The sequence below is a fragment of the Saccopteryx leptura genome, chromosome 3, assembly GCF_036850995.1.
Source record: "Saccopteryx leptura isolate mSacLep1 chromosome 3, mSacLep1_pri_phased_curated, whole genome shotgun sequence".
Lineage (NCBI taxonomy): Eukaryota > Metazoa > Chordata > Mammalia > Chiroptera > Emballonuridae > Saccopteryx > Saccopteryx leptura.
Window position 1 is genome coordinate 205,640,533 of NC_089505.1, and position 72,089 is coordinate 205,712,621.

The following is a 72,089-nucleotide window of genomic DNA, read 5'->3' on the forward strand; positions in this document are numbered from 1 at the left end:
TGGAGCCTTGGCTGTGGGAGGGGAAGAGAGAGATAGAGAGAAAGGAGAGGGGGAAGGGTAGAGAAGCAGATGGGCGCTTCTGTGTGCCCTGACCAGGACCTGAACCCAGGACTTCCACAAGCCAGGCCAACATTCTACTGCTGAGCCCTCCTGCCAGGGCCTTGTTTCCTTTGTTTCCTTCTTATTGACTCCTCCTCCTCAGTATGAAGCAGCCTTTAACCTCTTCTCATCAAAAAAACAAAAACAGAAAAACAAGCAAACAATCCTCTCTTGACCTTGTGCAAACCTTTTATTTATTTGCCCCTCACTCCTTGAATTCTTATTCCAGTTTCTTTGTGAAAAAGCCGGTAAATCCCGTGTGGGCTGCTATAACAGAATGCCATGATTGAGTTGCTTAGAAACAGCTAAAATCCATTTTGTACAGCTCTTGAGGCTGGGAAGTTCAAGATCACGGTGCCAGCACAGTCATGTTCTGGTGAGCTCCCTTCTCCTGATTCATAGCTGGCTCCTCCTTACTGTGTCCTCACTTGGAAGCGGCACAGGATCTCTTTGGGGTCTCTTTTATAAGAACATAAATACCATTATGAAGTCTCTATTATCATGACCTAGGCACCTCCCAAACACTCTGCCTTATTATAACATTACACTGGGCATTAGGATTTAAACATATAAATTTTCAGGGGACAGAGACATTCAGACCACAGCAAGCTCCCTACACTAAGCATTTACATTCTCACCTCTCATTCTCTTCTCAGTTCATTACCATCTGACCTCCACTCCTATCTTCCCTTGTAACTGTTTTCAATAGTGACTTACTAATGGTCCAATATACAGGACATTTTTTAGTTCTACTCTTCCCTGCCCTCTCTGCTTCCCAGAGGGCCCAGTGGAGGTTACATACCTGGATTCACAATGTAATACATCCATGGCATTTCTAGTCAGTCCTAATGAGACTGAAGTCAACATTTTCTCCTTTCCTGCCTTTCTTCCTATGCCTCTTCTCTATGATGACACAAAATTTATGCTATGGTCATTAGCAGGCAACAGTAATGTAGTTCTGGACTGTAGTCTCTTGGTGAATGGAATTTTGCTCATTGCTGTAGGGTTGAAGATTTTAAACTTTATGGAAGAAGGGCTATTGGCGTGATAATCTTATCTGTCCTATGACCCTTTGGACACCATCAAATGTAGAACATATGAGAAATGGGTTTGTATTTATTCAACCTTGGATGTCCTAAGGAATTACACTCATTTCAGTAACAGTTTAGAAGGCAGCCGTTGGAAGAATGTAGGTAGCTAAGAGAGATCTTAGTCTAAAAAATGAATGGGGAGTAAAGAATTGTTTTGGGCTTTTAACTTAGTAGAGGATTTTATTCTATTTTTGATTTAAAAAAATTTTTTAATTAAATTTATTAGTGTGACAATAGCTTATAAAAGTATGTTTTAAGTACACAATTTTATAATATATTATCTGTATATTGTATTATGTGTTTACCTCCCAAAGTCAAATCTCCTTCCCTTACCATATATTTGACCCCCTTTAGTCTTTAATCCCTCCCCTCCCCAACCTCCCTTTTCCTCTGGTAACCACCATGCTGTTGTTTGTGTCTGAGTTTTTGTTTGTCTTGTTTGTATTTTTTCAACTTTGATTTCTCACTGAGGTCTTAAACATGAGAGGTAGGAAGTTCAGATTTTTTCAGATCTGGGCATTAGACTTTGACATTGCAGATTCCTAAACTCTAGTCCTGGTCTAGACTTCTTTCCTGAGCTTCAGGGCTGTAAATCCAGTGTCTGTTTGTTTCCTCTTGGATGTTCTAGTCATCTACAGCATGATCACTACATCTGCTTTTCCTCCTATGTGCCACTCTCTTCCAGCTCCCAAGAAACCTGGAAGCGATCCAGGTTCCTCTTTTCCATAATTTCTTTTTCATCTGTCTATATCTTGGTAGGATTTCTAGTACATTAGTTAGAAATCCTCACGACTCTGGCCTTTGTCCTTTAATTGTTGTTCATCTGGAAGCTAAGTAATCTTTAAAAGGTTCAAATTTGATTTTTTAACTCACTGTTTAAAATTTTCATTATGGCCCTGACCAGATAGCTCAGTTGGATAGAGTCCTCCAGATACACTAATGTTGCAGGTTCAATTCCTGGTCAGGGCACATACAGGAATCAACCAATGAATGCACAAATAAGTGGAACAATAAATAAATGTTTTTCTCTCTTTCTTCCTTCCTCTCTCTATAAAATCAATCAATAAAAAGAATTTAAAAGTTTCTCAATGACCTCTGCACAAAGAAAAGACTCCTTAGTGCACTTGGGACAGGACCCTTTATCTTCCGAGTTCTTGACAGGCCTTCTTTGAATGTTTACATGCTTTGTTTCAGTCTTCTTGCATGCTGTTCCCTGTAGTCTTTTCTTCCCTACAGTTATTATTTTTGACCTGTATAATTTATATAGGTCCTTCAAGGACTCAGTTTAAAGACCTCAAACTTCAGAAAATCTCCTCCCATGATCCTTCTCCCCAGGGTTGAGTGGGTTCACTTGTGTTAAATGAATATCACAGCACTTCCTTATGGTAATTGAACTTGCCAGCTCTTTCCCATGCTAAGCTTCCTGAGGGCAGAGACTTGTTCATCTTAGCATATTGGTGTTGTTACAAAGAGTTTATTTCAAATGTACAAAATAGTAGCCCCAAACCAAAGTAAAGAAAAATAATTAACATTAGAGTGGGTTGCATCTTACAAGGCAGAGCAGGACCAGAGAAAATGTAGGGACATTGGCTAGGACTATTCATATCAATCAAGTCTTTCAATTAAAATAGAATTGGGAAATATATCAAAAGCATTTTATTAATTCAGCAAATGAATGTGTTCGTATTTGTGGAAGTATCTTCAGTTACGCATGATTATGTATGTTTGATTTATGATTAACAAAAACTCCGTCAATGTAATTATAACAATAGTTAATATTCATTAGTTTCCACATATACTAAGCATTTTTTTGGTTATGTCTTTCAACTTAAATTTCTTCTATTTAATAAGTAAAACCCATCAGAAATGATATAGGAAAAATGCCAAAGCTTGGAAGAGTTTCTGGCACATCAGCTAGGAACTTTAACTAAAGCTGCACAGGTTTTGTTCTGCAACATTCTGGATACATTACTTCCTTTCTTCCTGGCTCCAGGGGATAGTCATCTGAGTTGTGGGTTCTTGGAATTTATTTAGCCCTCATTGTTATAATATCAACCAAGTGATGACATTTTGCATTGGTGTAGTCTTTATACTTCTCAAAGGATATCAACATATAATATCTTCCAGGTATATTTTATAGGAAAAGATAATGAGTCACGTTGAAAGAAAATTATTTGTCTTTCTAAAAATATACCGTAACACAAATTTGGTTTTGATGAGTCCAAACTAAGATGATGTAGTTAATCAACTAGCACCAAGGAGGGCAGATGAGCTGCCTCCTAGGGACAGGGAAACTGGGGACTGGTGGCTCAGAGCAGATGTCAAGGGAGCAATGAAGCAGGAAAGCTGAGCTGTACCTCCTGAACTCCCAATTGTTGTCCTGGGAGCCATGGAAAGCACATCTTACCTGCGACACAGAGGGTGCCTCTTCCCTTTAATTTTTCTCGAACTTACTTCTCCTTCACTGCCATCTTCCCACAGCCACTTTCCCACCAAGCAAACCTATCAGCATTCCTCACAGGTGAAAGGAGAGCAGCTGTCGCTGTGGATGGGTAGTTGGACCTTTGCATAAGTTGTGTGAAGGTGCGTATAAAGATATAACAGGATTTTAAGATAAACCAAATAAGTCATTTTAGTACATAGAAAATTTAATTTGAAATAACTTAAAATATTTCATCAAGAAGTATTAATTCAAAGTTTTGGCACCAGATGCTTAAGGAAATGTTTAGGTCTGACCTCAGATTAGTGCAGGTAAACAGATATGACCAATTTACATACAGACACACACATACACACATAGTCAAGTTATATATGTATATATTCAAGAGATAAATATTCAAGAGCTATATATAGATTCAAGATACATAAGAATTTTATATATATATATATATATATATATATATATATATATATATATATATATATATATATATATATATAATGTATAAATCTACCCTCACTTAGAGGTGGGATTCTCTAATCTCACTCACAGCATATGTTTTGGAAAAATCACTCCCCAAATGAGTGCATTAATCATATACAGGACAGATTTCTACTCTTCTTCCAACCAATGTAGGCTTTCTTAAGATTGTTAATTCACTTTTCTTAAATCAGAGATGAGTCTGAGCTGGAAGAAACCTGAGTACGTACATGGGCCTATCTCCTACCTTCAGGCAGACAGAGGAACTAAAGCCACTGGGACAGATGAGCTGTTTGCTCTTCACTTAAAAGGCTGTATTTCTCTACTACTGGGGTACAAATAGCTATTTCATGAAGTGGTTTTCTTAAACTAGTATTTTTGTTAGCTATAGATACAGTAAAGTGGCCATGCACAATTCAATTTTTTGCTTGCTTTCAATCTGACTTTATTTCCAGAAAAGCCAAGTAACAGTAGCACGTATGGCAGAAGGGGAAACGTGGTTCTCTGTGGGAGTGAGATGATTTCAAATGGTTACACCTTCTCAGTCAAGTGATTTGAACAAGTTTCTTGGAAGAGCACACTAAAAGACTTGTGTTCGGCCCTGGCCGGTTGGCTCAGCGGTAGAGCGTCGGCCTGGCGTGCGGGGAACCCGGGTTCGTTTCCTGGCCAGGGCACATAGGAGAAGCGCCCATTTGCTTCTCCACCCCCCCTCCTTCCTCTCTGTCTCTCTCTTCCCCTCCCCGCAGCCAAGGCTCCATTGGAGCAAAGATGGCCCCGGGCGCTGGGGATGGCTCCTTGGCCTCTGCCCCAGGCACTAGAGTGGCTCTGGTCGTGGCAGAGCGTCGCCCCTGGTGGGCGTGCAGGGTGGATCCCGGTAGGGCGCATATCTGACTGTCTCTCCCCGTTTCCAGCTTCAGAAAAATACAAAAAAAAAAAAAGACTTGTGTTCTCACATGTGTACGAACTGACTTGGGGGTTTCCAAAGTCCCCAATACTTTCACCTTTCTGTGGCCTTTTAAACCGTAATGGAAAATAAAAACCCTCTGTGATTTACTAAACATACCAGGTAGTTAAAAATGGACAAATATGTCCATTTAAATCCTAAATTTTGGTTTAGGTACTTAAAACATCAAGACCAAAAAAGAAATATGAAAAATTTATTTTCATGGTGTACTTGCACTGAAAAACCAGATTTCTGTTTTGTGTGTGGAAATAGTTTTGTTTCCTTGGGTTCCCTCTGTTGTGTGCACTCAGCCAGGAGAAGATGCTTTTCTTCCTTTATTTTTCTTTTTAATTTATTGTGTTACTGTGGTTTCAAGTGTTCCACTGAAGATGCTTATTTTTTATGTCTTTTGGGTTGGCCAAGGATGCTCAGGATATAATATTTGGATTATGAAGAATTTTGTTTTATTTATTTATTTAAACTGTAGTTCTTAATCTATAGAGAAGGATTCTTTAGGTGAATAAATAAGAAAAATACAAAAAATTAGAAAAATATGTAAACTCAAATTTATGAGGTATTTTAAAGATACAGTGCCAGTTAAAAGTTCTCTCTCCCACAACTTACACTGACAGCTTGTTTATTAGTCTTCCTATCATTACATTTGAGGAAATACAGAAAAGTTTGTAGACGTGAGGGTTGCAGGAGTTCAGAGCAAAGTCAGAAAAAGAAAATAACAAAGCAATATTTAAACATCTTTAAGAACAAAAATATTTCCTTAAAAAGTCATTAAAAGGCTTCTTTTTTTAGTCCTTAAAACACTCTTATAGGACACATGATTGACTGTGTGATCACTCTTTCCAGAGGGAGGTTTTTTGTTTTTTAAATCCTAGGAAAGTATGACATTCAAATTAGATTTTCCATGCTATATTTAGTTTTATAGATGTATTTAGTTCTAAACTGTGGTTTACTGTGTTCTAGAGAGAATATGTACATAAGAAAATCCCAGGAACCCTTACACTCTAGTCAGACATAGTCAATTTTAACTCTGCCCCGTGATCTCTTCATTTCTGTAGCTTATTGCTAGTTAATGAGAAATCCCTGCATTTTCTCTAGCTAACTTTCTGTGGCTAGACTGAGAAACAACTCCATTATTACATTTTTTGAATGGAAAATTATTAAAGTTTGTCCAAGTTTTTTATCTTGTTTTCTGAGAATAAAATAGGTTGTTCTTCTCACTGTATAACAAGAATCAGAACTTCCCAGCAAACCAATTTCATCCCCTATAATGCATATACCGGAAGCACACAGACCACACACAAATATGCTCTCAGTCAACACACACAGGCATTTACTCAAGGGGTAAATCAGTAATGAGCCAAACATACATGTGCAAATGTACAATTGACAGCAAATTATTTTAGATCCTAATGTCCTTTGAATATTAAAAATGAGCTGGGAGACAGCTATGGTGACATTTATCTGAAAGCTCTAGATTGCTATTTTCACATAGAAGTGGCTTCATATCACGTCTTGTGAGTTTCGTATTGCACAGCAAAGGACCATGCTGAATATCATGCCGAAGATCTGAAACAGAAGGAAGCACTTATTAATGACTTTCAAGTGATAAAAATGGATAATAAGGTCAGCAAACTGCCTGTGTGTCTAACTCGAGTTAACACATAATATAAAGCAGTAATTACTGGCTGTAAATGGTATTTTTATATACCTATCTAATTATGACTACTGGTTAAAGACTTCCATATCAACTCTGCTTAAAATGCATTCCTACTTTATTATTGTTAAAAAAAATAAGGCTCTGCTTTAAAGAAAAGTTCTCTATTTCTTGCTTCTAGAACAGTTCTTAATCATTGTGAAAGACTACTAATATACTACTGGTTAAATTTCAGGTTAAATTTTTATTTCACATGCACAAACTTTATCACACAAATTTTATTCACATTCTCAAACTTTTCTGTATTTCCCTAAAAGTAATGATAGGCAGACTAACAAGTGAGCTGGCAGTTGTAAGTTGTGGGAGAGAGAATTTTTACTGGCATTGTATCTTTAAAATACCTCATAAACTTGAGTTTATATATTTTCCTAATTTTTTCTATTTTTCTTATTTATTCATCTAGAGAATCCTTCTTTATAGATTAAAAGTTGAAAAATGTTTATAACTGCTAGTTGCTTAAATATGGTCTAAGTAGTTTTCTATTGTTGGAAATGCTTTGAATTTTTGCACCAGTGACTGCATATTAAAACGTGGACCATCTTGGCCATGGTCAGGTTGCCCAGTGGACAGAGCATCATCCTGATAGATTGAGGCTGTGGGTTCGATCCCCGTTCAGGGCACAGACGAGAAGCAACAAATGAATGCACAACTAAATACAACAACTAAGTGAAACAAGTTGATGCTTCTCTCTCAAATCAATGGAAAAAAAAAAGTGGACCATCTTTTCATTCCTGGTCCACTTTTAAGTATAAATGATGCTTCATTATTTAACTGAATAATTTTACCAAAGCATAAACCAATTACTGATGTCTTCTACATCTTGTATACTTCTCAGAGAAGCTAAACACTTGGCAAGCTCAGTAGCCCCTTAGACGGTTTGAATATAAGGGTGTCACATAATCTGCCTGTCCTCAATCATTTCCCCTATGATTTTGCAGAGACAAGGAATGCGATCTGGGGCACAATGTTTATAAACTTCTGTCAGTGTTTGTTTAAAGAAATCAGTGCCAAAACTCTCTGGTTCTCTCCTCAACCCCATCCTACATCAGCCAGGATCTATAAACGCTAAGTTAAAGAAATGTGTTTCTGGCCTGACCTGTGGTGGCACAGTGGATAAAGCCTCGACCTGGAATGCTGAGGTTGCCGGTTCAAAACCCTGGGCTTGCCCGGTCAAGGCACATATGGGAGTTGAAGCTTCCTGCTCCTCCCCCCTTCTCTCTCTCTCTCTCTCTCTCTCTCTCTCCTCTAAAATGAATAAATAAATAAAAATAATTAAAAAAAAAAGAGGCCCTGGCCGGTTGGCTCAGCGGTAGAGCGTCGGCCTAGCGTGCGGAGGACCCGGGTTCGATTCCCGGCCAGGGCACACAGGAGAAGCGCCCATTTGCTTCTCCACCCCTCCACCGCGCTTTCCTCTCTGTCTCTCTCTTCCCCTCCCGCAGCCAAGGCTCCATTGGAGCAAAGATGGCCCGGGCGCTGGGGATGGCTCCTTGGCCTCTGCCTCAGGCGCTAGAGTGGCTCTGGTCGCAATATGGCGACGCCCAGGATGGGCAGAGCATCGCCCCCTGGTGGGCAGAGCATCGCCCCTGGTGGGCGTGCCGGGTGGATCCCGGTCGGGCGCATGCGGGAGTCTGTCTGACTGTCTCTCCCCGTTTCCAGCTTCAGAAATGAAAAAAAAACAAAAAAAAACAAAAAAAAACAAAAACAAAAAAAAAAAAAAAAAAAAAAAAGAAATGTGTTTCTTAGTTTTTCTCTTTCAGAAGTGAGGGAGGGAGACTTAAGTTAGGAAATGGCCCTAAGCTTGGGGAAGGCTCTAAGCTTCTGGCTGACAGAACTTGGCATCATGTGTGGCAGGGGCAACATCCAATGGTCACTTGCTTAACTGACTACTCTGTGCAACTCTTCCCTTATGAAGAAAAACATTACAGGAGAAACTCTCAGGGTATTGACTCAAGATGGCTGACAGAGGGCATTCCCCTTGCCCCTTGGTGGTACGGTTGGACGTAAGCCTACCTCATGCAATTATACTTTAAACCAACCCCCTCAGAAAGAAATTGCACCAGCCTCATCCTGCCATTTTCTTGAGTTAAGGGTGACTGCTTCTAGGATGCTCATTCATTGAAGTTGTAGAATTGTGAGGAGGGTCTAGCTGATACTCCTATTACACAGAACATTTTCAAATATTCCATCCCTGAGTGGTGATCAGGCTAGCCCCAGAGCAGAGGGGAGGGCTCGATAGGGGTCCCTGGATTGGAAGGTCCTCACCCACTGCCCCACAAACTGTGCTCTAAAGACAGAAAGGAGAAAAGATGCTCATTTGTGTCCCCCGAGAACTGCCAATTCATTGATTTCCTTGCAATTCTTATTGCCTCTGCCTTAGCTTAGGCCAGGAATTCATCTAAATGGTTAAGAGGATAAGTACTACTTTAGCATTAGCTATCAGTGCCCAACCCCTGGACAGTAGAAATCTGCTCTTTACTACCCCACCTGACTCCAATCTTGCTTCCCTCTGATTTTATCCTCACCCTGTACCACAGGTCCTTCTAACCTTGGGAGACTCCCCTCTTTCTATCTATCTACCTCTGAAAAGGACACACAAAGACCTCACTTGTGTGGACCCTCGCACCCTCTCCTTGTCACCTCTTGCTTGCTACTCCCGCCATATCCTTCTGTCCCTATCAGTTCTTGCATGCTCTTCTTTTGTACTACAGAAGTACTGAGCCACCTGCAGGCGCCTGGAGGCACTACACTTCCCACTTTTACATATGCTGTTCCTTGTGCCTGGATTCTGGATTTGGGAACAACACAAATTATAGCAAGAACCAGCATATGGTGTCTGCTATGTTCCAGACACCATATGAATTGATTTGTATATGTTATTGCATTTAATCTCCACAACAATCTTATGAGGTTGGTACATTAAAATTCTCATTTTATAGGTAAGGAAATCGAAGCATAGAGAAAAGAGGAAACTTTCACACGATCCCAGGGTTCCTAAGTTTGAAGCTAGGAACTGAAGCCAGATGGATGGTATGATGCCAAAGCTCACACTATTAATCACCACACTGTGCCATCTCTGCAAATCATAGGTGAGAGGGGTTAACCTGATGCTGTTTTACACTTCTAACAGCAGGAAGAGACCTAGAATTGCAAATCACTTGTCTAATTTAAGCTTGGTGGCTTTAAAATGGAAAATTATTACAATGATAAACTCAAGGTCATCATTGGGTTATGATATTTGTATCATATTTTAGAGAACTTAGTGTTAGTATATTTAATTAGCTTTGTTCTTAAAAGACATCCTGTCAACAGATGTCTTTGTCATTCAGAAGACATCTCTTCTAGGATGCTGCTGTCATACTTGAAGAAAAATAAGTTGCAAAGGTACAAGGCTTCTTAGAGGGAAAAAGGTATATTCTGGAACTTTCTTACCGTGAGGCCTGCAATTCCGATACCGACAATTCCGATGAGTTGGAGCTTAACATTGATTATGGTCTCAATTTCATCAATGCAGTTCTGTTGTGGAAAAAAGTTAGGAATAACAACTAATGGTATAGTAGTCCCTCCCTCCTTATCCATGGGCGATACGTCCCAAAACCCCTGTGGATGCCTGAAGCTGTGGAGAGTATCGAACCCCATGTATACTATGTTTTCCCCTATATTACATACCTCTGCACTTAACAACTTCTCTTTGGCAAATTTGAATTGCCAGCATCACTACTCTTGCAATTTGGGGCCATTATTGAGTAAAAGAAGGGTGACTTGACCACAAGCACTGTGACACTGTGATGGTCAATCTGACGACCTAGAGGGCTACAGAGTGACTGAGGGCAGGCAGCGTGTACAGCCTGAACAATGCGAATACTGGACAAAGGGATGAATCACATCCTGGGTGGGAGAGAGGGGGACAGCACCCCAAATTCATCATGCTTCTCAGAACAGTGCACAACTTAAAATGTATGGATTGGTTTATTTCTGCAAGATTCCATTTAATATGTTTGGACCACGGTTGCCTGGGTAACTGAAGTCATGGAGAGTGGAAGCGTGGGGACTACTACTGTTTGTATGGATCATCACCCTGTCCCATCCTTTCTTTCTCTATGGGTTATGCTGTGAGAGTCAACCATGTCAGCTTCTGCTTATATTCAAACTATTCCTCTTAGATAGCATCATTTAAACAAACTTAAAACAAAAAAGGTTGTTTGAGGAAAAAAAATACAATCTTCTCCTTTTGTGGGTTTTTCTATTTAGGCCAAGAGCTAACTACCTCAGAGCCTGAAAGCTGGTGGAGGAAGCTGTTCTAGGACCTGAGAGACTAAAAAATTTGGGGCCTCTTCTTACTTTCAGCAAATAAAAGTAAGTAAAATATTTCCAAAATAGTAGCCCTTTGCTTTCGGAATATTACTTATTATTTAAAAAACTTTTGGAGTGACGTCAGAGAAATGGCACCATGAGGGGTGCTCCTGATATCTCCCCCTGAAATTTCAACAAATTCAACAACTAGAGAAAGAAAAACAATCTCAGGAGTATCTGAAATATACACACATCAAAGAAAGGTACACTAGGGTGAAAAGGTGGCTGAATATATGATATAATCCACTCTGAAGGAAATAAGATGGGGAATGGAGTATTCCGCTGTCCTCACTGACCTGAGGAAGGACCACTTTTGTTTGGAACTGAGAGGAAAGGAGGGCTGGGGGCGAGGGCAGAAGCTGGGCTGGGGAAGACGATCAAGCTGAGGAGAGAGCGTGTGGTGGCTCAGCCCAAGATCACAGATGTGGAGCTAGCCTGAGCGGCAGACTCCAGCAGAGGTGGCTGAGTAGGTTCCCTGAAGAGGCCGGCACCAGAGCAGCTTTGTGCTTTGTTCACTCCTGGTCTGCAATTGCGGGTGGTGTGTGAGTGGCTCCACCTGGCACATCTGGTGTGGGCACACGCGTTCACAGATGGAGGGGCTGGGCCAGAGATTGTCAGCAGTGGACTTTTGTGTGGGCTGTAGCCAGAGTTTCTGTGTGGTCCTGACTCCCTGACCAACAGCATGGGAAGGGCTAGGATCCCTAGGCCTGGACCTGTCTGGGTGGGGCACCTCCATGAGCTGATACAGGTTACAAAGCACATTTCCATGGAGCAGACCTCTGAGAGCACTGCGAAAGTGGTGGGGCTGGGAACTGGGTGTGCAAGCAGCTTGCTACGGGCTACCAAACAGGGTACAAGGGAGAGGCCTGTGGAGAACAGACCCACGGAGCACTGAAGCAAACTAGACATACCCGGAAACCCTTAGAAAGGAGCCTGACCAGCAGTCGGCTCCCAGATGTGCTTGCTTATGCTGGCGGCTCTGGTTGACAAAAACCTTACCCAGGACTGTGTTTTGAGCGGACCTGGAGGAGGGACTTGGTAGCTCTTAGGGCCTCTTACTCTGCAGGCAGTGGCTGGGGCAATTTCCTGCTAGCTGATACAGGTTAGAAAGTGCATTTCTGTGGAGCAGACGTCAGAGAGAACTGTGGAAGTTGTGCAGGCTGGGCTTCAGACTTCCAAACAGGTCACAAGGGAAAAAAGCCTGTGGAGAGTAGATCTGCAGAGCACTGAGGCAAACTACACATGCCCAGAGGCTCCTAGAAAGGCACTTGAAAAGCAATCAGCTCCCTGCCCTGCCTGCTAGTACTGGCGGCCCTGGTTGGCAAAGCCTTACTGAGAACTGTGCATTGAGGAGGGCTGGAGGGGGGACTTGGCAGCTCTTAGAGCCTCTTGCTCTGCAGGCAGTTGCTGGGGCAACCTCACAGCTGGGTCCCCAGGCTGCTTGCTCAGGAAGGAGAGACGTGGGGAGAGGTATCAGGAAAACTGACTCTCCCATTGTCGGAGCCTGCAAACCCTAACAAGCCCTGTCTACCAATGGGACTGAGGTCTAGCATATGTCATTGCCATAGCAACACATCAGTTGCAAATCTCAATTCAAGAATGCCACATGGGCGAAACCTATGGTACAGTGCCACTGGCCAAAAAGAAAAGGGGGGGGGGAAAGAAGATAACCTATTAAAACAAGGAAAAAAATCACATTTTTTATAACATTTTTTCATTTTTTTCTTGTATTTTTTGTTTTCTTTTTTCCACTTTGGTCATTTTATCCTCTTTGCATCTTATTCTTTCTTTTTCATTTTGAACTTCATTATCCATAGGTGTTACATTTTCCATTCTCTTTCTTTTTGAGGGTTACATTCCAAAAACCTTAACTCTTTTTTTTTCTTTTTTCTTCTTTTCTCTTTTACTTTTTCTCTCATTCGATTGTCATTCGCAAACAAATTATTTATTCTGGATTCAAATATTTTCTTTGTGGCATTTTGTGTGTTTTTTACTTTGTTTTTTTATCTCTTTGTCAATTCCCACCAACTCTGGGTCTCTGTTTTATGTTGTTTTTGTTCCACTTAACACAATAGAATTTTAATTTTTTCACTGTATTTTTCAATTTTTTTCTTTCTTTTTTTAAATCATCTCTTATTAGTGTTATTAACAATACCACTCTCAAATGCCATTAAGGAAAAAGTAAATCAAGTATCATGGATACAAAAGACAGAGATGTAGCTCAGATAGATGAAGAAAAATCTATAAAAAAATTTAATTGCTTGAACACCTTGAAGTTAAATTACAGAATTAAAAATCAAAGTCCTAAAAATATTCAGGTAAATATAAGAAAGCACAGAAAGGCAATTTAGAGAGCTCAAAAACAATTCAATGAACAAAAAGAATACATCACCAAGGAAATTGAAACTATGAAAATGAATCAGAGATGAAAAACTCAATACATTTACTGAAAAATGTGGTAACAAGCTTAGCTAATAGAACAGGCCAGATAGAGGATAGAATTAGTGACATAAAAGACAAGCAACTAGAGACTCTACAGAGAGAAGAGAAAGACTCATGAATTTAAAAACTGAGAAAGCCCTACATGAATAGTCTGACTCCATCAGAAAGAGCAACATAAGAATAATAGATATATCAGGAGGAGAAGAGAGAGAAAATGGAATGGAGAACATATTCAAAGAAATAATAGACAAGAACTTCCCAAGCCTGTGGAAAGAATTAAAGCCTCAAATTCAAGAAGCGAACAGAACACAGAATTATCTTAACCCAAACAAACCTACTCCAAGGCACATCATAATGAAATTATCACAAACCAATGACAAAGAAAAAATTCTCAAGGCAGCCAGGAAAAAGAAGAATACAACATATAAAAGACAGCCCATTATATCATCATCAGATTTCTCAGCAGAAACTCTACAAGTCAGAAGAGAGTGGACTCCAATATTTACAGTTCTGAAAGAGAGGAACTTCCAGCCAAGAATACTATACCCATCAAAGCTATCCTTCAAATACGAAGAAGAAATAAAAACATTCATAAATATAGAAAAGATAAAGGAATTTACCACCAGAAAACCCCCATTTCAGGAAATATTAAAGAGGGTTATTCGACCAGATAAAAGAACAAAACAAAACAAAACTACAAGTAAAAGCTCCATCAAGATCACAATAAAAACAAGATTAATCTGTGACAACAAAAACAAAAAAATGGGGAGAGAACAAAGATTATCAGTAGCAAAAAAGGATGGAGTGCAGACGCACTCATGAGATATTGTACTACAATGAACATGATATGTATCCTTTCTATTACTCTATGGTAACCACCCCTGAAAAAATCACCATGAAAACACATGGCTTAAAATAAGAAGAAACAGAAGAAAGAAGTATGGAATACAACCAAACAAAAACAAATAATAGAAAAACAAAAGAGAAGAACCAAACAAGATACAAAGCTATTAGAAAGCAATATATAAAATAGCAAAAAGAAACTCTCAAATGTCAATAATTACACTAAATGTAAATGGACTAAGTTCACCAATAAAAAGACAAAGAGTAGCAGAATGGATTAAAAAAGAAAGTCCAACTGTATGCTGCCTTCAAGAAACATATCTAAGCTACAAGGATAAAAACAAATTCAAAGTGAAAGGTTGGAAAACAATACTCCAAGCAAATAACATCCAAAGAAAAGCAGGTGCAGCCATACTCATATCTAACAATATTGACTACAAGACAGCAAATGTAATCAGAGACAAAAATGGTCATTTCATAATGAAAAAGAGGACATTGAATCAAGAAGACATAACACTTCTTATATACAGTGTGTCCATAAAGTCATGGTGCACTTTTGACCGGTCACAGGAAAGCAACAAAAGATGATAGAAATGTGAAATCTGTACCAAATAAAAGGAAAACCCTCCCAGTTTCTGTAGGATGATGTGGCAGCATGTGTGCATGCGCAGATGATGACATAATACCGTGTATACAGCGCAGCAGCCCATGGCCGTGCCAGTGAGATGTGGACGGTACAGAGGAAAGTTCAGTGTGTTCTATGGCTCACTAAATTTGAATCTGTAACCAAAGTGCAACGTGAATATCGGTGCGTTTATAATGAAGTGCCACCACATAGGAATAACATTACTCAATGGGATAAGCAGTTGAAGGAAACTGGCAGTTTGGTGGAGAAAACCCATTCTGGTAGGCCATCAGTCAGTGATGAGTCTGTAGAGGCTATACGGGATAGCTACCTAAGGAGTCCTAAAATATCTGTGCATGAGCCCACATCAAACTGCACTGTATAGGTATAAAACTGGGAGAGTTTTCCTTTTATTTGGTACAGATTTCACATTTCTATCATCTTTTGTTGCTTTCCTGTGACTGTCAAAAGTGCACCATGACTTTACGGACACACTGTATATGCACCAAACCAAAGAGCACCAAAATATATGACATTTACTAACTGACCTAAAAATAAAAACTGACAAAAATACAATCATACTTGGAGACCTCAATACACTGCTGATGGCTCTAGTCATAAATCCAAACTGAAAATCAATAAAGAAATATGGGGGCCCTGGCCAGTTGGCTCAGCGGTAGAGTGTCAGCCTGGCATGCGGGGGACCCGGGTTCGATTCCCGCCCAGGGCACATAGGAGAAGAGCCCATTGCTTCTCCACCCCCCCTCCTTCCTCTCTGTCTCTCTCTTCCCCTCCCGCAGCCAAGGCTCCATTGGAGCAAAGATGGCCCAGGCGCTGGGGATGGCTCCTTGGCCTCTGCCCCAGGCGCTAGAGTGGCTCTGGTCATGGCAGAGCGACGCCCTGGAGGGGCAGAGCGTCGCCCCCTGGTGGGCAGAGCGTCGTCCCTGGTGGGCATGCCAGGAGGATCCCAGTCGGGCGCATGCGGGAGTCTGTCTGTTTCCAGCTTCAGAAAAAAAAATACAAAAAAAAGAAATATGGGCCTTAAATGAAATACTAGAACAATTAGATATGATAGACATCTACAAGACATTTAATCCCAAAGCACCAGAGTATACATTTTTCTCCAGTGTACATGAAATATTCTCAAGAATTGACCATATGTTGGGCTACAAAAAAAAAAATCAACAAATTCAGAAAGATTGAAATTATACCAAGCATATTCTGTGACCATAAAGCTTTGAGACTAGAATTCAACTGCAAAAAAGAAGTAAACAAACCCACAAAAATGTGGAAATTAAACAACATACTTCTAAAAAATGAGTGGGTCAAAGAAGAAATAAAAGCAGAGATCAAAAGATACATACAGACCAACGAAAATGACAAGATGACATATCAGAATCTCTGGGATGCAACAAGAGCAGTAATAAGAGGAATGTTCATATCACTACAGGCCTATATGAACAAGCAAGACAGAGCCCAAGTAAACAACTTAATTTCACACCTAAGGAACTAGAAAAAGAAGAACAAAGGCAACCCAAAACCAGCAGAAGAAAGGAAATAATAAAAATCAGAGCAGAAATAAATGAAATAGAGAACAGAAAAACTATAGAAGAAAATCAATAAAACAAAGAGCTTGTTCTTTGTAAAGATCAACAAAATTGACAAACTGTTGGCAAGATTCACTAAGGAAAAAAAAGAAAGGACTCATATAAACAAAATCCAAAATTAAAGAGGAGAAATCACCACAGATATCATAGATATACAAAGAATTATTGTAGAATACTATGAAAAACTATATCCCAACAAATTTAACAATCTAGAAGAAATGGATAAATTTCTTGAACAATAGAATCTTCCTACACTGGGTCATGAAGAAGTAGAAAGCCTAAGCCTAAACAGACCCATAAGCAGGGAGGAAATAGAAACAACTCTCAAAAACTTCCCCCAAAATAAAAGTCCAGGGTCAGATGGCTATACTAGTGAATTCTATCAAACATTCAAAGAAGACTTGGTTTCTATTGTACTCAAAGTCTTCCAAAAAATGGAGGAAGAAGCAATACTTCCAAACACATTTTATGAGGCCAACATAACCCTCATACCAAAACGTGGCAAGGACAACACAAAGAAAGAAAACTACAGATCAATATCTCTAATATATACAGATGCTAAAATACTAAACAAAATACTAGCAAATCGAATACAACAATATATTAAAAAAATAACTCATCCTGATCAAGTAGGATTTATCCCAGAATCAGAAGGATGGCTCAACATATGTAAAACACCATATCAACAGTTAACGTAATACACCGTATCAACAAAACAAAGAACAAAGACCATATGATCCTATCAATAAATGCAGAAAAGGCATTAAATAAAATACAACACCATTTTATGTTTAAAACACTCAACAAAATGGATATAGAAGGAAAATATCTCAACATAATAAAGGCCATTTATGACAAACCATCATCTAACATCATATTAAATGGCATAAAACTGAGGACTTTTCCTCTAAAATCCAGAACAAAACAAGGTTGTCCACTCTCTCCACTCTTATTCAATGTAGTGCTGGAAGTTCTAATCAGAGCAATCAGACAAGAGAAAGAAATAAAAGGCATTCATATTGGAAAAGAAGAAATAAAGGTTTCACTTTTGCAGATGATATGATCCTATGCATCGAAAACCCCAAAGACTCCACAGAAAGACTATTAGAAACAATAAACAAAATTAATATACAGAAGTTTATTGCCTTCCTATATGCCAAGAATAAAACATCAGAAAACGAACTCAAAAAAATAATCCCCTTCATGGTTGCAACAAAAAATAAAATACCTAGGAATAATCATAACAAAGAATGTAAAGGAACTATATAATAAAAACTACAAAGCATTGTTAAGGGAAATCAGAAACGATATAATGAAATGAAAAAATATTCTTTGTTCTTGGATTGTAAGAATAAATATAATCAAAATGACCATATTACCCAAAGTGATATACAGATTTAATGCAATTCCCATCAAAATTCCAATGTTGTTTTTTAAAGAAATGAAACAAAAAATTATCAGGTTTATATGGAACTATAAAAAACCCCGAATAGCCAAAGCAATCCTAAGGAAAAAAAATGAAGCTGGGAGCATTACAATACCTGACTTCAAACTATATTATAGAGCCACAACAATCAAAACAGCATGGTATTGGCAGAAAAATAGACACTCAGACCAATGGAACAGAATAGAAAGTCCAGAAATAAAACCACATATATATGGTCAAATAATTTTCGATAAAGGGGCCAAAAACACACAATGGAGAAAAGAAAGCCTCTTTAACAAATGGTGCTGGGAAAACTGGAAAGCCACATGCAAAAGAATGAAACTTGACTACAGTTTGTCCCCTTGTACTAAAATTAATTCAAAATGGATCAAAGACCTAAATATAAGACCTGAAACAATAAAATACATAGAAGAAAACATAGGTACTAAACTCATGGACCTTGGCCAGAAAGAGCACTTTATGAATTTGACTCCAAAGACAAGGGAAGTAAAGGCAAAGATAAATGAATGGGACTACATCAGACTAAAAAGCTTTTCCACAGCAAGAGAAACTGACAACAAAACAAACAGACAGCCAACTAAATGGGAGATGATATTTTCAAACAACAGCTTAGATAAGGGCCCAATATCCAAAATATACAAAGAACTCATAAAACTCAACAACAAACAAGCAAACAATTCAATAAAAAATGGGAGGAGGACATGAACAGACACTTCTCCCAAGAAGAAATACAAATGGCCAACAGAAAAATGAAAAGATACTCATCTTCACTAGCTATTAGAGAAATGCAAATCAAAACTACAGTGAGGTACCACCTCACACCTGTTAGACTAGCTATTATCAACAAGACAGGTACCAACAAGTGTTGGAGAGGCTGTGGAGAAAAAGGAACCTTCATTCACTGTTGGTGGGAACGTAAAGTAGTACAACCATTATGGAAGAAAGTATGGTGGTTCCTCAAAAAAATAAGAATAGAACTACCATATTACCCAGCAATCCTCTACTGGGTATATACCCCTAAAACTCAAAAACATTGGTATGTAAAGATACATGCAGCCTCATGTTCATCGCAGCATTGTTCACAGTGGCCAAGACATGGAAACAACCAAAAAGCCCTTCAATAGATGATTGGATAAAGAAGATGTGGTACATATATACTATGGAATACTACTTAGCCATAAGAAAAGATGACATAGAATCATTTACAACATGGATGGACCTTGATAACATTATACTGAGTGAAATAAGTAAAGCAGAAAAAACTAAGAACTGTATGATTCCATACATAGGTGGGACAAAAAATGAGACTTATGGACATGGACAAGAGTGTGGTGTGGTGTGGTTACCAGGGGGAGGGGAAAGGAGGAAAGGAAGGGAGTGGGGGGAGGGGAGGGGCACAAAGAAAACCAAATAGAAGGTGACGGAAGACAATTTGACTTTGGGTGAGGGGTATGCAACATAATCAAATGCAAAATGACCTGGAGATGTTTTCTCTGAATCTATGTACCTTAATTAATCAATATCACCCTGTTAAAATTAACTGTCTAAATTTTAAAAAAGAAAACTTCTCTACATACTTGATCCAATTTCCTATGCAAGGTAGGCATTACCTGGTAAGAAGCTAAAAGGTCTGTATAGGTTCAAGTTAAACAAAGGAAACCCAAGTATTGGGAGCTAGAGGACTATTCTCTTCTATGGTAGCTGGGCTTGGAGGGTCCTTGGCCTGTCATCTGTGTTCCATTGACAGATGCAAGGCAGGACCTTCAAGGATGAGGAAAAACTAGACAGAAAGCAGACTAATCACTTGTCATTCATTTCTCCAACTTCTATTTGAAATCCTCTTAAATAGAGAGGTTGGCTCTTAATCTGATCTTGTTCCTAGGGACCTAGGCTGTCCAATTTATCACTTTGATACCCACCAAAGCTATATGAAAGCCTTACCACCATCCTCATGTCTCCTATCATACTTCATTCATTGAACAAACATTTCTTGAGCATCTGCCTTGAATTGGTCACTAGAATGGTATGGTGAACGTGGAAATAGGACATGGTTTCTTCTGCGCTCCAGGGGCTCACAGTTTAGAGAAGAACACAGACCCACAAAAAAATGACTAACATACAGTCTCCTAAAAGTTTGGGAACCACTGCTCCAGAGAGTGGCTTCTGCACTAACTGAAGTAAACGGGAGTTAAATTATAGAAAGTCTTCCAACCTTCCTCCTCTTCAAACTGACATGCTCTACCAGTACACCCAACAACCTAAGTACTCTTTCTACAAAGCAAAATCGGCATGTTAATCCTCTGTGCTTCCTCAAGCTCCAGCTGTGAAATCATGCCTTCGAAGGCCCGCCTCTTCAAAACTGCTCCCACTATTCCCTCCAGACTCCCTGTGCTATTGTACCCTGGTGTGCTGCACTGCTGTGTCTCTGTTCCTGCCACTTTCTGGGCCTTGAATGACCTTTCTTGTCAAAATTCAGCTCAAGGACCCCATCCTCTGTGATGCTTTCCTAGCCCCACTCTGCACAGAGTTCAGGGACTGCACCACTTCCCTTTACCAGTCTGCGAGGCCACTGAGGCAGGGACCATGAGCTTTCTATTGAAGTGAGCTTAATTAATGCCACAGCGTCTGCGTCATTCTCCAGGACCCCAGATAAAGACAAGGTCCTGAAGGAACTGGGAGAAGTCCTCCTGGAATGACAGTCTCCTCCCAGATGGTAAAAACCTTCTTACACTTACATCAGGAGAGGACCCGTTCTGGAGACAGAGGCTTACCTTGTGTTCTAGAAGCTCCTTTGGGCATGTGAGTTGGACCTGTTCAGAGCTCTCTTTTCCACAGCACTGAAACTAGAGAGTCAGAAAAGAGCTTTTAGGACACGGGAGGGAGGAGCAGCAGCAGCCAGTTTGGGCAGCACAGAGGATCGGGTGTCACGGTGGCAAAGCCAAGTCACCACAACCCAAACCGCCATTTCTGGAAAGTGAGCAGAGAGTCACATAATTGTGTAGGCAAAACAAGAAAATGACTTCCCTAAAGTTATCTGAGTTTTATGATGGGAAGTGACTCAAGGCAACCCAAACAAGGCAAGAAGTTAGTTTCAGTGTCTGAGTAAACTGCTGGTTTTTAGACAGGAGTTCAGCCTTCGGATTTTTTCTTCCAATCTGTGAGTAATTTAACCAGCTGAGCAGCTAAAGTTTTATGAGCTTCGGGAAGAGCTCATTAACAGGGGATAGTCAAGGATGAAGCAGAGAAGTGGCCAAAGTAAACGCCAGGAACAAAAAGACCAGGGATTGAAGACTGGCCAGCAAACAGGTGTCCTGCCTTAGGGCTAGCCCTTTGAAGACAAACAAACTCGTGTGCAGCTTGATGTCCTCAGTGCAGCAGAGGCTGAACACGATGAATGGTTGGCACCTTCCAGGACATTCCCGAGAGAGATCGGAACTGGGATACCTGAAACACTTGGCCGAGAGGCTCATAGCTACTTCTCTGTATTGCAGAGGTTAAGAAATCACACGACTCTGTAAGCCTTCTTTGACTTACTGCATATAGCTCTAAGCTGTGCACGAATGGCCGCCTTTCCAGGAGGAAAGGAACTGGCTGTCTCAGGCACCCCTTTATTTTACAAACGAGGGTCACAAAGCTGTCCCAAGGCAGAGATGCAGAGAAGAATGGGCTTTTCTGACTTGAAGGTCATAGTTCTCTCTGTTACACCACAGTGCCACCCTTGGAGAGCAGTGGATACGTGTTTGGGCAGCTTTCTCTGGGTTCTTGATTGTGCCCTTTTGTCTCTTTGGAGCTTGTGTCCTGACTTCCTCCTGTGAACTCTGTGCTAGGCTCTTCCTCTTCTGGGTTCAATGCACAATGTGAACCATGGCTCCCATGAGGGTGGACATAGGTGCTGCTGCTTGGCCTCGCTGAACTTATCTCAGTTACTTATTTATTGATTTTTGAAATTTCTCCCCCAAAAAGTTTTATTTCTTTCTTAGTGTTTTAAAAATTAGCCTTATACAATTGTAGAACCCACTATTTTAAAGCCAAGTAAAATTTATAACAACTTTGGAAAACAGAAAAAATAAAATTTTATACTATTATATTTGTCAGTCTTTGTGAATTAAAGCTGCTTCCTTATTATATTATGGCAAATGGTTAATAAATATGTAAATAATATATACTATGATATAAATTCCTGATCTCTTTTTTGTTGGAAAATAGCATGAAGAAACATTCAGTAAGAAACTCTAGATATAGTAAAATTCTTATATATACACATATATACATTATAACATATAATTTATAGAACATATGCAATCTACGTGCATCTTATTTTTTATACAGGTGATCAGAGAGAACATAGCTGGCACATCATCATTACAGGATGTGATTTTAAGGAAGAAGGGAAGTTACTTACTGTTGTGTGGAAGGTAATGAGAGTCCCATTTCCCCTTTCCCTGTCTTTAAGGTAATCATTATAAGCCTCTTCATACATTGTCTGAACATGTCGTATAGCCTGTAAAATACCAGCAAAACCAAGGGAACAATGAGCAAGAAGTTTCAAATGTTCTTCTTTCATCAAGGAAAACCCTGTCTTCCTAACTCTTTGAAAAATATGGGCCCCCATATGTTTATCTGAATTTTAAGATAATTCTGCATATATGGAACAGATTATAGGTACTGGACTTTCTCAGATAGTTTTGAAAATGGAAGGCCTGACTAACCAAGAACAATTTTCATAGTGCTGACCAGGCAGTGGTACAGTGGATAGAATGTCAGCTTGGGACACTGAGGACCCAGGTTCAAAACCCCGAGGTTGCCAGCTTGAAAGTGAGCTCACCAACTCGAGTGTGGGGTCATCGGCTTGAGCATGGGATCATAGACATGACCCCATGGTTGAAAGGTCACTGGCTTGAGCAAGAGGTCACTGGTTCAGCTGTAGTCCCCCAGTTGAGGGGGGCAATCAATGAGAAAGCAATCAATGAACAACTAAGGTGCCCCAACTATGAGTTGATGCTTCTCTTTTCTCTCCCTTCTTGAGTGTCTGTCCCTGCCTGTTCCTCTATCTCTTCTTCTCGCAAAAAAAAAAAAAAAAGAATAATTTTCATAGACTAGAAAAATTTCTTAGAGTGGAGGTTTTGAAACGAAATGGACATGAGCATCAACTGGACCCAGGTTGCTGGGTGACCCAGGTGACTGAGAGGCATGGCCAGGGATGAGACTTATTTCTTGGCACCCCATGCTTAAAAGTACTCAAGTCTTTTTATGATATGGTTTCAAAGGTATGACATGGTTTCAAAGGTGTTCATGACCAAGGAAAACTGTTTCAGCATTCAAATACCACATAGAATGTGTAGAATGATTTTTCTAGTATAAAGGTATGGGACCTCAAATACATAGAAATCTTAAAAAAGAAAACCAATTCCTCTAACCTACACATATAACTAGCTACCTTAGAAAAATTCCAAACAAGGTGATATTTGCCTATTTACATGTTTACCATTTTTTAAAATCTAAAATAAGTTTATGAACACAATACTGACAGCATGTGAATTTATGTAAAACACAGTCAACTCAAGATTCCATTCTTCCTCCTCACTTCTTTCCCATGTTGTGTTTTGTTTTTTTTTTTAATATAATTTTATTTTTTTAATGGGGTGACATCAATAAATCAGGATACATATATTCAAAGATAACAATTCCAGGTTATCTTGTCGTTCAATTATGTTGCATACCCACCACCCAAAGTCAGATTGTCCTCTGTCACCTTCTATCTTGTTTTCTTTGTGCCCCTCCCCACCCCCTATCCCTCTCCCATTCCCCCCTCCCCCCCGTAACCACCACACTCTTATAAATGTCTCTTAGTTTCACTATTATGTCCCACCTACGTATGGAATAATACAGTTCCTGTTTTTTTCTGATTTACTTATTTCGCTTCGTATCATGTTGTGTTTTAACGTCTTGAAAGGCCACTTCCTTTGTGGATTCTCCTGATGACCTATTCTGGACACCTACAGTTTGAGCACAATAAATAAATAAAGTGGCTTCACCAGACACAGAGGTTAGGCTTTAGTCTCTGAGAGTGACACAGCCCCTGTCCAGGCCAAGTCTAGGGACAAATGATGGTCACAAGGGATGAGAATGCACATTCTTCCCCAACCCTCTTTCTCATGTCTGCAGTCTGACCCCTATTGCATTTCAAATGGGATAATCTTATACTAGAGATTCTTTAAAAAATAATAATAATAATAATAATGGAGCTTTTCATAAATCTAATGAAAGCTATGAACTATCTCCCCAGAAAAATGTGTGCATGTAATGTGTACACACACTGATAGGCTCAGTTCCATACAATGATTTTAGGTTAAAAAATTCTGCATAAACAATATTTGCGGGGCTGATTTGGTTTAGTAATATCACCATGGGTATCAATATCCTCATATCCTTTGCCATAACAATAATGAACACTTTAACCATCATAAAAAGAAATCACAACTAATTTTTACGTACCACTCCCTTGCCTATGAAAGCAAACACTCCAGTGGTTACTTCAGCCGCAAATATCACCAGTAAGCAGGTGAAAAACTGTGAAGAGAACATACTAACTTTATTAATTCAGTACCTTTTCAATTTATTTAGCCTCTTTGATTCTAGTCCCATTTGGAAACATTAGGCAAGGTTATTATTACTTTGAATTGATCTAGCAGGAAGCATTTGCCCCTTCGTTCCCTTGGAGTTTGTTCATTCACTTGTTAATTCACTGAGCAATAGTTTATTGAGTATTTACTCTGTGCCAGGTACTGTCCTTGGTGCTGCCTATGCACGGTGAATAAGGTAAGATCCCCATGCCTCTGCTCCCGTGGACTTCACATTAGACAGGAGAAGATATGAAAAATGATTAAAGCAGTAAGACAGTTGAGCAAGATAATTTCAAATAGTGACATAGAAATCCCACCACCTAGAACAGTGCCTGGCACCTGTGTTCGAATTACACTGATGAACAAAAGAGGCCCCATGAAAATATAAAATAAGAGCAGGAGAGGGAGAGTGACTGGTGGGGCCTGGCTTTGGGCGTGGTGTGACCCGAGACTGTGCAGCCTGGCAGCTTCCCTGAGGAGGTGGCAGCAGAGGTGAAGGTGTCCTAGATGGGTTTCGGTTCTGGTTTCTTGGGTCTGCTCTGATCTAACTAAACTCCATGATAAACAAGACAGAGATGCTCAGCAGCAAGGGAAAGAGAGAGGGAATGGAGGGCGAGGAAACCAGACATTTTACAAAACAAACACTGAAGACTGCAGAAAGCAAGGATGGGCTGCCCAACAAACCACTGTTTCTGAGTCCTCCTGGGGACATACAAAAACTTCCTCTCTTCCTGCCCTCTTCTCCCTTCTCCTGGTTTCTCTTAGGTCACACTGCCATTGGATGTATAGCAGTTAGCAGAAATTATTCCTTTTTTTTTTTTTTTTTTTAAATAGAGGCTGCTTGTTAAAATAAGCTGCAAGAGGGATGTTTAGAGAAGTATTGCTCCCAAACAGCGTTGCTTTTCTTCTAAATAATGACACTTCCCTGGCTTTAGGAACCTTTTAGCTGCCTCACTTGCTGTGAAATAGTATTTTTTTCCCCAAGAACAATCATAATTGCCCCTTTCAATTATTAGACACTTTTCTTCCCCAAACATCTTTACACAAATGACCTCATTCATCCCACTGCCCGACTTACCATGTGAGGCAGGGACAAAGATAATATTGTTCTTATGCAAGAGATGGAGCAGTCCAGACTCTGGGAGAGGGGCGCGTGCCAAGGTCTTGGTGGGTCAGGGAAAGAGCTGGCGCTGGAGGCCAGATGCCAGGCTCCCTTCAGACAACTCCCTTCTCCGCTCCCCCCTTTGCGCCCCACTTACAGATCCAAGCACACACTGCGACTCCCGCATGGCTCCGCAGCACCCAAAGAAGCCCACGGCCATCATCAGGGCCCCTGCTCCGACCAGCACGTAGAGCCCTATGGGAAGAGGGCGGGGGGTGGGGGGGTTTGCTGAGCACCGGGCCTGCTCTTTTCTAGCGCATGCTCCCTGCACAGCCTTGACACCAGGACTCCAGCCGCCCGCAGGGCAGGACACCAGGCTGTTAATATTATAATTGGTGGTATTTGTGGAAGGCTTGCTGAGCCTTTACTCCCCAAATTGAGTCGGAGCAAGGATCCTCAGAGGTAAGGCTTCTATTATCCCCAGTGCACAAAGAAAGCGGAAGATGAGGGGCTTCACTCCCGGTCACATACCCAGCAAGCGCTGGAAACTGGGTTTGCACCATCCCTACGGTCCCTGCTCTTAATCATACCAAGGCTCCGTGTGTCAGGAACTTCACCTTTCGGTGGCCCATCACCCGTGGGAAGTGGGCATGACTACCATTGGTGTGAAATCGATGACACTGAGTCAGAGTATCAGGAGCCAGTGTGGGAGTCAGGACAAAACCTGCACCTCCCTAGGAGCCCCTTGGATTAGGGTTCCCTCTCTGGCACCCTGGATGAATGGCTGTCTCCATCCTGAAAGGCCATGAGGAGAGCTGACAGCTAATATGTGCCAAATAAGGCCGTTATTAACATAACACCAGCTGCATTTATTACAGGCTTATTTCCTGCAGGCACTGTTGGGAGCCCCGAGCACAGGTTTATTCATTTAATCTTTGAGAAGCAGGTTCCTTTATGATCTCTCTTTCTTAGAGGAACTGGGCTCCAAAAGGTTAAGCAATGTGCCCAAGATCATAGAACTGGGATAAAAATATCTGCCTGCCTTTGTAACCAGTTCATCACCATTTTCCTATCCTGCCTCTCCAGCAGTAACAGCAGCCTTATTTCAGGTGGGAATTTCACTTACTGCCCAACTCAGGCCTCAGGAATGGTTCTCACAGAGGAAGAAAAGGGCAGAAATGTTCTTGCTCAGAGAGAAGTAAAGCCAAGTCTTCTACTTCCTCCTCTGATCCTGAGATAAGTCAGAACACAATACAAGGCCCGGCACTTGACTTGCTTGTAGAAAAACGCCTATCATTTCTATTTTATTTTTTGGCATTTTGTTCATATGAGTCATGTGGAAACCACTCCCATTCACAGAAAGGGTGGGGAGCTGGGTGTCACCTCTGTGGGAAACCCTGAGCCCGGCCTGCAGGGTGCCTCTGGGGAGCCCCTCTGGGTGCTGACACAGGTTTGTGGGCAGATGCGATCTGTTCTCTGACATCAGGGCTGCTGTTCTTCCTACTCGGCCCAGACTGTTCTCAGGCCCTTTCCTGGGCTGGAGAAGCCCTGGGTTCTGCAGTCCTAAGGCAGGTGTGTATTTATTTCCTGCTCTGCTGGGCTGCACTTCCTCCCTTCTCCTTCCTTCTAAAAGCAATTTCATGGGGAATGGATCTGGTCATGAGAGCAATAATTCCACATTTAAATACTATTGCTATTGGCACCACTGCCTAAACACCTCATTGTTTTTTAAGAATTTTGTTTTCAAAGCTCTTTTATTTCTATCATCTCATTGGCCCCACAAAACAACCCCATAGGTACAGAAAGTGTTACATTTCTCTTTTACTAATGGAGGTCAGGACACAGAGGCCTGAAGCCTAATTCCCACCCCACCAAAACTACTCCACCACCTTCTCAGTCAGTTCCCTCTCAGAATGCCTCATGGGTGGACCACCTCACTGTACTGATTTCCTGCCCAGAAAGTCCACTGCCTCCCCGCTGCTACAAGACACAGCCTGCAGGTTCTTCTTAGGGCCACAGACTAAGGGCCGGCCTCCCTGCATCCTTCTCCATTCTGCATTCCAGCCACATGGGACTTTACCGGGGTCTCACCTGATCTGCTCTTCTCCATTTGGTGCCTTTGCAGGTTCTCATATATGTCTTTCTCTGTAGATGGTGAATCCACAAACAACCTTATCCATCCTACCTAGAATATGCCCGGCACATGGAACATGGCAGGGTCCTCAGTGTTGCTGGGTGTGAGGATTAAGAGAGAGCTAATCAGAGCTGAAGTTCTGGACTGGCTGTCTGCTGTTACTCATCTTGGCTTATAGATCATGCTGGAAAAACATCCCAGCAGATGTCTAAGAAGCTACCAAAGGGCTGGGTTCTCCCATGGTCAAGTAGATGAAGACATGGCTGCTCACCCTGAGAAAGGGTTCCAGAGAGTCTGGAATATAGAAAAGAGGGGTGTATCTGGGGAGGCCAGGGTGTAGTGGACACAGGCGCCGGGGCTTGGGGAGGACAGAGCTGCTCCTCACTGGGAACAGCTCACTCAATTCCTTGGGCAGCAGTCATTGCCTTCTGAAATAACGAGCTCCCCAAGAAAATGTGCTAATTTGTACTATATTCCATTCTTAGGCTATCGGAATCCCAGCGCTCACAGCAATACACCTGGAAATTGCCCTAGCAGCTCCAATCCCCGAGGCCTTTTCTTAGCAAACCTCTGTATTTTTGGGCCACATGACTCAGCTAACACCAAATGAGTCTTGCTTGTTGGCACTGAAGGGAAAATCAGAAAAACCTCAACAAGTGGCAAAATCCCTTGGGCCTCCTGAATCCAGTTCCAGATCTAGTTATAATACTCGGCATACCACCGTGGCTTCCAAGGATATCAATTCTTTTATCTGAGCCCCCAAAATAGCTGTTGAATGAACACATTAATTGAGTGTCACATTTTAATTCCAAGAGGGTTTCAATAGAGCCCTCCCCCTCCCACAGCAGCCTGTGTGACAAGTGTCTGACCTAGTTTCCAATTCCCCATGCTTTCTGAGTCCTATTTCCCTTGACTTGAAAAAAGAGCAACCATTTGGAAATTGCATTTTTATCACCGCTGGGCTTTGAGATGCCAGTGGTCCCCAGGTGATGCGGCACAAAAAATTCACTGACAATTCCATCACTTGTTTCTTAGGTTTCAGATTCTCCCATTTTAAGTTAAAAGAATCTTCAGTTAACACAGAAAAGAGACACAGCAACCTCCTCAGAGCCTTGTCTACATCCACTCATTTTAAAATGGCTCCCCTTTTAAGTGACTGGATACTGGAGTGGCATGGCCATCAATTTCAGTGGCTTTGTGGCAGCAGATGGTTTTACATACCTGGCTAATGACTATTTTTCATTTAAAAATATTTTTCTATGCCTGTACAACTCTCTCTTCTTCCCACCCAGCATGCCTGGGATGCACATAATTATATGTGTGTTTAAAATATTGGATGGGACTTGGTTCTTGGGTTCTCTCTGACTAATAACCACAGTGATCAGTCACTTGAGTACTGTTCTGAGAGCTTCACGTTTCATTCCTGGCATCATTCAACTGCCACTCCTAGTGCCCTGGCCAGCTCTGTGCAGCCCCTGGACAGTGTAGTTAACAGGAACCTGCCTCCTGATAAGACAAGCGGTGGTATCAGCCATACTTTTGTTCTGACTACCTGGCATATAACCCCTCCTTTATCCGTGAAGTCCTGTTCTCTAATGGCCTCCAGGCTCTCCTTGGCCTGCCCTCATTACTCTAACAACCACAGCAAATATTTATTCAGGGTTCTTTGCTCAGCAAGTACTGTGCTTATGCACATTTATACATTAAATCATCTACTTATATCACCCTGTGAGTACATAGAAGTGTTCATATTTCATAGCTGAGGAATCTGAGATGGAGAAGTGAACTCATTTCTCTCAGATGGCACAGTTAGTGAGGGGCAAAACTGGAACTGAGCTGGAGGTCCACCTCTAACTCCTACGCTGCATTTTCAATGGGAACTCAGAAGAATGGTGACTCTCTTAGCTGGAAATCTGTTAGTTTTGCCATTTGTAAATGGCAGGAGAGTTCTTTTCTTCTTTCTTGAGAAAAGTGCTTGATGCGGGGATCTGCCCTTGATAATTTCTGGGTTTTCCTGCAAAAGGACAGAGCTGGGAGCAAGAAGTTCAAGTCTGCCAACTGTGGCTTTAGGCAGACCCTCTCATTCTTCAGTTTTGTTATCTGCAATATGGCCATAATGATCCACTCTAACTTGTAAAAACACTTTGGAGAAATTGTCTCAACCATATAAGTTATAGCCTCTCTGTTCTGCAGCTTTCACAACTCTCAGGTACAACTGAAAACCCAGAGGTAAGAAAAATATTACCAGAGTGAGTCAGTGTTTAAAAAGGCAAGCCAGCCACTCAGTGTTCAGCGCTGAAATGCCTTCCTTATGCATAATGTCCAGCCACAACCCAGCCAGCCTCCGCGACGCTAAACTTGACAGGGAGAGGCGGCTAAGTCAGGGGTGATCACGGACAGCCAAGTGGCTGCTGTTTGTGTGGGTAACCCCCACCCCATGGAGAAACCTGCTAACGGCCTCTGCTCAGACATGACCTCATGCGTTCCAGCACAGTCTCTCCAGCCTTCCAAGGGCTGAGGGGGTTGCTCTCCAGAGCAGTCCTGGAATGAAGACCCCTAAAAGTCTGTCCCTCCAAGAAGCAGCCCCAGATCTGGGTTGTAGCAGAAAGCCAGGCGGGAAGGTGGGTGGAATTTGGGAGAAACTGGGGGTTCCTCTTGAATCCACTGAAATACAAAAGTGGAGAGGGTCTAGGAAACATCGGGTCACTCTAGTTTTTCCTGTTGCCAACTCCACTTCTGCCAGGTTCTCCTTTCTCCACGTTATCCTGGACACAGGCACCCTGGGTGGGTCTCCCCAGGGGATGCCCAGGTCCCTAAGAGGCAGCAGGCAGCAGTCAGTCTAACTACCTTGCTCCCTGTCTTCATTCTCAACTCCCTTCCTGGCTAGATCCTCTCACCCTGTCCCCTGGTGGTGAAGTCGTGACCAGATTTAGACCAAGAAAGGGCCTTCTCTTTATCACCAAGGAGGGAGAACCAAGGATCCCAGAGAAGAAAGCATCCCCCCATAAGACAGAAAGATTTTTTCCTACAGTGTGTGGCAGGAACCAGACCATGTGCCTTCCCTAGGACAGGACTCTGGGCTTTAAGGCCCTATTTCTTTAAGTCAGTTGACTGTGCAGCACCTGTCCACAAACACTCTTTAACAAAGGGGTGATAAGAGTTTAATGGATTGATTGTTCTGGAAACTATTTTGAAAAGAAAATACAGAGATCAGTGAATGGTACCCTGTGAGGTTTTCCAAAAGCCCAGCTGCTTCATTTTAAAAGTCCTACAACCTCACAGTTTGTTCTGCAAGTGCATGAATGGTATCCTAACGTATTTTTTTTCTCATTGTATTGCTAGAGAGCGGGTATCTTTCCTATTTGGAAAATTATTTACCAAGTAAAGAAATAATAATTGCTATGAACATGTATATTGCTCAATTTATTTATAAAAAGTATTTGAAGTGGAGAAAAGGTCCCGGATTTCATGGGAACAGCACAGGCCCGGTTATCAGAAGACCTGGGCTGTGGGCTGAGTGCACCATGAAGAGCTGGATCCCACGCTGACTGCCAGCCCCCTGTTGCTTCCCTGCCTGGTCCTTAGTTTCCTTACTGTGCTTAGTGCTAAGATTCTATGATGCCCTGGCTGCATGGCTGAGTTGGTTAAAGCATTGTCCTGCTGCACTAAGGTTGCAGGTTCAATTCCCAGTCAGGACACATACAAGAAAGAATCAATTGATAAATGCATCAGTGGAACAACAAATCAATATTTCTGTCTCTCCCTTTCTTTGTCTCTCTCTAAAATCAATCAATAAAAATGTTTTAAGTTTTATATATATTAGGTTCTATGATAACCCGCTTTCCTGAACTTTGAGCACTGATCACAGGTGTCTCCACCACCAGCCAATCAGGAGCTGACTGGCAGAGGGATGTGTGGCTGACAAGAAGGGAACTGAGGGTGGGCAAACCCAACATCCTGCCCCTGGCCACCACGAACAACAAGGGGGCTCAGGCCCTGCCTGTGGACTGCTGTTTCCCTACCCAGAATCCATCTCCTCGTCTTCTCTATTGGAGAAATGAACCTCCTTCACACTCAGTCCTGAGGTCTGAGAGGGCCCAATGGCCTCAAAGCCTGGGCTTCAGCCAACCAACCCATCCTGACCAGGGGGTCACAACAACTGGCTCAGGACCCAAGATTGCCAATCAGAGGAAGGCTCAGGTCTCTGGTTGAACTTCTGTGGCCATAGTCGCCCAGGAGATGGCTCCTGGAGCCACGGGCAGTCATTTTACTGCAAGTAGAGGAAACCTGCCTGGAGTGGAGCCCAGGAAAGCAGAGCTTCAGGCTGGATTCAATTACATTACTTGCATCCCTGAGACCAGTGTTAATCCTGGGCTTTTCAGTTATGTAAATCAAGAAATTTCTGTTTTGCTCAACATGGTTTGAGTCAAGTTTCTGTGATTTGCAATGAAAAGTGTCTTAAAGATATGTGCATAAATATAGGATGTTTGATCCTGGCCGGTTGGCTCAGTGGTATAGCATTAGCCTGGTGTATGGATGTTCTGGGTTTGATTCCCAATACAGGGCACACAGAAATGACAGTCTGCTTTTTCACCTCTCCTCCTCCTCCTTTTCTCTCTCTTTCTCTTTCCCTCTTACAACCATGGCTGGATTGGGTCAAGTGCATTGGCCCCGGGCACTGAAGATGGCTCTGTGGAGCCTCAGCCTCAGGTGCTAAAAATAGCTCAGTTGCTAGCATGGCCCCAGATGGGCAAAGCATCAGCCCCAGAGAAGGGAGGCCAGGTGGGTCCCGGTCAGAGCGCATGCGGGAGTCTGTCTCTTTATCTCCCCTCCTCTCACTTGGAAAAAAAAAAAAGAAAAAGATATGACATTTCTTGCATCTCAAGCAATTCATATTGCTTGAGGTTGGAAAATAGGATCAGAATGTTTGTATAGAGCTAGTTGACCCTCCTACTCAACACAGGCCTCTCCTGAATGGACACACACCCCATCCCGATGTTGCAACATTAGTGGTATATTAAATACTGTTGTAGAGGTGAGTTCATGTTCATCTGTGGAAATCAGCTCAGCTTCTTGGATTTATCAACTCCCCAGAAAGGTTTTCTTATATCGGACCCAAAGCTGTACCTGTGGTGTTGCTAGCAGCACTTTGTTTCTGGAGCAGACAGGCTGTCCCCAGGCTGACTTAGGGACTTCACCCCACTTCACATACCTACCCTCCCTCTGACCAGGTAGGGTCTCTTAGTTCTGTCCTCTGGGTTCCTGTCTAAAAATCATGACATTACTTCTGGCTTAGTTTCTATTACTGACATCATTTGTTCTTTGAATTTCTTCTGTCCCTGAATTTAATGATGTTTGATAATATTTTTAATAATGTTTAATAATGTTTCTTCTGTTCCTACTGAAATCATCATGCCCTTATGTGTAACTGTATCAATAATCTAAATTGTTCGTTTTTTCTCCTTTTTTATTGAACTTATTGGAGTGACATTGAATAATGAAATAATCTAGGTCTCAGGTATACAATTCTATAATATATCATGTGTCTATGGTATTGAGTGTTTAACACCCCAAATCAAGTCTCCTTCCATCACCACTGATCCCACGCATACCCTCTTCTACCCAGTCTAGCTTGTTCTTTTCTGTCCTGTGACTCCCCTCTCATCCCATTTCTGCCAGAATAATCTTTTAAAAATTGCAGTGATATCAAAATATAAATTAGTCTTCTACACCTTACCAAATTAACTAACCCAAAGATTTAATGCTTGTCTTACCTCCCTCCCCAACATCTGTAATGTTACCTCCCACCATAGCCCAACTATTTATACTCCTCTAATAGTCCTCTGCCTGGCCTGTGCTTGCTCATCAGTGCGCCACAGGCATGCCTCATGTCATCTTGCCCTATGACCTCTGCAGTCTTCATTCTTCATCCTGTCCAGTGATTACAGTCTGTCTGGTCTTTCAAACCTAACTTAACTCCTTGCTTACCAGTTTAGAATACCCCTGAGGCATGGGCTGCAAATATCACTTAGTTAGAATATAGTCGAACAGAAGTTTCTATCATAATTTTTTTTTATGTATTTTTCTGAAGTGAGAAGTGGTGAGGCAGATAGACAGGCTCCTGCACGTGCCTGACTGGGATCCACTCGGTATGCACACTAGGGGGCACTGCTCTGTCCATCTGGGTCATTGCTCCATTGCAACCAAAGCCATTCTAGCACCTGAGGCAGAGGCCATGAAGCCATCCTCAGGGTCTGGGCCAACTTTGTTCCAGTGAAGCCTTGGCTGTGGAGGGGAAGAGAGAGACAGAGAGAAATGAGAGGGGGGAGGGTGGATAAGCAGATGGACACTTCTTCTGTGTGCCCTGACTGGGAATCAAACCTGGGACTTCCACACACCGGGCCGACATTCTACTGCTGAGCCAGCCGCCCAGGGCCTCTATCATAATTTAAATGGTCACATCTGTGAGCCTTTTGAAATAGATGGCAAGTTTCATGGAGCAAGTCCAGTGTTCTCAAATGTTTTTGTGTGGCTGCAGAGCACAGGATTCTGAATGCTGGCTGATGTACCCATGGGTAGGTTTTATTTTTATTCCCAAATAGAAGAGCCTACAAACAAAGAATAGAGGCACTCCTGCTTGAATGCATAACTATATTTTCCAAATATTTTATAAAATCCCCAAATTAAAAAAAAACAAAACTATGGAGAGCTTTTTTAGATAGCCAGAGACCTCACTATCATTGAAAGGGAGACAGTCCCTTTTATGTTTTTCACATAATCCAGGTCTTCCTAGCCTTTTAAAATGGATTTTCTCTACTATGGCTGAAAATTTCCAGTTCAAGCTCAGAAATTACATTACAGAGATTTAAGTCTTTCAGCCTCAAAAGGGGTGGTGTGGCTAGTGTTAGGCAGTTAGTTATGCAAACAACCTGAAGGACAATCTCTGACTGTAACTGAACTGGTCAATGTTTCCCATGTTTTGGTTCTAACTGAGGGGGGCTCCTCCCCTGCTACCTGAGGGCACAAATGCAGCTTTTGATGGAAAGTCTGAGGGCCACACCTGAGGACTGTGAGGTAAATAGGGTTCCGGTGTGAACCCAGTAGCATGTGCAGAGCAGACAGGCTGAATGCCAACATACCTGAATTTTAGGTGCAAAGGATTTCCGCTGTTTTGTTGGGACTGACCTCGTGTTAGGCCATCAAGTAACTCAACTTATAGTGGGGAGAGAAAATGAAGTTCATCCTAATCAGCCACTGTAAATGGTTGGGAGGAACTAGGTTAGGAATACTCCCCTATAAGTGTATCCTGAACAATCAGCCAGACAGGCCAGGAAAGGGTGGTAGCTGCCTACCATTTATCTGCTAAGTCAGAGTCAGGAATCAGGCTCCCCCTAGCTCGGGCTACCTGGAACTCATCTGTCCTCCAAGGGCCCATTCAAGCACCCTGAGGCTCATCCAGCCAGTGTGTTGACAAGCCTTGAGGTTCTTGTCTGCTACTTATTATTGTATATGTTGTATATGTTCAGAGAGGCAAGAATTTCATGAAAACTGGGTGGAAGTTTGCTGTGGTTGATCCAGTAGGCACTGAGTTATGACTGTGCTAAAATGAGTTAGAAATTACAGGAAAAGTTATGAAATAAGTAGCAAAATGAGAGAAGATGCATTCCTTGTACCCTGCCTTGACTGCCCCTGTGGGTCCCTGGGGAGGGCTCAAAGATTTCCAGAGATGGTGTAGGCCGAGGACAGGCTGAGCTTTGTTCTGGGACTCCTGGGGTCTGCTCTGGGACTCTGGGAGAGGAGAATGCTTCCAAGGAGGTACTCAGAGCCAGGAGTTCCTCAAGGAAGAAAGACATGCTAAATATGCATGCCAGATTTTGGATGGAAGGGTGGGTACCCTTTGGAAACCATGCAGGTGGAAAAGAAGAGCAGTTCAGAGTTAAGTAGAATGGCAGATTCCTCTGTGCCTTACTTGTAACAAAACTCTGATTTTGTCTGTGTCCGAGGCCCTTTGGGGAGCCTGGGCCCCTTTCCAGGTCCATGGTGACTCCTGATTAGTCAGGGAGGCAGCCACAGTAATTCTCTTCTTGGCCAGGACGGTTTGGGCATGAGCACACAGTGCAATTCCAGCCAACAAGCTGCAAGGGGAAGTCTGCTGGGGGCCTCCTGACAAAAGGTTTTATTCGTTCCTAAAAAGGGTCGAATGAGGTAACACTTCCTTTTTTTCCTTTGGATGCTACGGTATGAGGATGATGCCTGGAGCCACAGCAGCTATTTTGTAATCCTGAGGGGATGTGTTTGAGTTTGTCCTGAGGGTGTTGAGTAGAAAGGTGAAGACTACTTGGGTTTTCCATGACTTTTTTGACCGCTGACCTAACTCTGGAGGTTGCCCACCAGCACACTTATTTTCCTACATTTCATTAATTTTGCATTTTAAAGTTTCTGAAATTAGAATGCGTATTTTATGCTATGTTAGTTAAAATGGCAGTTTTTCTTATTTTCTTAGTGGAACTCAAACTAATTGGGTGTTTATAGAAACATGGGATTCCTTATGGATTCCATCTTTTAGTAGGCTTTCCTCTTAAAAGTACCCTCATGAATATGGTTGCTTTCCTCACAGGAGGGCATTGGGTAGGTAGGGGTGGGGTGATCGGAAGAGGAGATCACACAGTTGGGAGGGGCCTTTGTGAGGGCACACCTGGCTCTGAGTGGGGCCTGGATGCTGGACCCTTCTGGGAAACAGCTCTGCACTTCTTGGGGTTTGAAGCAAATGATCTCTACAGAATCCCGCTGCACCCCAAGCACAGAGGTCACCATAAGCAACTGAAGTGTAGATTGCGGCTGGAGTGGATCCTAAAACAACCAGTCACATAGGGCCATAACCTGTACTGACAATGGTCTTGGGTGTTTTAAAATCTAGAGGCCAGGTGCACTTGGCTGCAGAATGAGAAAAGCCACAAAGAGGACTGGAAGCAGACTGAGAGATGTCTCTCGACCCAGGGGAAGACCCTCAGCCCCTGCTTATCACATTGTCTCAGAATGGGAGGGTTCTGCCTACCCCACACTCCTCATCCTTCCTACAGCTGGAGGGAGGTGGACTATCACCCCTGCTCCACTGAGGCCTCTTTCCCAGGCAGCCCTGCCCCCACCTTCCCTCTGCAGTCCCTCATCATGTCACATCACAGAGGGACTGAGCACCTCCAAACCCTACAATGTCTCTTCATTTTGAATTATGCTCCTCTCATAGACAATGTAAGATACAGGACCACAAAATAAAGCCTGGACTCTGCGGGACCTCAGTCACCCTCCAATCCAGGTGGGTGAGTGAATAATAATCACTAGGGCATACCCGCTTCACTCAGTGGGCAGAAGGGAGATCCTAATTCTTTGGAAACAAATTATAGTTACATTCTGGGCTTCTTTTCTTGAAGTGGCTAAAAGGAGTAGCAGCATGGGTTAGTCTTCCTGCACCAGCCTTTCTTGGGTTTGGAGGGCAGAGGGACGAGCCATGTGTGGGTGAGTAAAGGGGGTGGCAGGGTCTTCTCCCACCTGGACCACATCCTCCCCCAGGGCCAGGAGGAGTCTTAAGGTGCTTGGGCTTCTCCTCCTTCCTTTCCCTCTGTTCTTGTTCTCTCCCCTCCCCAGGAGTCCAGGGATAGCTCTTGCTAAAGCTTAGGGAAGCTGATGTCACTCACCCACATAGAAGTACTCTAGAGACTTGTCCTCTGATGAGAAATCCTTCATGGTGCCTCCAAACCGGAACCATAGTCCAAAGGCAATGACAGCCGACCCTGCCAGCTGAAAAGTAAACATGCTTTACAAAGAATAGAGTGGAGCATGTGCACCCAGGACTCTGTGCACCAGGAGCGTGTGTACCCAGTGCTGTATGCTTCAGGAACATGTGTACTCAGGACTGAGTGCATCAGGAGCATGTGTATTCAGGGCTGTGTGCACCAGAAGCATATGTGCCCAGGACTGTGTGCACCAGAAGTGTGTGTACCCAGGACTGTGTGCATCAGGAACGTGTGTACTTATGACTGTGTGCATCAGGAACATGTGTACTCAGGACTGTGTGCACCAGGAGCATGTGCACCAGGAGTGTGTGTACCCAGGACTGTGTGCATCAGGAACGTGTGTACTCACGACTGTGTGCATTAGGAACGTGTGTACTCAGGACTGAGTGCATCAGGAGCATGTGTACCCAGGACTGTGTGCATCAGGAACATGTGTACTCAGGACTGTGTGCACCAGGAACGTGTGTACCCAGGACTGTGTGCATCAGGAACGTGTGTACTTATGACTGTGTGCATCAGGAACGTGTGTACTCAGGACTGAGTGCATCAGGAGTATGTGTACCCAGGGCTGTGTGCATCAGGAACGTGTGTACTCACGACTGTGTGCATCAGGAACATGTGTACTCAGGACTGAGCGCATCAGGAGCATGTGTACCCAGGACTGTGTGCATCAGGAGCATGTGTACCCAGGACTGTGTGCACCAGGAACGTGTGTACCCAGGACTGTGTGCATCAGGAACGTGTGTACTTATGACTGTGTGCATCAGGAATGTGTGTACTCAGAACTGAGTGCATCAGGAGCATGTGTACCCAGGGCTGTGTACACCAGAAGCGTGTGTACCCAGGACTGTGCGCACCAGGAGCGTGTGTACTCAGGACTGTGTGCATCAGGAGCATGTGTACCCAGGACTATGTGCATCAGGAACATGTGTGCTCAGGACTGTGTGCACCAGGAGCATGTGTACCCAGGACTGTGTGCATCAGGAGCATGTGTACTCACGAACTGTGTGCATCAGGAACATGTGTACCCAGGACTGTGAGCACCAGAAGCGTATGTACCCAGGACTGTGTGCACCCAGAGCAAGCCAGTGACCCATGATCAAGTTGGAGGCCCAGGACGCTGGAGTTGGAAGGCTATATCCTTTATGTTTCAGGGAAGGTGACATGAAGTGCTCAGAGCCCCCAGTTCCCTGGTGGGATGTTACAACTGGAGTTTCCTGATTCCAAGCACAGTTTCCCCATTCTTCAGGCTGCTCCGTGGCATACACGGTCTGTGCAGCCTGGGAGCCGTCTCAAAAAGCTTTTCTGTAAGTCTCCCTGGTAGGCATCTATACCCTGTCTTACTATCCCTTGCTGAGCACTTTGGACTTCCTGACCTATACCACTGTGTTTCAGATGCTGGGTCACCAAGAGCAATATGAACTCCAAGACCTGGGGAAACCCACCTCTGTAGATTGCAAACAAGCACACCAGCCTCAGGCCTGCCCACACCTCTGGTGCAGCGCCCAGTGAGAGGGCTGTCTCAGCTGCATCTGCATCCCACCCCCTCCTCCTACCCCTTTGCCCCCCCACCCGGGCCTCCATGGTCACTGCACTGCCTGGGGATGGTTTTGAAGGGAGGGAGGGAGCTTGTCCATTTTTTTTTTTTTTGGTTGCTAGTTTGAGTTTCCATGGAAAATGAGAAAGGAAAAAATAATTTTCTAAAAAAGCATGGTCTGTGTGCTGCATAGCTCCAGGAGAGGCAAAGAAGCTGGTGTGGCAGCGCAGGCAGGCTGGCAGCTGGCACCGTTACCACCTGCTTCCCCTCAGCCACTCCTCTGCCCCTTCAGGACTGTCACAACTGCCTGCCAGCTGGCTCCAGCTCCAGCACCCTGTCCACAAACACCATCTCAAATTTTATCTTATCAATCAGTCCACAGATGTTCACTGGGCACCTTCTGGGCTCAAGGCACCAGGGGAAAGCAAGCAGAAATGTAAAATATCCCTGGTTCTGCCAACCCCTCCAGTGCTGGGCTGCCCTGGCCTCTCACCGGAGAACAGGGTAGAGGCTGCCCCTGCCCCAACAGGGTAACAGGAGGACACAGTGAGCAAGACAGGTTCCAGAAGGAAAAGTAATACCAAAGTCAAGGGCAGGCTGGGCCCTGGGTACACAGGATCCTTTTAGTTGCCGGGCTACTTGTAAGGCCTGGCACTACCTTTGGGGCTACTGGCTGGATTTATATAAGGACTTGATCCTTCACCCTCTGCCCCCTCAAGGCCGACCCCCTCTATGGCCAGGTCCTTCAGAAGCAAGGCATGACTTCAACAAGGAGGAGTTAGAGGGGCCAAGTTCTACCAGCTGAGTCTCTACTGTGGAGTAAGTCAAAGTTTCCAGTACTTAGAGGAAGGCACTCACTGGATAATGTGAGGGGACAGCTCAAGGAACTGGGCTCAACCTACTTGAAAAATTTTTGCATTTTTAAAAAGGGGAACATGGCATGGAAAAATATTGAAAGAGAAGTTGCTCAAACAGTATTATTTATCTTTGAAGGGTGGGATTACAGGTGACTTTTTCTTTTCACTGTATTTTCTAAGTTTCCTGCATGAAGCATCTATCACTCTTATACATTTAAATATGTTGTTTCTTTAAAAGCTGATATGATAGTTTGTTCAATCAAGACGAAGTGGGGAGTTTTCCTGGGTTGTGCTTTAGTTTGGGAGGAAAGCAGCTTCATGGTCCTGTTTCAGGTGCAGGAGAAAGAGTGATGCCCTTGGGAAAGCACCATCCTGGGAATGCCCACAGCCACCCAGGACGGCTGTGCTCAGCAGAGCCTCCCCGGCACCCCTGCCCACCCGCCTTTGTGGCAACTTGATGGAAAGACAGTTTCCAAATACAAAGTACATCCTATTCACAGAGGCATGAGGCCAAGGCCTGCAGCCACTGAGCAGACAGTGGAGGAGGTAACTGGTTCCAGGGACACCCTACCATGTGGCCACATTTTTGGCATCTCTGTACAAAAACTCTAATTTATAGCTGTCTGGATCACCCTCCCAGATGGAATACATTTGTCCCCTGCTGGCACAGACGTGTTTGATGCATAATGGAAAATTAAAAGAGACGTTGCAATTTAAAGCCATGGGGCAATGAGAAAAAACCTGCATTTTGCTCCTCCATGCCCCCTCAATTCCAAACCACACGGGTTTCCTCCTGAGTCAAGGAAACTGTGGCTTAGCTAAATATCATCACCATGTGAGGGAATTCTCCCCGCCTGCAGCCACTCGCTGTGGCAGGGACACTGTGGACACTGTGGAGGAGGACCTGGCCAGGCCCGAGGACAAGGATCGCTTTGAAAAGTGGCACTGACAGGGACCATGTAGCCAAAGGGTCTTGTTTAACTTGCTGTTCCTGTAAGGCTCTTGAATTACTGCATTCACTGGACTTGGGTTGGTTGCTCTACTAGAAATTTCTTGAAAAAAGTTCACACCAAGTCTAGCCTGGTCAGAAACAAAGTGAGCAAGTCCACTGTCACTGAATCCCATAGCTCTGTATGTCACATACCCTGGAAGACAAGGTTTACTGAATGACCCAAAGGAAGCCTGCAGCCCCCTTGAATCCTCAATTTTAATCCTCTAGAGCAGGGGTCGTCAACCTTTTTATACCCACCTCCCACTTTTGTATCTCTGTTAGTAGTAAAATTTTCTAACCACCCACCGGTGCACAGTAATGGTGATTGATAAAGTAGGGAAGTAACTTTACTTTATAAAATTTATAAAGCAGAGTTACAGCAAGTTACAGCATATAATAATAATTATTTACCAAGTACTTTATGTCAGATTTTCGCTAAGTTTGGCAGAATAAATCTTTATAAAACAACTCACTATAGTTAAATCTATCTTTTTATTTATACTTTGGTTGCTCCACTACTGCCCACCATGAAAGCTGGAGCGCCCCCTAGTGGGCGGTAGGGACCAGGTTGACCACCACTGGTCAGATCAAGTCCCCTAGGCCCCTCCCATACCTTCTTTTCCTTCTACTCTCAGCCACAACACCACACCTCAGCCAATGTCAGAACCAGTAAGGAATGAGAGGCTACCTCTTTTGTCCTTTTCCTTCTCTTATCCCCACCAGCATCTGCTCTCCCTTCCTCCCTGTCTTTCAGGGAATCAACTGTGGTTCTGGTCAGGGACTGCTAGGCATTGGGGAAACAATGATACCAAGGACACAACTCTTACCCTCACATTCAAGGTGATCCCACAAACTAATAAACGCAATACCATGCAGGACAGTGCTCACACTGTCGGGGACAACCAGCGTTGAGCCTGAGACATTCCATTTTGATTTATATCTTGAAGAATATGTTTGAAGTCACTGAACAGGGAAGGACTGGAGGGACTAGTGAACAGTGTAAGGACTTCGCTTTCTTACTTGGGACATGGGGTTGGGGAGAAAGGAGTCTGGGGAAGGTCGGAGTCTGGGGCTTGAGGGGTCTGTTGGGACAACTGTGGCTCATGGCTTCTATTTAGCTTCCTACTACCTCAGAGAGCCTATGGCTGAGCCAGGAAGGGAAGGGAGAGGGGAGCTACTCATCCTGGGAGCAATGAGGAGTGTTCCTTGCCTGCTGCCAGACACAGTGGGGAGCCAAAGGGAAAGCCGGAGTGGTTGCAGGCAACAGTGGGGGACGCTAGGGAGTGGGTGTGGTGAGTAGTGAGGACCATGAAGAACCCACTCCACCAATTAAAGAACTTGGCTGAGGGCTTCCCTGCTTCCTGTACCAATCCCCAAGCCTCGAGGTAATTAGTACCAGAAATACTTTTGTTTTCTAGGAATGGGCTTTTTCATACAGCAGCATGAGTTGGGCTTTGCTGTTAATCACTTAATAAACATTTATGGAGCATTGAATGTGAGCCAGGAGCCAAGGATTCATAGATGAGGAAGACCTAGTCCCTTCTCCAGAGGATCTCAGGGGCTCATGGAGAAGCTGACCCCTGAGATGGTCCAGGAGGGACACTAACCCTGCAGGTAAGCAACCAGTCACAGAACTGGCCCACAAGAAGATGTCTGATATCATTCCTTGAGTCATCATTTCTTTTCTGAGTGCCCATTTGTGTGTTAGGCTCTCAGAGAATGTGATGAAACAGGATTTTGAAGGCAAAATTATGCCTACTATTAAAAAAAGAGTAAAGAAATAAAATACAAAAAACAAGATGAGAAGATAGCAGTGAGGGGACAATGACATAGACATCTATGACATTAAATAGGAGTTCACTGGATACAATTATATTATGCATTTTCACAGGTAAATTATTTCTGTAGCTAACTTTATATTCCATACAGTTCACAGGACACGACATTGCAAATTGTCAGCATATGTTTTTAGAAAAGACAGTTTGTCCTCTAAAATTAAAGTAGCAGGAGGGAGGGCCGACCTGATTAGAAAGCATTTAAAGCAAAGTTTGGTGGACAAAAAGTTTCCCTTAAGAAGTGGCTACTGGCCAGAAACAAGTCATTCAGGAAGAAGCAGAGCTTGTTAATGAATTTCTATTTTATTTTACCGGGATCGCTGATGAAATGTTCTATCTTAAGGACATATTTTTTTCACTTAAAAATGTTTCATAAATCACAAACATGGTTCTGAGAATGGCACTAAGTTGAAAGGCAGTGTGAAGATGCAAAAATACAAAGATTACTCCCCAGACCTCCAGTCTGTCTAGTCCCCCCAACCTCCACTGGCCCCAGGGAGGCTGAGCAGCCCTGATCACAAAAAGCCAACACATGCTGTTTTTCTCTGTAATGACTAAGCCCAGCAGAAAGCTCCCCTTTGGGTAAAAAGCATCACTTGCGGATGTTCTCAGACAACATGTGCTTTTACCTAGATGGGAGACAAAAATTGTCCTAGATGTTCTAGCCACAGTTTCAGTTCTTTCTTCCACTTGGGGTCTCTGCTCTAGTTTAGAAAACTTTCCAGTTCACCTAGCTCACACCACTCACAGCTCTCAGCTCTGGTGTTGCTTCCCCTGGGAAGCCCATCTGGTTTAAGTATGTACCTTCCTTCATGTCTCTTATAACCATTTCTATTTAAATACTTTCTTTCTTTCCTTCTTTCCTTCTTTCTTTCCTTCCTTCCTCCCTCCCTCCCTCCCTCCCTCCCTCCCTCCCTCCCTCTCTCCCTTCCTTCCTTCCTTTTTAGAGAGAAAGAGAGAGAGAGAGAAAAAAACAATTTATTTATTGTTTCACTTAGTTGTGCATTCATTAGTTGCTTTCTGTGTGTGCTCTGACTGGTAATCAAACCCACAAGCTTGGTGTTTTGGAACAATGCTCTAACCAGCTGAGCTAACTGGCCAGGGCCTATTTAAATATTTCTGTAATTTTTTATATTAAGCCCAGAGCTGCATGAGGGCAGGAACAGGGTCTATATTGCTGCGTCCTGAGCACCTACCCCTCTGCCTTGGAGAGAAGCTCCCAACAGACAGACATCTGTTAAGTGAATGACTGGAGGCCCTTCACAAAGGTATCATTTAGGCTGTGCTATGGACTGAATTGTGCCCCTCCCTTCAAATTTACATGTTGAAGTCCTAATCCAAAGTGTGATGATATTTAGAGATGGGGCCTTTGGGAGGTCATTAGGTTTAGATGAGATCATGAGTGTAGGGTCCTCATGATGGTATTGTTGCTTTTATATTCCTCTCTCTCTCTCTCTCTCTCTCTCTCTCTTTCTCTCTCTCTCTCTCTCCCTCTCTCTTTTTCTCTCCCTAACTTCCTCTCTCCCTTCCCACTCTGCAAGCCAAGAAGAGAGCTATCACCAAGAATCAAATCAGCCACCCCCTTGATCTTGGACTTATAGCCTCCAGGACTGTGAGAAGTAAATTTCTGTTGTTCAAGCCACCCAATGAACCTGACCTAAGACAGGTTGACAGAAGCTCCCTCACAGCCATTCAAGGGAATACCTTGCAAAGCAGTGTTTTCAAATTCATTTGTACCTGGGAAACACCCCAGAAGGCACTATGTGAACATACTGTTGAACACATTCGGCAAAACATTTTCCCACAGAAACTCAAAACAAAAATAGAGCATATAGTGTCAGTTCTGTGTTTCCTAAGCATGGGGGATGTGTGCTTCACATCCTACATGAACACAAAGAACAAACCGATACATGCTTTTTACAGGCAGAAGTATGTGGACATTTCATACAATCACAGCTACACATACACTACACTCAGATGAAAGAATGAACATGTCAGTTGCATATTCTTGCTTTTCCAGAGTGAACATTATGTGTATACATGACACAACTCATTTGCAATGCTCTTCTTTGGGATGAAGTCACAGAGTTGGAAATGACTTTTTAACTCTACAGTTTCGGTGAAAAGCTTTTAAGCTAATACATGCTCCTGGTGGCAATTCTTATCCTGGATAGAATCATATAATGAGCACTCACAATCCTTGATGTGATCGCAAAGCACTTTATGATGCCACAAGGGTAACAGAGTCTCATCCTTTTAGCAGTCATAAAGCAGAAGTGCATTTGCTCTGACAGATGATACTAATTTTCTCAAAGAGAAAAGCCAGCTCCCAACATTTTCATCCTTGTCTGCAGTGAAAGCAAGTCAAAGATTCGGATGGCATATTCTCAAAACCAAGGGTTCTGTCAAGAAATACAAGAGCCAAATGCCACAGGACATCCATGCAAAACCACCTCTGAGGAACCTGGCTGCCCTTGTCCCAACCACAGGATCAGGTGAGGTGAAACTGGGATTGGGGACCTTGGGGCGCGGGATGAGACGGCTGTTAGTTTGGAAATGCTCTGGTTAGATACCTGTGTTTCTGATTTCCCCTACACTGTACTTTTTAATAATTTCCTAAGAACAAGCTATTGCTGAGAAATTCCTGAAAGACTTCTTTCAGGTAAGGATCTATTCTTAAATCAATCAATGCTTAATTCCCTGCCCTGATGGAAGGGTTCTGTACTCCAAACTGCCACAGAATCGGGAGTGGTCCATGCATCTTGGAAAGAACATTGGGCTGTATACTGCGCTAAACACGCCTTCTTCTGTTTAGGTTGTTACAAAGTTAACTTGCATGGATCAAGTGATATTGCCAGGAGTCAGGAGAGAGGTGCTAGGGGGATACCAAGCTCAGAGGAAGGAAACTAACCTGACCTGATGAAAAGGAAAAGCTTGCTATGAATGATGACGCAGGTAACTTAAATATAAATAGTGGAAAATTATTCCATGGTTATACATAATGCCTTTTCTCTGAAGAATATAGAGAAAGGAGGAGGGGAGGAGAGATTAGCAAGAAGTTGGAGAATGATGATGGCTGTATAGCTTTCTTTCTACAGAAAAATAAATGTCACAGACTACTGGCTAATGAGTCCAGTGAGCAAATGGCTTCATTGAGTGAAGACCAAATACATAGAGAGCTAAAATCTAATTTACCAAGTCATCCAAGAGACCCAAGTGACATAAACCCAATGTTTGCCTTCCCTCACCTAGGAGATGGGTTCTGGGAGGACAACAATGGTCTTTCCTGTGTTTTCCGGGCTTCTCCTTGCAGCGTCCGCCTGGCTCTTCCCCAGGCTCAGTCACTGCACACACACTCACCTGAGGCTGCACTAACTACTGTGACATCTCATCTATATTGAGCCAGGACATTAAACAATATTTATTTATTAGCCTACTGTCTTTTGAGATAGTTTAAGAGAACTACTCTCAAGCAGATAAACAGGACTCTTAAATATCAATCAATAAGAATGATTATCGCCCAGTATTAGCTGTTACAGAGACAATGGAGAAAAAACAGTTTCAGTAGAATTCAGGTTAGATTGGAACAAGCCAAACACTTTATTAAAAAGTTAACTTTGGCCTGACCAAGTGCTGGCACAGTGGATAGAGCGTCAGACTGGGATGCAGAGGACCCAGGTTCCAAACTCCAAGGTCACTGGCTTGAGCGCGGTCTTAACTGGCTTGAGTGCGGGGTTCCTGGCTTGAGCGTGGGATCATAGACATGACCCCCATGGTCACTTGCTTGAGCCCAAGGTCACTGGCTCGAGTAAGGAGTCACTCACTCTGCTGGAGCCCTGCAATCAAGGCACATATGAGAAAGCAATCAATGAACTAAGAAACTGCAACAAAGAATTGATGCTTCTCATCTCTCTCCCTTCCTGTCTGTCAGTCCCTATTTGTCCTTCTCTCTGTCTGTTACATACACACACACACACACACACACACACACACACACAAGTTATCCAGTAGAAATTATGAAAGTCTAGCTTGATGTTTCAGAGATTTATTGTAACAGCAATTTTACCAGAAACAATTGTGGTTATCAAGGCAGGGGGTGCTGGGCCATTTACAGGGGACTAGACAGATTCAAACGTGCACAGGGAAAGTGAGGAGGATTTCCTGAAGGAGTGGCAGTAGTTTCCAAGGCCCCTGTCCCTTCCCCATTTGGGGGGCTTTGCCAGCTCTTCCTGATTCTCTAGTTTATCAATTGACACCCAATCACCATTATGATGGGGAGGACAGGGCTTGGCACATATTTTGGAACATTTGCCAACTGCTCTTCTAGAAAACTGAACAATGATGTCCTTAGACAGGGTAATAAAAACATCCACATGTCTGCGCTTTGGTGTTGAGCAGTTGTAGCGAACCAACCCCGGGGCTCTGGGCATCCTGGCTTTGGGTCAGGCTCTGCCATTTACTGGTGGGTGATCTTGGGCAAGTCACTTAACCTCTCTCTCACCCTCAGCTTCCTCAGCTGCAAAGTGGAGGTAATGACGGTGCCTCCCTAAGAGATTAAATGGGTTCACATTGCACACTTAGAACAGTGGGTGCCAGGTGCTTAGTGTTTTGCTGATAGACTCGCTGATGTTACATTCATACTGAAACTTGGTCTTACTCAGGAGAGGAAACACCACTCCCATGGTACCAATAACTTAGTCTGCGCTGCCTCCATTTACTAATTTTGATGTTATCTCTACATTCTTTTCATGACAGCTGGAATTCCCTCAGTTTTCTAAACCTTCTAGTGATGCCAGTGCCCTTTTCCAGAAACTACGTTCCTCACCCTCTTTCTTTTTAGTTTTCAGAAGACCCAATAGGAGAAAAACAGAAAAAAATAATTTATGAGAGAAAAGGTAAATATATTTAGGCAAGAGCTAGCCAGTAGAACTTTCTCCAGTGACACAAATGTAAATGTTCTCCCATCCTGTAGCCGCTGGCCACCTATGGTTACTGAGCGCTCAGAATGTGGCTAGTATGCCTTGGGAGCTAAACATTACATTTCTTGTAGAACTAATTAATTTTAATAGCGTCATGTGATTAACAGCATAGCCACTATATTGGAGAACGCAGGCCTAACATTCACATGCTTCTCAAAGCTTCAACCTTCTCTCCCCATTAGTCTGCCAACTTGGAATGGTTAAAACCACAGAGTCTGGGGCCACACACAGAAGCCCAGCTCTGTCACTGACTGGCTCTGAGTCCTGGGGCAAGTCCTCCTGTTTTTTTTCACATGTAACTGGAGTTGACAACAACCGAGGGTTACTGTAAAGATAAAGATCCAAAATGTGCTTAGGAAAGCAGCCTGTATATAGCTTATATTAATATAATGGTAACTATTCTTCTAGTGTTTGCTACAGCAATTAAGCTTCTTGGTACACACCCCTCTCAATTCTCATCTCCCTGTTCCTTGACCTTGAACTGATCCGGGCTGTTTTATGCATCTCTCTGCACCTGCATTTCTGGAATGTATCAAGACTAAATCCAACACCGGATATAAGCTCCCTGGTCACAGACTTCACATTTTCCAAGCTGGTAGCACTTCTCATATCTCACATTCCCCTTGCCCTCATAAGTTAACAGTGAAAAAGAACACAGGGTTTAAAATCAGAAGACCTGTATGTGAATCCTGCCTTTGCTTCTCTCTCTCTCTCCCTCTCTCTTTTTTTTTTTTTTTAGCGGAAGAGGGAGAGAGATACAAATAGACAGGAAGGGAGAGAGATAAGAAGCATCAACTCGTAATTGCATTATTTTAGTTGTTCATTGATTGCTTATTATAGGTGCCTTGACCAGGGGGCTCCAGGTGAGCCAGTCACCCCTTGCTCAAGCCAGCAAGCTTGGACTCAAGCCAGTGATCTTGGTCTCAAGCCAGCAACCCTGAGCTTCAATCCAGTGACATTTGGGCTCAAGCCAGCAACCATGGGATCCCGTTTCAATGATTCCATGCTCAAGCCAGATGAGCCCACACTCAAGCCAGTGACCTCAAGGTTTCGAACCTGGGACCTCTGTGTCCCAGGTTGATGCTCTATCAACTGTGCCACTGCCTTGTCAGGCTCTCTAACTTTCAGCTTCTACATTTGTAAAATGGGGATGATTACATTATTTCATGAGATTATTGTGATTCATGATCAAATGGGATAATGCATATGAAAGCACTTTATGAGCTAAAACAGCATATGGATTTTATTTGTATTATTTTTGTTCCTAATTAAATCCAAAGAGGAGGAAGTAGGCAGGCCAAGGCACCCTACTCAGCTGTAAGGTGTGCTCTCAGCCTGTCTGTTATTCTCATCTTACTGGTCTTTCTCAGTTTCTTCTCTTTAATTCCTTAGCAACTGTGATGTCATGAGTTGTTGTCTCAGTTGTCAGTATAGCATCACTTGCTTTGGAGAACAACCCTGTTGTGATATTAACTGTCAATTTTAATGCGGCAGATGGAGGTTATGTTCTCTTTTGTCACACATAGTTGGAGACCCAAAGATACTGCGTGGGTGACATTCTAGAATAACACAGTGAAATGCAACACACTATGGATAGGTGGCCACCTGGTAATTCTAGAAACTATTGGGTCTTAATGTAAAAACTAAAGTCTAAAGACAATAATGGCAAAATGGTACTGGAGTTAAGAAAAACCAGGTGATTACGCCAAAAAGAAGGGTATTCTCTGTACCATTCAGAAATGAGAGCCACCAGCAGGCCTTTGACCTCTTCAGTCCACAACTCAGTCGGGGGTCTGAAAGTGAGTTCCCTAGACCAGCAGCATCAGTGTCATTGGGAGGCTTATTAGAAAGGCAGAGCTACAAAATCAGAATATATTTTTGAACATGATCCCTAGGTGACCTGTATGCACATGGAAAGTCGAGAGGTACTGATCACCAAACCCATTGCCACCCACTGGCTTCCCCTTGGCAGCACAGAGGCAGGGTAGGGGACAAACAATTCCTGTGCTGGGGTCAGTGCATACAACCCTGTTGGCAGGAGCCATGCCAGTTACCATCAAACCTCTTCCAGGTGCTGAGGGATGGGGGGAGGAGGCACAGCACACTCCCTGCCCTCAAGGAACAAAGACTTTACAGAGAGAAATGCACAAGTGTTTCAAGATCAAGGACTGTATCTTAATCATTTTTGAATGTCCAGCACTTGGCTGGGTGGGGTGCACACAGTAGGTAGTCAGCATGTGTCTGCTAAATCAGTGGTCCCCAACCCCCAGGCCATGGACCAGTACCGGTCCGTGGGCCATTTGGTACCAGTCCGCAGAGAAAGAATAAATAACTTACATTATTTCCATTTTATTTATATTTAAATCTGAATGATGTTTTATTTTTTTAAAAATTCCCTCTGTTATATCCGTCTAAGACTCACTCTTGATGCTTGTCTTGGTCACATGATACATTTATCCATCCCACCCTAAAGGCTGGTCCATGAAAATATTTTCTGACATTAAACCGGTCTGTGGCCCAAAAAAGGTTGGGGACCACTGTGCTAAATGACTAATTGCTGAGGAAGGAATCTTTCCTTTTGACTCCATACCCTTGATAAACTACAAGCCTCCTGCCTCTTAGTTTGGTTGGTTAGACCTGGGATATCTGTTTCCCATGTCTCTTTACCTTTACAAACCTCTTGGATTCTGGATTCTACTTTCCACTTGCACTTCTAATGCTTAAATATGATGACCACTAACATGTTATCGAGTCTTTATTATGCACATTTACCATACTTGCTACTTTACAGGTATTTACTCATTTTATCTGTACAAAGACCATAGGCTGATATTGGAACTTGATCATGTCCATTTTATGGATCAGTAAACTGAGGCTCAAAGAAGCTAAACAACTTACTAACCAAGCTCCCCTAGTGAGTAATAGTATAGCCAGGACAGCCCCCAGGCAGTATGCTGCCACTGTCCACCTTCCAGGCTCTGGTTCCCTGGATATAAATTGCCACACTGCCTAGACCTGTCCCAGCTCTACCAGGTGACTGGAATTAGGGCTCTAGCTGCTGCAGACTGGCCCCTATCAGTGAGCCCTTGCCCCTCCCAACACTAGGCCCTCTGGTCCATGTTAGGGGAGGCTTAGCCACTGCCACTCTCTTCCCACCTTGACAGAAATCAGAAATAGAGACTATCCTGCAATAAGGCTGAGGAAATTCCTATCTGCCTTCTGGAGTAGTCTAGTTTTATGGTGGACCTCAAATACTTTCTTCAGGTATTTTTTTAAACATGTCGGACCTCTGAAGTTACTGTTTGAAAGAAGTTCAGAGAAGAGGAGGAGGCAACTTCTGTAGGCCTCAGTAGTCTCAAACATCTTTCCCTCCCACGGCCAGGTGACACGGTCTTTCCTAAAGGCACCTGTCAGTCATCACCGAGTGAAACCCCAAGGCTGCATTAACCACCGTAAGGAGTAAAGAAGACAACTTCAAACAAGCCATATATGGCATCTGACTTTCAACAATGAACAGTCCTACTTCCTGTCAGTGGGTAACCCCGAGCAGCTCACACAGCACAATGATAGGAAAATGCTAAGCATACAACAATAAACCAAGGAGTAAACAGTGCCCAGGTTTCTCTTTAAACCAACATATGTGGCTTGGTGGACTGTGGTGTGTTATTCCCATTGCTATGCAACAAAGGAAATTTTTAAAAAAGGTGATTTTAGTGAAAGGCATGGGAATGTGCTATGCAATCAATTGAAGAGTAGTGTCCAAATTTAGACCTGACAGATGTTGGCGAGGGTTTCTTTCATGTTAGGGACCAACCATGATAACAGAAATTAATTCAGTGGGGTTCAAGGCTAGGCTTTACTTTTTGTTTTTTTAAATCAGTGGTGAATGCAGCCAGTGGCCCTGATCCAGGGAGTGCTGTGTCGCCCTGGCAGGATCCAGTGAGTGTTTATAAAACCAGGAGCACAGCCTAAGGAAACTAAAACCAGCCTGCCAGAAGGAGGTTGCAAATCGATTTGTCAAAGTGCAGATCACAAAACAGACTGCCTCCCCTGCCCACCTCTGTGCCTGCCTTCTAGTGAGTTCCCCTGCAGGAAAGGAGCGCTGTCACAGGGGGGACCTCAGACCTCAGGAGGGCAGGCACACAGCATGTAAGGGTGTGAGCAGTACACTGAAGTCACAGCTGAAGCTTATCCTTCCAGGAAAACTGTCCCTGACCACCTGCCCCTTCCTCATACTTCCCACAGACCGCTCCAACCAGAAAAAACAACTTCGAAAACTAGGGTGGGGTTTTTCTAGAACCAAGCTCCCTCGGTTACAGTGGAAGTAGATACTTAGGTAATTTATCCCCAACAGTCATTGCCCTTAAATCATTAGGTGCCTGTTTCAGTTTGCCCTTTCCCTTTGGTTGTGCAAGAACAGGTGTGGGAAGGCTGCCTGTGACAGTGGCTATTTGGAGACCCTCAGTCCCCACCCCCCAACACCATGGAACTAGGAGACGGGAATGCCCCATATTTCTATCCAGGGCTCAGTCTGTGCAAACAGAGAACAAATCAATAGGTAATGAGCAGGAAGAGAGGGTCTCAGTCCTCCAGATAAAGCTGAGAATTGATTATCTGTGCAAATTGGGAAGGCCATTTGTACCAAGCCCTCCAACCTGCACCTCCATTTATTCATTTTGCAGGCATTTATTGAGCACCTCCTGTGTGCTGGGCACTTTTCTAGACACTGGCAATACAGCTGTGCACAAGACAGAAAAAATCCCTGCTCTCAGAGTGCTCTAACGCTCTCATGGGGAAAGTCCACAAGTACAGATTGAGAAGATAATGTGTGGTTATCCTAAAACGAGGACAAGCTGAAAGTCACTTGGCAAACATACACAGTATCCCCTAATATTAAGGGATTAGGGGAAGAGAGCTAACTTTTACTGAATGCTTCCTGTGTGCCAGGAACTCAGTAATAACATTTTTTGAGCACTTATTGTCTACTAGGTTCCTAGGAAGGGGAGCTCAAATACCTGCCCTATTTCCTTTTGATTCTCTCAACAACTCTTAGCCTAATTGTTCAGATGAGAAAAGAGAGGACTAGAAGTCAGAATAAAGTGCTGAAGCACACCCTGCTTGGGATCTCTGTACTCAAGCCTGATCCCTTTGTCAGATGGTAGTCACACGCACCTTTGCTCTGTTCCTCTGCTGGTCATCCCCTCAATCTTTGTCCACTTCTATTCCTCCAGTCCTTCAGTTCAGCTTAGATACTCTTTCTCCAGGAGAACTGTTCTGACTCCTCACTACTGCCATGGACTTTTCACTAATCTCCTTCATTAGATCATGTATATGAAAGATCCTATCTAACCCAGAGAGGCACTCAGACATCGCTTTCTTCCTGCTTCTCTTCCCTATTGAATTTCTGGTCAGAAGTATGAAATTTGTCACTTGTTTTTGTACTGTCTGTTTTGTTAATTGTTGTTCTAAATGCATTGGTCTCACTTCCTCAACTAGATTGGCAGCTTAGAGAAGGGTTTTATATTTATAAATTATATATACTTATAAATTACATATATATTTATTTATATTTATACATGTAGAAATTATCTTTATAATGCCTGTTTAATAATTGTTTAACAGAGTGGCTCTCAAACTTGAGCATGAATTAGAAATTATCTGGAGGGCTTGTTAAAATAGCTCACTGGGCCTTCCCACCGAGCTTCTGATTTAGCAAGCCTAGAATGGATTGAGAATGTGTATTTATGATAAGTTCCCAGAAGATACTGATACTGCTGGTCCAGCAACCACACTTGGAGAACCACAGGTTAGGAGTGTAACATGCCACAGGGCTTAGCAGCAAGTAGTCTGAGTTTGAATCTCCACTCACTAGCTGTGTGACCTTGGGCAAGCTAACCTGAGCCTCTGTTTCCTTACCTGTAAAGATGGGGATAATAATAGTACGCACATTGGGATTGTTGTGAGGGTTAGGTGTAATAATGAATGCAGTGTGCATAGTACTGTCCCTGACTTGCTGAAAACATTCTATAATGCTTCCTGTTATCCCTGGAAAGGCTGGCACAATGTCAGGCACTAACCAGGCATGGAACCCAGCCTCAGAATCCCTTCTCAGGTTAATCTACAACTCCTTTTTAATTTGTAAGCAGTGAGAGCGAAGGGTGTCATCGAATCATGACATTTATAATGAACAGCTTTTAAAATTGAGCCAAGCTATTCAAAAGCGCAGCATAAAGGCCTTTAGAAATACCCTTCCCTGTAGTATATTGGGTGGAAGTGCCCAGGTGTACAAAAGCCATGTGTATTTTCAAAATTCAGGGGCTGTCTTCGGACTACCTCATTTACACTTTTCCCTGATGAAGGATGCTGAGGATGGCAACTTGGCCTCTGAGAGCTTGAGTTGTTGGAGTCACCCAGGCATCTAGGCTAATAGGTTTGCAGACACAACCAGAGCCCATCATTCAATAATTAACTAGCTGCAGTCACAGGAAGACAACCTCCCCAAAGCAGCTAGGACAACCACCACCTCCTCCATCCCAGATGTTTCAAAACACCCGATGCCCCTGCTGCTCCTTCCTGTCTCTAAGAACTTCTTCACCCAAAGCAAGATCTGTATTTTCCTTCTGAGTCTATCTGAGCAGTTATACTGGCTGGCATTCTCTTGAGGAAGCCCAAGAAGAAATGTGCAGAGAAGACAATTTTCAAACTTTGACTCATAGTCCTTTAGGGTCTGAGATAGGATAGCCAAGGATCTAAGGATGATCCAGCCCTAGATAATATAGGAAACAGGGTTCATGGCCCTGACTCTCTGGACCACTAATCCCAGGAATGCTCATTCAATGCAAGGTTGAATGAGATCATCCCTGGGATAATTAGTAAGTAGCAGAGGCTGCGGGTTGGGGGTTGGGGGAGACGCTCTTGCCCCTCCCTTTCACCGTTCCCTTCACAGAAGAGCATCACCACCTCCTCTCATCTAGTCATCTAGCTGGACCCTCCCCTAATGGTCAGAAAAAGGTTGACTCTCCCCTCCCATACTATATTCTCTCTTACTCCCAATTTCCTGCACAAAACCACCACAGGCAGGTGATGAGTCCACACGCTCAAATGGAGTACCACCCCCTGACAGCCCCGGTGCAGGGGCTCCTCTCCCATCGCCCTGGCCAGGCCCACGCTCCAGCGGGAAGGAGAGCGAGAAGGGGGTGTGTGCACCGCTGGAGAGGAGCTGACCCCTGAGGAGGTGAGGAGAGGCTAGGATCCTCCCAACTGGAGTCCCCAGCTGTGAGAAGAAAACCTAAGCGGCGAGGTTCCTCCAGGGAAAGAGCCACAGTATCTCCCCCCTTCTCACCATTTCTCGTTGCTCAGTCTCTCTCTTTCCGTTCTCTTCTCCATTCCCTCCCTCCCTTTTTGTCTGCCTTCTCCCGGAGCCCGGCTCGGACGCCGCAGCGATCTGTTTCCCGGGGACTCCGGCCCCGCGCCCCTGCCCGGCCCCCTCCCCTGCCCAGCCCTCTCGGCTCTGGGTCTCACCCAGAAGAGCAGGTTGAAGCCGAGCAGCAGGTACTTGATGCACCGCAGGCCCCCGCGAAAGCGCCCCATGCTGCGGCCCCAGTGGCGGAATCCGGAGTCCCCAGGCCGGCGATAGAACGCCGGGAGCGGCGGGAGCCGGCGGGGAGGGGGCGGAGCGCTAGGGACGGGGGCGGGGCCTGCAGCGGGCGGGGCGGGAGTCCGGCTACGGGCAAGGGAGGGCCCAGGAGGACCCCGAGCCAAGAGACTGGCGAGGGGCTGGGGCACTGTCGCGGCCAGTAGGAGCATGTCTCCTGCTGTCCCCGGGAACGAGGGACCGCTTCCCCCTCCCGATGTTGGGCGAGGTGCCCCGCAGGCGTCCCGCTCCCTGTGGTTATCTGCCAGGAAAGAGACTTCACTGGGGACTCGAGACCCACTTAATCAGCGACCTATGCAGGGACTTGAGGCCTGAGGTGAAAGTTGAGGATAAGATCACGCCCAGGGGCTGTGGAAAACTTAGGAAGGTGGCCTAGGGTAGAGAGATAATTGGGACCTGAAGCCGTCCTGAAGCTGACAGGACCCGTCGCGGGGCACCCCCGGCTGCGGCCTTTCGTTCTCTGGCGCAACAAGCGCACTTGGCAGTGAAGGCCGCTTCCAAGGGACCCTCCCACGGCCCTTCCTGCGCTCCTCCGAGGACTCTTACCTTAATAGGCAAGGGTTGGGAGAAGACATGGGACGCAGCTGTCCTGCCCGGATGGCTGCTCCCCACCCTGTCGGCCTGTAGGCGAAAGGGGTGTCAGACACCCTCCCTAGGTCCTGCTGGATTCAAGCGATGGGAAAGCATGGAAAGGTATCCAAAACCTCAGGGATTAACTGTGATGTGGAGATGGGAGTTAAAAGGGGGAGTGTTTTGTTTTGCTTTGTTTTATTAAGTTAGGCTGCTGGCTGGAAAATCAGGCTCCCACCCTGGTTGCCTAAGTGTCTACAATATGTGGTGCCAGACAGTGTGGGGGCGACAAGAAAGTGTAAAATTTAGGGAGCCTGTGCATTAATTCAGCAAAACTTTAGGTGCCTATTACAAGGCCGGCCCCGTAGCAGCAGGCCCCAGGGACTCAACAATGTGGAGACGTTCTCTGGTGGTAGAGACAGATCTGTAAGCAAATAATTACTGCAAGGTGAGGCGGCCTGGGCCAGCGCCACTGCACTGAGCCCAGAAGGCTTTGCAGAGAATGGGCCTGAACTGGTCTTGAAAAATGAGTCTGAGTAGAGAGGAAGAGCAGTCCTTGAGGATAGGATAGCATGTGGAACAGGGAGAGAAAAGGCCCCCTGGGGAACTAAGAGCTGTTGTTAGCCCAAGGGGAGCAGAGAAAGAGGTGAGTTTGAAAGATGTTAGGTTACAACTTTGAGTCAACTGACAAAAGTGCAAAACTATCTTCAGGACTCAGTTTTATCCTCTGTAACATGGAAGTAATAGTATATATCTCAGAGCTGTGGAGGTTAGTGAGTTAATATTGGTCATTGCCTGGCACAGAATAAGTACTATTTAAAGGTTGACTATTCTTGTATTGTGTTAGTTGACCATGTTGCCATCTTTGCCTACATCTGTTTTGGACATTTATTTGAGTAGTCAAAGTGAATTTCACTTATAAAAAATGAGTAGAAGACAGAAAAAGGAAAGTGTTGATTCTGGTAATAAGTATAAATTTCTTTCTTTCTTCCTCTCTCCCTCCCTCTTCCTTCCTTCCTTCCTTCCTTCCTTCCTTCCTTCCTTCCTTCCTTCCTTCCTTCCTTCCTTTTTCCTTCCTTCCTTCCTTCCTTCCTTCCTTCCTTCCTTCCTTCCTTCCTTCCTTCCTTCCTTCCTTCCTTCCTTCCTTCCTTCCTTCCTTCCTTCTTAAGTGAGAGGCAGGAAGGCATACAGACAGACTCCCGCATGCCCTGATGGGGATCCACTGAGCAAGCCCCCTACCAGGTGATGCTCTGCCCATCTGGGGCCACTGCACCCTTGCTAGAGCAATAGAACTATTTTAGCACCTGAGGCGAGGCCATGGAGCCAGCCTCAGCCCCTGGAGCCAACTTGCTTGAACCATTTGAGCCATGGCTGTGGGAGGCAAAGAAAGAGGTGTGGGGGGGAAGGGTGGAGAAGCAGATGGTTGCTTCTTTTGTGTACCCTGACCTAGAATGAAAACTGGGACTTCCACATGCCAGGCAATGCTCTACTGCTGAGCCAACCAGCCAGGGCCTAAGCATAAGTTTCAAATAGTGAAACAGAGACAGAGATGGAAGTCATTAGGTATGCAGAAAGAGGCAATATTTTATAAAACACTTATTCTATATCTGTCTTTTCTGTTTTATTTCAAAAGAAAAGAACTAAATGAAAAACTAGTGTCTACTAGTACATTGTAGGCATTTAATAAATCTCTGAGCTGAATTAACAACAATGATATTATACTTCAAGTAGATTGTTGAATGTTAGATCTCTAAGACAAAATACATTAGAGATTCTACACTCTCTGGGAGTAGAACCCGTATTATAACACATAAATTGATTGTTCTTTCATAATACAATTTTAGCATACATGTATTAGAGACAGATGGTTGCCTGCCTAGCATAACAGATTTAAATTTTGAGTATAGACTTCCCCAGCTTTCCCCTATGCACAAAGTTGTGTTTTTGGGGATCTGACCCTTGATAGGACTAGGGCATCCTAACTGATAACACATTTTCAAAAGCACATAATTATGAAAATGGGGGAATACATTAAATGACATAACACGGAAGTTAGCCTTTAAACTAGGTGTTTTGCAAAAGCCACAGTAAAGATCTAAGCAGAGGATAAAATGCTTAGATTTCTGTTTTTAGAATGGTCAAGCTGGGATCTTAGGGAGAATGGTTCAAAGTTAAAACTTTGAGACTAAATATAGCAGTTTAGGTAGAAATGAGAACCTGAGCCAAGACCGTGGCAGTGGGTGTAGGAAGGAGACTGAGATTTGAGAGAGATTCAAAGACTGATAAAAAATCAAGACAGAATGGATATGAGGAATAGAAGGGGAAAAAGAGGAAAGGATAACTCCTGGGTTTCTTACTTGTGCAACTAGGCAGATAATGGAACCCTTAACAGAGATACAGAGTAGAGAAGGGGGAATAGGTTTTGGGGAAAATGATCCATATACTGTAGATGGGCTCACCTGTCACCCAATCCTATGTCCAGTTTAGATAATAGGAAAGCTAAGTACTTGCTTTCTGATTTCCTTTGCAGCTAGGTGTGGCCATATATTACAAAACTGATTGATGGAATTTGTGTGAAAGACTGCTGGGAGGCTTCTGGAAAATCTGAAATTGTCTTAATAAAAGGTTCAGTTGTCACTGGCGTTGAATCTTTCCCTTTTTTCCCCTGTCTTGAACTCTTACATGATGACTGGAGCTATAGAACATTTTGTGATATGAGCAAAGGCCAAGAGAATTGCATAGTTGCCAACCAGGAGATTGTTGAAATGTTGAATCAATACCAGCAGTCACCTACCTCCAGATTTCTTGTTATGTAAGAAAAATAACCCTTATTTTGTTTGATTCTTATATTCTTTTGCTTGTATCAGATTTTTCTTTTCTTCTTTCTTTTTCTTTTCCAAGTGAGAGGAGGGGAGACAGACAGAAGGACTCCTACATGCACCAGGAACGGGATCCACCCAGCAACCCCTGTCTTGGGCCAATACTCCCAAAGGAGCTATTTTTAGCACCTAAGGCCGAGGCTCCATGCAGCCATCCTCAGGGCCTGGGCTGATGCACTTGAGCTGATCAAACCATGGCTGTGGGAGGGATATAAAGAGAGTGAGAGAGAAGAGAGAGGGGTAGAGAAACAGATAGTAGCTTCTCCCATGTGCCCTGACTGGGAATCAAACCCAGAACAGCCACATGCCAGGCTGATGCTCTACCACTGAGCCAAATGGCCAAGGCCCAGATATTTCTGACACAGGAAGACAGTAAATTTATATTTGGTTCTGTTGAGTTTTAGATATGATGGAAAATCCAGATGGAATGGCCAGGAGACAGATGAAAATATGATTGGGATTTTGGAGAGAGATTTGGGCTGTAAGTTTAGGTTAAAGATTCATCAGCAAATGGTGATAACAGAAACCAATTTTTCTAACTTTTAACCACATGTTCCCTAAGAGAATTATGAAAAAAAAAATTCTTCTTATGAAAAAAGTATATCCCCCTTACCCATTTCCCCCATTATTTTATTTTGAATATTTTCAAATAGACAGAAAAGTTGAAATAATTAAGCAGTGAACACCATATACTTACCGCCTAGATTCTACTATAACCATTTTGCTGTAGTTATATTACTTATTTCTGCATTTTTTCATTTGTTAGTCTATTGTTTTTATGCATTTCTAAATAAATTTTAGGCATCAATATGTTTTATCCCTAAACTCTTCAGCATTTATATATAACATTACCTAGAGTTTAAATATTTATTTACAGATTTTCTATTTTTTTGAGATAAAATTTACTTCAATGAAATGTACACATTTTAAGTGTACTGTTTGATGATTTTTGACAAATGCATTTGCTTTTCTAACCCTGAACCCTTAAGGTATAAAACATTACTATCACCCTGAATAGGTCCTTGTACCCTTTTCCAGTTAAACTATGCTCCTACTCCTCTTAAAGGCACCCACTGTTCTGATTTTTTTCACTATAGATTAATTTTGCCTGTTCTATAACATCATATAATTGGAATGTTCAGTATTTACTTCACACATTTTTAACTTTGACATATCAACTTCTTTATTGTAGGTTTGAGTATTTGCAAGAGGTGTAGTTTCTGATGCATTTTAAATATTGACATTTTAAAAGAAGATTGTCACATCGCTCATTTTAATGTGTGATCTGCTACCTACCATTATTGATTTTTTAAAAATATGTGGACAACATCCTCTTTAGCAGGGTGAAAGTGTTATATCTTTCCTTTTTCTTCTTTTTTAATTTTTTTTTAAAATTTATTTATTTTAACCAGAGAGGAAGGGCGAAAGAGAGAGAAAGGGAGAAAGAGACAGGAACATCAATCCATTCCTGTATGTGCCCTGGCTGGGGACTGAACTGGCAACCTCTGCGCTTCCGGCTGATGCTTTAACCAACAGAGTCATCTGGCCAAGGCTCCTTTTTCTTTTTGAACTTGTACTTCCACTCAACTCTTTCCACGAAATGTAATCTTGAAGTAGTGCATTTTTATGCATAAAATATTTTTCTTGAATGTCGTTTTATATTTGGGCAAATATTACTTTATGTTTATTAAAAGAAACTAAAATTTTCCTCCTGAGACCATAAGGCTCTAAATGTTCATTAATTTCTTTTAAATTGTTAACATTAAAATTATTCTTAGTACACAATTGATTACAATAGCAAATATAATTTAGATAAAGTAAAATATTACTGGAAATGCATCTCTCTCTCTGTTTTTTTTTTTGTTTTGTTTGTTTTTTGTATTTTTCCGGAGTTAGAAGCCGGGAGGCAGTCAGACAGACTCCTGCATGCCCCCGACAGGGATCTACCTGGCATGCCCACCAGAGGGCGATGCTCTGCCTATCCAGGGTGTTACTCTGCTGCGGCCTGAGCCATTCTAGCACCTGAGGCAGAGGTCATGGAGCCATCCTCAGCGCCCAGGCCAACTTTGCTTCAATGGAGCCTTGGCTGCGGGAGGGGAAAAGAGATATAGAGGAAGGAGAGGGGGAAGGGTGGAGAAGCAGATAAGTGCTTCTCATATGTGCTCTGCCTGGGAATCAAACCCAGGACTTCCACACACTGGGCCGACGCTCTACTGCTGAGACAACCGGCCAGGGCCTTGGAAATGTATCTCTTAATGAGATTGGTGTGGTTGGAATTTTTACCTACTAGTTTCTGTATTCATGAATGAATATTATTCATTGCTAGAACAACAAAGGGCTCAGCATAAATTCCTTTGACATTAATGCTGAGAAACTTTTTTAGACAAATAAATAGTTATGGATGGGAGAAGTTGTTATAGCAGTACCCTTTCTCATTGTATGCCCAATTCATATACTGCTCTTTCAAAAACTATTTCTAATGAGAATCACACAAATTTATTTCATTTTTCTTCAATTTTGTTCAATGTAGGCTTGAAACCCTTCTAATTTACAATTATATATATATATATATGCATATTCTCAGGCAGATTAATCCTAGGAAGCAATACACATGGAAATTGAGGGTCTGGACACTGATTCTCTCTTAAAATTACTTATCTTGGAGTGCCCTCTGGAAAGATACTCACATCCAGGATACACATGCCCCAGAGATAACAGCTGTTTTTAAGCTATGAGAACAGATGATAGGGCCAGTGTGAACAGCAAGAAGGTATATAACTGCCAAGGACTCCTCCTGGTTAACTGGGCACAAATTCTAACAAGAGCCCAGCAGCCATTGCTCACAAAGGGGACACACACACACACACACACACACACACACACACACACACACACACACACTAGCAAGAGATCCTGATGTTGTATTTCCACCAATAGACTGAAACTTGCCCACCCAATAGAAACTGTGCAGCTCTATCCTCATTTGCATATGTCCTGACCAATCACAGCAACTCTACAGTGACTAGATCACAGAAGTCAACCAATCAGAACACTGCTATTTGGACCAATCAGATTGTGCAAATTTGGATTTCTCATTTGCTTAAAAAACAGACCAATTAGGAACCAGGCGGAAGCTTTATAAAAAGCCTCCTGAGCACTCCAGGATACTGTTTCTCTGGTTTGCAAATTGTTCCCCTGAATAAAGTTTCTCCTTTCTCTGCACCTGAGACTGGGGACGCCTATCGATATTAGATTGGTATCAGCAAACTGTTGTTGACATCAGAAAAGTGTTGAGAACAGAAACTTTAGAACAACGACATTTTAAGAAGTGGCTTGAGGCGACACAACACCCAGAAGAGACTGGAAAGAAATGACATGGGAGATCAGAGGAAAATTCGAAGAAACTCACTTCACAGAAGCGGAAGGAGGAAAAAGTTTCTTAAAGGAGGGAGTAGCTCAGCAATAACAGGTGAGAGTACAGTTAAGTGCATTTAGAAATGTGATTTAGGACCCTGACAACTGGGTAAGGGCCTTTTTGGAAGATTGGGGGGGAACTAGAGGTCATCTGAGGGGTCGATGGGCAATGCCTAAGGGTGGACATACGAAAGCTTTAGAGAAACTTAGCTGTAGGACTGGTAAAGCTAGATGAGGGGAAGTGAGTTTTCCCTTTTCCTTCTTTCCTTCCTTAAAGGGAAAGATTTGGATATGTTCATAGTCCTTGGGGAAAGAGGTTGAAGAAGAAGAAAAGCAAGAGCAGTATCTCTTTCTGAGGAAACAAAGGGACCGAGAGTCAGGACACCGAGGGGGGTGCTTACATTTGGGGGCAGGAGAAGATAGGCAAGGACAAAGTTGCAGAAAAATGTTCTATAGCTCACACTGCCAATATTTGGACTTGCTGTGAACTGTTTTGCCTGGGGAATGTTCTGCCTGTTCATTTCAGTATCTTGTTTCCTTGTGTATTGGGTGATCATTCTCTCTTTTTTATTTTTATTTTTTTGGATTTTTTTTTTTTCTAAAGCTGGAAACGCGGAGGCAGTCAGACAGACTCCAGCATGCGCCCGACCGGGATTTACCCGGCATGCCCACCAGGGGGCGATGCTCTGCCCATCCGGGGCGTCGCTCTGTAGCGACCAGAGCCACTCTAGCACCTGGGGCAGAGGCCAAGGAGCCATCCCCAGCGCCCGGGCCATCTTTTGCTCCAATGGAGCCTCGGCTGCGGGAGGGGAAGAGAGAGACAGAGAGGAAGGAGAGGGGGAGGGGTGGAGAAGCAGATGGGCGCCTCTCCTCTGTGCCCTGGCCAGGAATCGAACCCGGGACTTCCGCACACCAGGCTGACGTTCTACCACTGAGCAAACTGGCCAGGGCCATTCTCTCTTTTTTAAAAAAAGACTAAGCTGCTCATTTTCCTTGGAAAATTGCGGCACTTCTTCATGTCATCAGTTGAGATTTTATTCCTCTAGAGAGGATTTACTTGAATTTCTGCAAATCATCCCAAGGCACTACCACAAAGTATTCATTCCGACAACAAACTCATTCAAAGACTGGCTTGTGGGTACACTTTCCTGGGAAGATTTCCTGCTGCCCCAACACCAAGATCAAAGCGTGTACATTTCTTTGTGGTTGTCTTTTGCATAAAGGGTTGTTCCCTGTCCACTCTTACCTGGACGGTGTGGATCTTTCAAGGGGCACCAGGTTTGGCTGGAGTCTTCTGACAGACTCTCTACCTTAGTGGGGTTTCAGGTTTTACTTAATGAGCCCAAGTCTTTGCAGCTGTGGAAAGACAAAGAATGGCTTTGCTTTGAGGTTTCTGCTTTCACTTCATTTTGGCCTCTGTAGAGTCTCTTCCTTTTTGTGTTTAGCTGAGCAGTGTGTTTTTGAAAGAAAATGCTTACATTTTATCCAGTGTTTTTGTTTCAATGGAAAAGGTAGTTCAGGCTATCAAGTCTGCCCTGCAACTGGAAAAAGAAGCCTCGTGTCCTGCTGTCATAACTCTGGTTCTGATAAGCAGGACATGAGCTGATTTTTGACTGCTAAATCTACAGTATGTTAATCCTGTTGCTATGCAGTTGCTGGAAAACAGTCTGTGGGTTCAGGGTTTCTAAACCAACCATGTCTTGGATGCCCAGAGAAGGAAGGAAGGCGAGGTCCTTGGCTTGCTGATTACAAACCATCTCCATGGTCACAGGTTGCTGGGCCTGCTCTCTTTCGTTCAATGTTCTCCCAGCAGCATTTAGGCAGCAATAGCTTCCTTTCACTATTTTTCAGCTTCTGGTGTTGCTGGTGAGAAGAAGGAGTGTATAGCTGCTTGTGCAGAGTTTGTGAAGCAAGAGAAGGGACTATGAAACAGGAGAGGGGAGCAAACTCAAAGGATAATTGGTTTGTTTCCATAGAACCCTATGGGAATAACCTACTTATTTTTGTTTTCACTTTTACAGGAGGCTGAGGGAAAAGGGGAACGTAACCCATTCAGGTGAAAGTTCTGCATCTGAAGATGTATTGTGTCTCATAGATAATCCCTATTTGAATCATCAGAATTACAAAAAACTTAAAAAATTACAGAATAATAATCAGACATAATTTTAATGTGACTTTATTATTGTTTCTAAGTTTCAACAGAGCCCTAAAAGAATTGAGAGAAAAGTCATAAGCACTTAAGGACCTTTGCAATCTAAAGCAAGGCACAAGATTGTCTGCATTGGTCAGGATTATCTAGAAAAACAGAACCAATAAGATTCACTTGTAAAAATAGTAAGGAATTGACTTATGTAATTACAGAGGCTGAGAAGTCCCAAGATCTATAGTCAGCATGCTTGAAACCCAGGAGTACCAGTCTGAATACTGGCAAGCTCAAGGTCCAAGAAGAGCCAGCTTTTCAGATAGAGTCTGAAGGCAGGAAGAGACTAATTCATGTCAAAGCTCAAGGCAGTAAGATAGGAGAAGTTCCTTATCAGCCTTTTTGTTCTGGTCAGGCCTTCAATTATCTTCTTTACTCAGTCTGTCAATTCGAATACTAATCTCACCTAGAAATACCTTTGTAAACACACACAAAATAATGTTGGGACAAATGTCTAGGCACCCCATGGCTCAGTCACATTGACACATAAAATTAACTATCACACTGTCTATGTGGAATTGTAAAGGGATTAAATGAAACCTGGTTCTGCCAGCCAGGGGCATCCTGTGTCATCTTGGCTTTGTAAGAGAAGGTTAAGGGTACACTGACAGATGAAGACAGAGCATCAGTCTCACCATACTGGGAATAGGGAAGGAGGGGGTGTTTCCTTGCTCCAACTTCAAGTAAGCTGAGAGGGGCTTGGAGGACTTGACGTATGTTACCTGGAGTTTTGGGAACAGAGGAACTAGTATTAGACTCAAGCTGGGCACTGTGCCTGCCTGCAGCAGATACAGATAGGGCTCCAATGGGAATGGTAAGACAATGATTCAAGTGTTTCTTGTGGACCAGATGTGGGCCCTTCAGAGGGTCCTGGGCTTAGAGGTAGACAGCCTGTTCAAGAGGTATTCCCAGCAGAGGGGTGGACTATTGGAAGCCAGGAGCTTGAAGGATAGTGATGAGAGCCTGGAAGGCTCTCTTGAGTTAGGAAAGGCCTAACTCAAGAGAACAAAAGATGGGGAGAGGGCTCCAATACCTCACAAAGTGACTCTTCAGAAGAAACAATTAGGATGGACATGTGCTACATCTAGAAGTCAAGTAAGACCTCATTTCTTTTGCTTGCTTTGGGTGCTTGGCCCTAAAGAGTCCCAAAAAGCAGCTAGTGAGTGGGGGAAGAGCATGGAGTAAGGAAACAGAAGGAGCTTACCATGATCCCTTTCCTTCCAGGCTTTTATGCCTCAGACAGGCCCATTAGGTAGTGGGAAAAGTCTTAACATGAAATGAGAATCTGGAGCTTTGAATGAGACTGGTCTGGGATTCTTATTAACTGAAAAGGACCAGAAAAACTGTAGGAACTGTCTGATTTTTCATCCTGGGATGGTGAAGATGAGGGCTGCAGAGCAAATTTCCTGGGCAAGTAGTAAGAAAGAACAAAGTTGTTTGTTTGTATCCTCCTGGTAATGGAACGATACCTTCAATATCCTGGAAAAACAAACAAACTGTTATTCTAGAAAGTTGTACCCAGCAAAAACATCCTTCAAGAACACAAGCAAAAGAAACATTTTCAGACCTGTGTTTTCCACCAAAAGACCTGCATTAAAGAAAATACTGTCTGACCAGGCTGTGGTACAGTGGATAGAGCATCAGACTGGGACGTGGAGGACCAGGTTCAAAACCCCGAGGTTGTCGGCTTGAGCATAGGCTCATCTGGTTTGAGTGTGAGCTCACCAGCTTGAGCACGAGGTTGCTGGCTTGAGCATGGGATCATAGACATGACCCCATGGTTGCTGGCTTGAACCCAAGGCCAGCTTGAGCAAGGGGTCACTCACTGTGTCAGAGCCCCCTGGTCAAGGCACATATGAGAAAGCAATAGATGAACAACTAACGAGCTGCAATGAAGAATTGATGCTTCTCATCTCTCTCCTTTCCTGCCTGTTTGTTCCTCTCTCGGTGTCTATCACAAGAAAGAAAGAAAGAAAGAAAGAAAGAAAGAAAGAAAGAAAGAAAGAAAGAAAGAAAGGAAGGAAGGAAGGAAGGAAGGAAGGAAGGAAGGAAGGAAGGAAGGAAGGAAGGAAGGAAGGAAGGAGAGAGAGAGAGAGAGAGAGAGAGAGAGGGAGAGAGAGAGAAAGAAAGGGAAAGAAAGAAAGAAAGAAAAAAGAAAATATAAAAAACTGTACTCACGTAGAAGGAAAATGACTGTCAAGCAGAAGGACAGTCAGAGAGTTTGGAATAAATGAAGAGCAAAGAAAACAGAAAATATATGGGTGTATTTGAATAAATAGGCAACCACAGGTTTTCCCACCAAATATAGAATGCAAGCTTAATCAGTTTGAAAATAACATTAAGAGGAAGGTTGACTGAGGAACTCTGAGATGAATGATATTTGGCTTACATGTACGCTATCTAGTAGTTTAGTGAAGTTTAGGGGTGCTGTCCTGAGGGAACTAACTAGTTCCCTCAAAAAGCGTCTTCAAAGACTCTTTTAAAGAGAACATAAAAGGTGGAAGTTACCACAAATATTAATATTCTAACCTCATTGCATAGCTGGGACACCAAGGCCCAGGGAGGTCATGTGGCTTGTTGGTAGTTAAAGCCGGGCCAGATCCCAGGTGCCCAGACTTCTCTCTCAGGTACCTTCCACTTAGGCATGTATACTGAAATACTTCCATCGTCATGCACTCACATTGAACCCACTCAGCCATATAGTTTTTTCCTCATCCAACTTCTGAAAACCTATTAGGAGTTTAGCAGCAACAATTGATCATTATTACAAATGTGGGAATTACTGGGGCACTCCATGTCCCCGTCAATTATATAAGCATTAAATGAGACCCATCTGGTCATAGAGTCTTTGACAGGAATAATGTAAATAATAGCCTTTATTGAGCATTTAATATGCAGAGCTCTGTCCTAAGTTCATTATAGTTTGTAACTCATTTAATTCTTACTTAAACTCTATGCGTTTATACCATTTGAAAAATGAGGAAATTGAGATACAGAGAATTTAAGTAACCTGCCCAAGACAATGCGTGGTTTCAAATCTGGGAGGTCTGGCTAGAGAGCCTACATTCTTAACCTCACGCTAGTCACTCAAATACTGAGAACCTATTTTGTGCCAGGTGCTACCACCCTAGGCATTGGGGATATTGAATAAGATACCTGCTCATGGGAAATGTATGGGCTAGTGAAAGTGATGTTGTTTAGATAAGAAGTTCTAATGTCATTGATAAGTGCTTCAATAAAAAATGTGTAGAATGATGTGGATTACAAGAAGGGACCTAGAGGAGCTGGGAGAGGCTTCAAGGAAGAACTGCCATTTTTACTAATACTTAAGGACTGAGTTAGGGTTTAACAGACACAGCGGGAGTTTGTTTAATGAGTGGTTGGAATGGGGACCAGCCCAGGAGATAGCCTGTCCTAGTCAGGGAATGCCAAGGAGTGGGTGTCACTAGAGCACAGAGTGTGTGTTTATGGTGGGGTGGGGAGGTGGGGTGGAGAATAAAATGACATTTGGGGCCAAATTGTGAAGGACCTGTCTCTATGTCTGTTAAAATACTGGAACTATATTTTGTGGGGATCAGAAGAGTGACACAATCATATTTGTGTCCAAAAAGAGCCCTGAACAGTGAACAGGACACATTTATTCAACAAGCATTAACTGAGCAAGACCCTGTGCAAAATGAACAAATGTAACCTCTGGTCTCGAGAAGATGTTCTGAAGGAGGAGAACGTGTCCACCAAAACCTCGTATTTCAAGAGGGCCAGTGTTGAATTCTTATAAGTCCTCTCAAGAGCTCCAAGGGCTTCAGGCTGGGGGGAGTCGTAGAAGGCCGAGAGAGAGAGTGGCATCAGAGCACTGGGTCTGGAATGATCAGTGTGATCTGAAAGGCAGAGTTTGAGTGGTGAGACAGACATCAGCATGAAGGGTGTGTGGGGCAATAGTGGACTGTCCACTTTGGCCAGAGTACAGGGTGTATCAAGGGTGCTTAATGGAAGCCAAGAGCAGGCCCTAAGTATGCTTCCCAAAGTGCGGGGCCACTAGGGATGCACGAGATGGTTTTGGTGGCATATAATGGATGTTTTAAAGTTTGTAAGTTAGGTGTGTATATTAATGCACATTGAAAATATTTAAATAACGATGATAGTATTGCTTACAAAGAGGCAAAGTTAAGAAAAGGAGGGAATTTAATCAATATACAGGAAGTTATAATATGAATGATGCACAGATAAAATCATCAAAGAAATATGCAAAGACCTAAAATTTCCAGGAAATTGGGCTAAGGAGTTTGGAATGATTTAGGAGAGTGAGCACCGTAGTGCTCAGAGTGGTGCACTGGTGGAAAGATCAGTCTGAGACCTGGTGTAAAATGGATGAAGTTGGACAGAGAGACCTGAGCCGGAGATACCAGTAAGGCAACTTATAATGCAAGAGTGTCCTCTTTAAGAAACCCGTGCTGCTTCCTCTCACACATTCCAGTGTTTGCGTGTTCTTATAGTAAATTCATCAGCTTTCTCCACAAAGAAGTGACACGTGCTGTTGGAAGTGGCCACAATCTCTCCTACTGCTTTTCTGCAAAAACACATCCCTTGGTTTTGGTAGTGCTGTTTTGAAGATTTGACACATTACACATCAGTTTCATCTCTCAGCTCCTTTCTTTAGACTCAGTGCCACCCTTTTGCACCCACAATTTTCATCTAAATGCAGTGGAAGGAGATGCCCATGGAAAGGGAGGGAAAATAAGACTTTTGGAACTGTCATCCCAGTCCCTTCAAAAGGCACAAAGAACCTTGAGCTTTCTTCCAGTGAAAGAAAACAGCACAGAGGGAAGCAGGGGCTTCAGTCTCACCCTGATGTCCAGCTCTTGTGCAACTTTTATCTTCAGTCCTTTTGCAATATCTACGTACTTTGATGTATTGTGGGTTTCTTAAGATATTGCAATGCACATTTGAAATGTTCTTCCTGTGAGAAATGAGGCATTGAATTAGCATATTTTGAGCAAAGCTTGCCTGTCCAGGAAGGAAACCACGATGCCATTACAATGGGTAGATTTTCAGCAGCAGAGGCAACCCTGGCCCATCTCAGGTGCTTCCTGCCTGCAGGTCTGTTGGCAGACTTCATAATGTATTTCCCTGATTTTTGGCTCTGCACATCCCAAAGTTCACCCAGAGGTAACACTTATTTCCTTCTTCATCTTCCCAAAGCCAGAATCCTTGGTTGATGTTTATGCATAATTAATTATTGGTGGAATGAAAAAATTTCTTTCAGTTTCCTCTGCCACCTCTCACTGGTAGCTTATTTATTTATTTATTTATTTATTTATTTATTTATTTTTGTGGCAGAGACAGAGAGAGTCAGAGAGAGGGACAGATAGAGACAGACAGACAGGAAGGGAGGGAGATGAGAAACATCAATTCTTCATTGCGGTTCCTTAGTTGTTCATTGATTGATTTCTCATATGTGCCTTGACTGGGGGACTACAGCAGACCTAGTCACCCCTTGCTCGAGCCAGCAACCTTGGGCTCAAGCTAGTGAGCTTTTGCTCAAACCAGATGAGCCCACACTCAAGCTGGCAACTTCAGGGTTTCAAACCTGGGTCCTCCACATCCCAGTCCGATGCTCTATCCACTGCGCCACCACCTGGTCAGGCCCTTGGTGGCTTATTTATGTGGTGGTTACCTTATCTGTAGGAATGCTACAGAAGAGTGAGAGAATGAGGCCTGAGGAAGGGTTATATGATGTGTGACCTGATAGGAGGTATCTCTTTTCTCTACTTCTTGTCTCCCAAACCTCCTGTATGGCCTCCCCCCTTGACATGATGCCGCCTAAGATGTTTTCTTAGGCAAAACCACTGGTAAATCCTGTTTGTCCTTAGGATACTTCAGCCTTTCTTTCAGAATCTATAGTAGACATCTGATTTTTGGGGGAGGTAGGCGGTGGGTTTCCAGAATCCTTACCCACTACTTTAGGAGCACCATGCCAGTGTCTTTGTGACTTTCTTTGGGGAACACCCTCCCCTTTTGGAAGCTGTCTTGTTGAGAGACCATCAGTCTAGGTATGTTGCCTTATGGTCAAGAAATGAGCACGTGACTCAAGCTGAGCACATCAGAGTCTATGTCTGGGGAACACGAGTCTTCAGAGGAGTAACTCAAGAACTGCAAAGTGGCTGGGCCACATTCGTTCTGACAATGGTGACTGTTTCTGCATTTCTACACCCTGGATATGTGGCACTTCCTTTGTTCCTACTCAGTTATTCAGCCGTACTGATATTGCAACATTTGCTTCCAATAACAGTTTTTTCTGAAGTAAGCCAGACTCTGTTACTGTTGTGTATGATCACAGACCCCTGGAAAGGCCATTCTCTGCTCCTCCTTCTCAGTGCTCTCCTAGCTCTTCCCCCTGCTTAACATGCTAGCTGCTGCCCATTTCTATGAGAGTAAGACCTACAGCTTGCAGGTCCGCTTGCCCAGCTCTCTGCAGGCCCTTTTCCCAGCCCTTGGCATTCTCTTTACTCCACCTTCTCGCTTCCAACTCTCTTTCCTCCTTTCCTTCCTTGTGTGTTCCATGCGCTGTCACGTGGGGAGTTCACACACAGTCTGCCTCTGCCTGCTGGGCTCTCAGAGTTGGCCTTCCATGACCTTCTCAACCCTCATCCTTGGTTAGGGGCTCTCTTGACACACCTGGTACTTTCCCATTATAATGCTTACCTCAATTTGTAATGACAATTCTATGTGTGCCTTATTTGATCATTGTTTGTCTCCTTCACTAGATGATAAGTCCCTGAGGATAAGAACTGTATTTTTGTCCCCAATTGTATTCCAGTATCTAACACAGCCCCTGCTATGTCATAAGAGTCCAAAACATATTTGTGGAGTGACAATTAAAAAAAAAGTGCAATCAGACCTTGTCAAGCCACCTGAGATATGAACTGTGCTCACATTCTTCTGTTCTCTTAGGGCTCTGGTCTGTACTGGACAGCAGTGACCAGAGAGGTTTAACCAAATACATAGACCTAGTCTTTGCTACCATGCTTGCCCTCAGCTCTTCTTTCCCTGCCTAATGTCCACCTTATACCACTGATTATATTCTCTATGGGTGCCAGTTCATGTAGGAATATTATAGCCTTGAAAGCAGAAATCTGGGGTGTGAAGATGAATTCATATTCTGGTTCTGCGGCAGAGTAGCTAGGTGGACATTAGCTAACTCACTTAATCTCATTAAATCTTTCGTTTTCCAGTCTTTAAAATGGGGCTAATATCTGTTTCACTATATAATACCTGGTGGTAATGAGAACAAATGTCCAAGTACTTGGGAAAATTGCTAAATTGATATAAATTATAAGAAATATTTATCATTATCTTTTACCTTTCTGATATTTGTTATAATATTTAGTCCTTTATAATCATTCTCTAAATACTATAGTGCCTGA

The 72,089-nt window shown here is 43.3% G+C and overlaps 1 protein-coding gene across 2 annotated transcripts; it reads right to left on the reverse strand.

Annotated features, from left to right (window-relative positions):
• Window positions 1-6,377: 6,377 nt before the first annotated feature.
• On the reverse strand, window positions 6,378-55,603 carry TSPAN2 (tetraspanin 2). Of its 2 annotated transcripts, XM_066377222.1 has the most exons (8): window positions 55,470-55,603; window positions 37,651-37,753; window positions 25,982-26,079; window positions 24,595-24,669; window positions 22,502-22,600; window positions 20,871-20,942; window positions 10,215-10,298; window positions 6,378-6,637 (listed from the first exon to the last, which is right to left on the reverse strand). In XM_066377222.1, the coding sequence occupies exons 1-8, from the start codon at window positions 55,536-55,538 to the stop codon at window positions 6,572-6,574; spliced, it is 666 nt and encodes a 221-aa protein (XP_066233319.1). In that variant the 5' UTR covers window positions 55,539-55,603; the 3' UTR covers window positions 6,378-6,571. The 2 variants fall into 2 exon arrangements, with proteins under 2 accessions (XP_066233319.1, XP_066233320.1); XM_066377223.1 differs by lacking the exon at window positions 10,215-10,298.
• Window positions 55,604-72,089: the final 16,486 nt, after the last annotated feature.

Bases quoted from the DNA above. Each gene is read 5' to 3' on its own strand.
- TSPAN2 (XM_066377222.1), bottom strand. From the start codon at position 55,538: ATGGGGCGCTTTCGCGGGGGCCTGCGGTGCATCAAGTACCTGCTGCTC. The intron at 37,754-55,469 runs GTGAGACCCAGA...TTTACTTTTCAG, and splicing joins GCTTCAACCTGCTCTTCTGG to CTGGCAGGGTCGGCTGTCAT. The intron at 10,299-20,870 runs GTAAGCCTCTGT...TTTCCACAACAG, and splicing joins AGGAGCTTCTAGAACACAAG to AACTGCATTGATGAAATTGA.